This window comes from Bombina bombina, chromosome 2 (genome assembly GCF_027579735.1).
Source record: "Bombina bombina isolate aBomBom1 chromosome 2, aBomBom1.pri, whole genome shotgun sequence".
Taxonomy (NCBI): domain Eukaryota; kingdom Metazoa; phylum Chordata; class Amphibia; order Anura; family Bombinatoridae; genus Bombina; species Bombina bombina.
The window spans coordinates 928,091,086-928,163,174 of record NC_069500.1 but is presented as its reverse complement, the minus strand read 5'-3'; positions in this window follow the sequence as shown (position 1 = coordinate 928,163,174).

Genomic DNA, 72,089 nt, shown 5'->3' with positions numbered 1-72,089 from the left:
GGACTATTAGGAGTTAATAACTTTATAATAGTGTTTGCGATGTGGGAGGGCCTCGGTTTAGGGGTTAATAGGTAGTTTATGGGTGTTAGTGTACTTTGTAACACTTTAGTTATGAGTTATGTGTTTGAGTTTTGTTGTGTAAAACTAATAAATACTGGTCTCAGATTGCGAAACGGATCGTGTCGGTATAGGGTGTAACGCAAGCTTTTTAGCCTCACCGCAAATCTTGTAATGGCGTCGTTATGGAAATCCCATACAAAAATGTAATTTTTTTGAGTGCAGGACTGACGTTGCGTTAGAGGCTAAAAGGCTTTCGGTACAGCTATACCGACAAGACTCGTAATGGCTGTGTTGCTGTTTTAACGCTGAAATGGAAATTTTTTCAGAGTTAAAACACCAACGCAAAACTCATAACTTAGGTGTATATTAACAAAAGTGTGGTAACTGTGATTTAAAGCGATATGGTATAGAGAAAAGTGGGAAGGGCTCAAAGATGTTTATGAGTGTTCAGTGAGTGAGTTACAATCAGACCCAGAACTCTGTGGCCGGGGGTTTCCGGTGAGAAGGCGGAGCAACAAGACAGGTGCTCCGACTCGGCGTCTGAGCCGACAGCAGCCATCACAGCCTTCACTATTTGCCCGCTGTACCTGTTTGGGCTTGGGCTATAGCTTGACACGACACCGCAAGCTTAAGGGAAACCTCTATTGCTGAATTAGCAGCGGTAAATCCGCATTTATTTTTACACAAACTGTTGCCAGAATTATCGGAACTGCCAAGGAGTTAGCACTAACCTGCCTCTATCTTGCTTGCCGGAGTGAATCGCCGGTCTCGCGGCCCCTCTGTGGGGCTGGTGGAGGAGCGGAGCAGATGGCCTGAGGAGGTGGAGTAAGTTCTCGTGAGTGACAGGTGAATCGACCCTGTGAGCAACCAGCCTGGGAGGGACGGCCCTGGAGTCTTGTCCCACTATAGAGGAAGCTGTGCCGGGAGCAGAAGCGGGCTTGCTGCTGGAGGCGGGTGCGCCGCATTGGAATTTGCTGGGGACTTCGGAGTTTGCATCTCCTCTGGCCACCTGAGGAGAGATCGTGGTCATAGCCGGCCTCGCTTTTGCCAATAGCTACCGTGAGCGACAGGTGTATCGGCCCTGTCGGTAGTCAGCCCGGGAGGGACAGCCCTGGAGATTTGTCCCACGGTAGAGAAAATGGTCTCGGGGAGAGAGGCAGGCCTATCGCTGAAGGCCGGTTTGCCGCATTGGAATCTACAGAGGTACCTGGAGCTTACATCCCCTCTGACTACCCAAGGAGAGGCTGCTATAATAACCGGCCCTGCATCTGCCACTGGCCAGCCGTTAGTCCGGACTTGAGATAAGGCACCGGGGTGCTTCAATTCAGGTACTTTATGCTTTATCTGTACTGCTCCTCCGGGTAGGAGCTCCCCCGGTCAGAGGCCAATTTCTCTCAGGCTCAGCCTAGCTCCCTAGGTACCCTATAAATACCCCAGGATATAGTCTCCTTCATGGTTCTTGGTCCCGGAGATATAAAAAGCCTAGAGGTGGCCTTATTAAGTACTAACATTTCTCTTTCCAGAGATTACTTAATTTCCTCAGAAGTGAAGCTGTATGATACAAGGCCGTGAAGTCTACTGGGCCCTATGAACTTTTAAAGGACTCTGCCTGGGGCTTAGGCAGAGTGGGGACTGTCACCCTGAGTCTTATATCAATACAATACTTTATATCCTGTGTGTTATGCTGGAAGGTTTAATAGGGTAATGTTTTTCTACACAGGTGTTTATCTTGTCATACACATAAGAATATAAAGGGGTGTGCTTTTTTTTGTTTGTTTTTTTTTCTTATAAAAGTACAGGCATTTGTTTATAGGTTTTTCCTCAAGGCACGGTTTTTTTTATTTTTTTTTATTTTATAATAACACTGGCCATCGATATTAGGCTTCATTTTTGAAAGTCTATATAGCACAATTTTTCTAGGGGCTTTTTTTTTTTTTTTTTTTTTCCCACTATATAGATTATATCCACGCACTATTGTTCTCCCTCACAGAGGGGACCTATATTTTGTTTAATTGTGCACAGTATTTGTTTTTGTTATTTTCTTTCACTTGTCACTATTCATGGAAAAAATTATAACTCACAGTAACAATACTACACCTAAAATGCCTGTTAAATCTAGGGACAAGAAAAACTCTAAATGCGGTGACACAAGTGTAGATATATCCGCAGAAAGTGCACCTACAGTAATTGATACTCAGGTCTTGATTGCTCAACTCACAGCAATCTTCTCTCCCCAGTTTGAGGGTATTAAAAAAGAGCTGGGAGGTATTTCCTCAGAGTTAGCTACACTCTCAGTAGAAGTCAAAAAATTTTCGCAGAGAATTGGAGAAGCAGAAAATAGAATTTCTGCTACTGAAGACAGGCTAACAGCCCAAGGTGCTATTATCCAGGCCCAGGAAGTCAAACTCAATAGCATGCAGTCGCGCCTGGAGGATCTTGAGGATCGCTCCAGGTGCAACAACATCAGGGTTATAGGTCTCCCTGAATTGCCTGAATTTGAGGATCTTGTTAAATTCACTTCCTCCACTCTCCCCCTCGCCATTGGTTTTACACCCCAGTCTCTCCCTCTAGCAATAGAGAGAGCCCACAGAGTGGGTTCCAGAAGGGATTCAGCTAGTGGTCTGGGTAAACCCAGGATGTGTATTTTTAAGTTATTAAAATTTCAGGATAAGCTTGAGATCCTAAAGTTAGCAAAGAAAGCTGGTTCATTAGAATTTGGGAACAGCAAGATTTTGCTGTTCCAGGACTTCTTGGCGGAGACCTCCGCTCGTAGAAGACTTATGGCCCCGTACTGTTCTCAATTGATTTCTAAAGGTATTAAAGCCAGTTTATTTTATCCGGCCAAAATTATAGTGGAAAATAAGGGAGCCAAATTTACATTTAATGAAGTTGCTGAGGTTAAAGATTTTCTGAAAACTCTTGACTCCTAGATTTGGGCTTGTTATTAAGCTAGGTTTTGTTTCTAGGCCAGTTTAGGCTCATATATTCTCTCAGGAAAGTTTAGATTTTTCTGGTTTTTGGTTATTTCCTGATTTTTGTTTATTTTTAGTAAATTTCTTTTTTTTTTCCTCAATGTTGTTTGAGAGACATGTATATGCTAAATTTGTTCTACGAAAATCTCTGAAAATGAGTCAATATTTTGGGTTCTGTTTTTTTTTTTTTTTCTCTTCTTTCCCTTTCCTCCCTCCCGTGCCCCCCCTTTATTTGTTTTTCTTCTGTTTTTGTTGGGTGATATCGCCAGTTATATGTCTGCTATAGGGCTTGGTATGCGAGTTAGACTAAAGTATAGCGGTGGGCTGTAGAATTCTTTCATGGAATGTGGGGGGGATTTCCTCTCCCGCAAAGCGCAAATTGGTTATCAAAACACTGGCTGCAGAAAATCCAGATGTCGTTTGCTTACAAGAGACACATTTGGACGCAATAGAAGCTGTAAAGCTTAAAATGAAATGGGTTGGCGAGGTATTTGCCTCATCTTCTCCAGCTAAAAAACGTGGAGTTGCGGTTCTACTGCATAAAGATTTAGAATATCAAATCATTAAAGTGGAGTATGACTCTTTGGCCCGATATATGTTGTTACAGGTGTTGATAAACTCTGTCAAATACATACTTTGTAATATTTATGCCCCCAATACATTTTCAGCAAAATTTTGGGACCGGATTCAAAATATAATTTTCCCCTTTCAAAGGGAGAATTTAATTATTTGTGGGGATTTCAATGTTACCTTGTGTCCTGAATTGGACCGTTTTTCAAAAAAGAATTGTGCTAAATACAAGTATCAAGCTAAATACTTTAAAAAATTTTGTAGTAAGTTGTCATTGACAGATATCTGGCGTTTACAAAACCCGTTAGCTAGAGTATATACATGTGAATCTAAGTCGTGCAGGACCTTCTCGAGGATAGATTTTTTTTTAATTTCTGAAGCACTGACAATTTTCCAGTTTAAATCCGGAATTGGGGAATTCCAGATATCAGATCACGCTATAATCTCTCTATCTATTCTCGACTCGAAGGGGGTACGTTTACCAACACAGGTCTTTGGTTTCCCTCGCTTCTTATACACTAATCCGAGCTTCTTATCTTGGATTAAGACTATCTGGCAGGAGTATGTATCATTTAACGCGAATTATAGTTATAAATCGGAGGTTTATTGGGAGGCGGCTAAAGCTGTAATCCGAGGCAAAATTATAGCTTATATGAGCATGCGTTCAAAAAAAATTAAGGAACAGGGGAGTTCCCTTGTTACAAGAATTAGAGCAGCGTACAGCGATATTCAGTCGGATCCCTCTGTAAGGAACTGGGCAGTGTATCTTGAGGCCAGAAAGGAGAGAGAGATTTTTATAAAACAGAAATCTTTGGAGGAAGATGCTAGATTGAATCTTAAATATAGGAGTTTTTACGGGTGTTCGGCGAAGCATCTATCGCGCTTGGTTAAGAATAGAAAAAAGAGAAATTATATTGCAGTAATAAAAAAGGGCGAGGACAGGTTTTTTAACCCAGCAGAGATTGCTCAGGAATTTTATAAGTATTATCTAGAATTATATTTGGCCGTCACTTTTGACCGTGACAGCCTAGAGTCTTTCTGGTCTGCAATAAGTATTCCAAAGATACAAGCAGAAGAGTTGGCTATGCTGAATCAGCCGATTTCGCGTGAGGAGATTGGTATTGCTATTGATAATCTTAAGCTTAATAAAGCCGCTGGCCCTGATGGGCTTCCGGCCGAATTCTATAAATTATTAAAAGAAGAACTGCTATCACCATTAGAGGCCATATTCAACAATTATTATCTTTCAGACAATGGGATTTCTGATAATTTCGCGGCAGCTAACATTTCACTTATTGCGAAAAAAAATAAAAATCCAGAGGATATGGCCTCATATAGGCCAATATCTGTACTTAATACTGATTACAAGCTTCTTGCTAGTATTATAGCCTCCAGATTGAATCGTTGCCTGCAGGGTCTGATCCATCCGGATCAGACTGGCTTTATGACCTCTAGAAATTCGTCGCGGAATATACGTAAGGTTACTACGTTGTTAGATTTTATGTCGAATTTGCTACCAGAGTCTAGTAATGACGAAATTCGTGATTCAGCAGTCTTAACCCTTGACGCAGTCAAGGCTTTTGACTCTATTGTCTGGGAGCATTTATTCTGCTCACTGCAGAAATTCTGCTTTTCTGGTAACTTTAAGCTCTTCATTCATAAACTTTATTGCAAACCGATTTCCTATCTTTTGGTTAATGGGATACGTTCACAGGGGATTGTTTTACAGCGTGGCACCAGGCAGGGGTGTCCATTATCCCCCCTCTTGTTTAACTTGGCCTTAGAACCCTTAGCAGTTAGATTCCGTGAGGTTTTAATAGGTATTTCTCTGGGTCTCCACCGTTTAAAAACTCTCCTCTATGCGGATGATATGTTGATTTTTGTAGATAAGCCCTTGCAATCGATCCCAGTTATTCTCCAACTCCTAGCACAGTTTAGTTCCTTTTCCGGCTACCGGGTGAACTTGGAGAAGAGTGAACTCATGTACTTGGGTAATAACTCACTTTGCCCGGGAAAATTCCCTTTTAAAGTGGTTAACGCAATTAATTATCTCGGACTGGAGTTGCACAAAAATCCGAAATTATGGTATAGTGCGAATGTTGTCCCTTTGCTGAAAAAAATTAAAATAGATCTTCAATTATGGGCTTCATTTCCCTTATCAATTTCGGCAAAGGTAAATCTAATAAAAACTATTGTTTTTCCCCGTCTTCTGTATGTGCTTCAGAATCTGCCACTCTTCATCTCCAATGCAGATATGAGGAATTTATATAGTTGTTTTTCCAAATTTATATGGAAAGATAAGAGACCCAGGATAGCATTAGCTAAGCTTATGCAGAAATCAAACTGCGCCGGGTTCGCCTTGCCCGATGTAAGGCTTTATAACACGGCGGCGCTGGTGAAGTTCGCCTTGGATTGGGTAGCGGATATCGACAGGTTAGCAGTTAGTCAAGAGGAAGCCTTTTATACCCGCCCATTTGCGCTTAAAGCACTGTTACATTGTAATACAAAACAGTTGCCCTCTAACATTAGTAGAATGATATCTTTTAAAAATGTCGTAGTTGCGTGGCGGAAGTTTTGTATGTGTCTCGGAGTAGATCCCTCTGTCTCAGAATACCTTCCAATTCAGGGTAATCCGAACTTCATCCCGGGCTTATATCATAAGGTGTTTAAAGTATGGGGAAATAAAGGCTTGTTGTGGGTCAAGCAATTATTAGGGCCCGATAATCTGATTCAGTCCGCTGAGTCTTTGTTTCAAATTTATGATCTTCCAAGGTCCGATTTATTTGCCTACTTTCAGATTCGCCATTTTATGCGTGAACAAAGCTGGGAGAATAGTGTGCCACTAGAATGGTCCCTCATTAGAGCTGTAATTAAGAAATTTAATACGGGAAGCTCCTCTATCTCTTTAATGTATGATATGATGCTTTCTAAACAAAGTGATAAGTATCTGCAGAATATAAGTAATTGGTTGCTTCCGGTTATCACTGATGTTTCCGAGGAGAGGATCATTCAGAGTTGCAATAGGGCGTATAAATGTAGGGTCTCGATGTCCTGGAAGGAATCGCATACGAAGCTTTTGAATAATTTTTATTTGCATCCCCTGAAATTACAAAAATTTTCCCATATTGGAACAAATAACTGTCCCAGATGCTCAAATTCTAGGGCTGACTTATTTCATATGTTTTGGTCCTGTCCCAAAATTAATCAATTGTGGTGTAAATTGGGTCACTGGTTTAATACATTGTATGGGGTAAATTGTGTTCTCACACTTCAAGATGTGATTTTATTGATCACAGAAACACACAGAAACTTGGGGTCATTAACTCGTATTCTGAATACGATTATCTTAGCCGTGCGTCATCTTGTCTTATTAAATTGGAAATCGAGGAGAGCACCGAGCCTTGAGAGGTCTTTTAAAGAAATCCAAGGTCAAATTATATTTGAGTCATATCATCTACTGGAAGCATCTGAGAAGAGAACCAAGGAGTTCTTGCAGGGATGGTTACCAATTATCTTGTCTTATCCGCTTCGGATACAAAGGCAGATTCTTGCCCCGGTGCGATCATCGGTTTGCTTTGCTGAATTAGTGTTATTGGGGAAATTCCCGGCATCCTGGTTAGTTTCGGCGGCATAACTGGGTGTACATTTGTAGTCGTATTCTGGCTGAGGAGAGGGTGCAAGGTATTATCTTGTATGATGGGCACGCGGAGGGGGGCTGTGGGTTTTTTTTTTTTTTGTTATTGCAGATGTATTTTTTATCTTTAGGGAAGGCAAATAAGAAGGCAGGGGAAGGGTAAAGGAATAAGAGGGAGAAAAAAGTCAAAAAAGTTAAGCTGTTGATATTTATTGTAACGGTATATGTACTATTTGGTGATATAGAATGAACATGTTTTTTGATTTAAGATATACCAGAAAATGGCGCCTCTGCTATTGAATGTTTTGGTGCACTGCTTTTGTATTATTGTGTTTTCTTTGTTTTGTTTTGTTTTTTTTTGTTTGTTTTTTATCTGTACACTTCTGCTTTGTTTCTTTTTTGTATAATAAAATTGATAAATCAATAAAAAGAATTATTAAAAAAAAAAAAAAAAAAAAAAAAAAATAGATGTTTATGAGTGTGTATTTGTATATCTGTATGTATGTGTGCATGCATGTGTAGGTATATATGTATGCATATACATATATACATGCACACATACAACTCCAAACACATACATAAACAACTTTTAGCCTTTCCCAGTCCAACACCTTGCTAAATATCATATCCCTTTAAATCACGTTTTAAACATTTATTTAAAGGGAAAAAAAACACTTTATGTTTAATATGTATACATAGAAATAAGTGAAACACATAATTTTAATAGGTTTTACATGTATTTGTATATACCTTTATTGTAGCCCTAACACTTCTTCAGTCGCACTAACGTTTTTTGTGATGTTATTATGTGTTGCACTCAAACTCAACACTTAACTCACCACCTGTAATTTAAGCAATGTTTAACACGGCCACACTATCCATTTAAAGTATGTTAGCCCCTCCGGCATTCTCTGGTAATTCATTTTTTATCATGAAATTGTAACATCAGATTGTGCACTATTCTTATCGCAGGGTAGCGATATGAATAGAGCATCCTACAGTATCAATAGTTCTTCACTTGTTATCAGGGCCAAAATCTTTCATTTTGTATAATTACCTTTGCAGTGCTCATATGTTATATATTTTACGCTTTTGTTTGTTCCCTATCTGAGCGCTTCTTTCTATTTATGTATGCCAATTATAGCCTATGGGAGGTCTCCCTAAGGGTGAAAGTGGGAAACCAGACGTGGACCCTTTGCCCAATGTGCCTAGAGGAATATGGCTGCACCTCACTGATAAGGCCCACACTTGGCTGAAATGTACATATGGGGTCTGTCATGTCTCTTGTTCAGAGAATGATTGCCTGGTATTTCAGGGCTGGACTGTGCTGTTTAGTCAGGACCAGACTGATATACTACAGGAAAGTTATTTTCTATGAAAGCCACATGCTAGACAAAAAGAGGCTGCTCCTAGGGTGGTATCTTGCAATAGAATAAGCTATTACGCTATTGATCGTTCCCTGGTTGAGCGCTTCTTATTTTTTGTGTATGCATTATATATTTTACTTGAGTTTCCACTTTCCCAGAGATCATGCTGCACTGCGATTGGCTGATATGTGCAGGAGTTCCTTTAAACCTGCCCCTAATTGGCCAAACTAAAGGAAGTAAGATAAACATAACTCAAGAAACTTTTTAAGGGTATTTAAGTCACTGCATACTTTTCAAACAAAATGGTAGTTTTAAATGCTTTTAAAATATTTATGTTGCACTTATGTGACACTATTTGTCTGCAGGTCAAACTGATATGGGCTACAGATTCCAGTCAGTTTACTGTAAATTTAAAAAAAAAATGTTTTACTGCACTAACAGTAAAAATACTAGTCTGCCTAAATATTGAACACTTTGCAACCCTACTCATATAGGGCCAGATTATTTTTGCAGGATTAGACATGGTTTTTCACCCTGACCCTCGCAGGGGCTGCTCCCCATGAATTAGGTGGTAAGTAGTGCAGCGATGGGCAGCAGTTAGTAAATATACATGTATATGACTATACACACAAATTAACACAGAAATATATATGTATATAATTATATATATATATATATATATATATATATATATATATTTACATTGCCGTCTATGGGAAAGCACACTCCCACCACCTTTTGAAGTCCCAAAACCACTTTTAGAACATTAACCAGAGATCGGTAGCAATAACCAACCACTTGTAATGGCTGGTTAATTAACACACACCCGCAATAACCACCCACTTGTAATGGCTGGGTAATTATCGCGCTCTTGCAAACAGGCAAATTTGCCTTTTGCGGGAGCGCGATAATTTAGCTCTCCACTTGTAATCAAGCCCTATGTGTTTTTTGACATCCAGTGCACTTTAATTACAATTTACACTGTGTATATTTAATAATCTACATAATAATTTTACATTTTTGATAAAATACGATTTTTGGCGAATAATGTTGTTATGATTTTTTACTCATCTTAACAATCCAATAATTTCCTGTGTATTTATCTGTGAATGGTTCAACTATTCATTTTGTATGATTTTTCATTTGTGATTTTCATTTTGCACTTTTGCAATGTACACATTTCCTTCCCATACGAAAATGCAGTATACGTCCTTTTGCGAGAAACCCTGTTTCAAGGTAAAAAGTGGCTTTAGACAATTCCACCAGGTGAACATTGTTTAATAATCTTGCCAGGCCAAAGACCTTTAGATAATCGGACCTTTAATATGAACTGCATCCTATCTGCATTAAGAAATGGTATTAGTCTCAAATCCATATTTATAGTAACTAGATTTTTCATTGATTTCAAAGTATAGAAGCTTTTCATTGATTTAAAATGGAACCCTCATTTTCTTATTGCTTTCCAGCAACATTTGTTTACTACCTGGCTCCATATTAAGATATGATTCATATATGTTTCATTATTTAGTTATTTTTTCACATTCCAGTGAAGCAATGTAAGGATGGCAGAAATAACTATGTTAAAATAATTTTACAATGCATTCACGTGAAGTATAAAAGATTCATTATTGGTAAGAAAGTGCTGAGAAGATTTTGAAAACATAATATTTACATAAGGTGTTGACTGAAAATTTCCTGCTACATCTTGTATTGAAGTTACATTTGCTGGACTCAAAGCAAGCAGCTGACTCTTGCAAAACGAAAACATGAAATAAGATAAATCTTTATCAAAAGTGCAAAGGAAGTAAAATTGTTTTCCTTTAAAAGCAAACAGCAATACGACAGTGTTAGCAAATTAATCTTAAATTCCAGGTGTGTCTTGTTGCGCAACAATTTAAATCCTATTTCTTTACAAGTGCTAATTTTTATGGCACGTTCTGGCTGTGAAAGAATTCTTTCTTCCAGGTCTGGTTTCAAAAAACAGATATGTCCTTTATTTAAAATCTGTTTATTTACTGCCTTACTCACTTTGTACAGCGGTACCTCTCTATAAAATAGATATGTGTGTCAGTTGCAAGGAGTTAATTTTAAGAAGATTGTTCTTTTTAAATATATATATATATTATAATAATAATATTAATAATAATAAATATATATATATATATATATATATATATATATTAAAAAATTTAAATAGAAGCATGCCCAACTTTTAACATAAATTTACAGTTTATCACATTGCTTAAAGGGACATTATACACTCATTTATTCTTTGCATAAATGTTTTGTAGATGATCTATTTATATATCCCATAAAGTTGTTGTTTTTTTTTAAAAAAATGTATAGTTTTGCTTATTTTTAAATAACATTGCTCTGATTTTCAGACTCCTAACCAAGCCCCAAAGTTTTATGAGAATACCGTCAGCTAGCTCTGGTTTGTGTAAAGGGTATTTTCCTATGCAAAAGAAGGGGAGGGGGGAGGGTCTTATTTCCCACTTGCAGTGGGCTTTCCAGCTACCTTTTTCAACTGAGAGCTTCTAAGTAAGTTTTTAAACAGTTTTATACTGGATTTGTATATCAGTATCTGTGCATCTTATTCATTATAGTAGTGTCTATTACATGCAGTTATATGCAAATGAGTGTATACTGCCCCTTTAACCCCTTAACGACCGAGGACGTGCAGGGTACGTCCTCAAAAAAAAGGCAGTTAACGCCTGAGGACGTACCCTGCACGTCCTCGGTGTGGAAAGCAGCTGGAAGCGATCCTGCTCGCTTCTAGCTGCTTTCCGGTTATTGCAGTGATGCCTCGATATCGAGGCATCCTGCAATAACCATTTTTAGCCATCCGATGCAGAGAGAGCCACTCTGTGGCCCTCTCTGCACCGGACATTAACGGCAAGGTTCGTTGGTGGGTGGGAGCCGGTGTGGGAGGCGGGTGGCGGCCATCGATGGCCCTGGATGATGCTGAGGGGGGGCGGGATCGGGGGCAGGGATGCCCGGGGGCACGCACAGGCGCGCGCGCGTGCACGGGGCGGTGGGGGCGGGAGCGGGTGGGAACCGCTGCACTACAGAAAAAGTAGCAGTAAAATTGACAGAAAAGGGGAAAAAAGTTTGGAAAAAAAGATCAGGCAGGTGGTGGGGGTTGGTCTGTGGGGGAGGGGAAGCTACACTACAGAAAATAAAAATAAAAATAAAAAAATAAAAATTTTATTTTGCAAAATGGGTACTGGCAGACAGCTGCCAGTACCCAAGATGGCCCCCAATAAGGCAGATGGGGAGGATTAGAGAGCTGTTTTGGGGGGGATCAGGGAGGTTGGGGGCTAAGGGGGGATGCTACACCACAGCATATGTAAATATGCATAAAAAAATAAAAAAAACTTTTATTTTAGTACTGGCAGACTTTCTGCCAGTACTTAAGATGGCGGGGACAATTGTGGGGTGGGGGAGGGAAGGGAGCTGTTTGGGAGGGATCAGGGGGTCTGATGTGTCAGGTGGGAGGCTGATCTCTACACTAAAGCTAAAATTAACCCTGCAAGCTCCCTACAAACTACCTAATTAACCCCTTCACTGCTAGCCATAATACACGTGTGATGCGCAGCAGCATTTAGCGGCCTTCTAATTACCAGAAAGCAACGCCAAAGTCATATATGTCTGCTATTTCTGAACAAAGGGGATCCCAGAGAAGCATTTACAACCATTTGTGCCATAATTGCACAAGCTGTTTGTAAATCATTTCAGTGAGAAACCTAAAATTGTGAAAAATTCAACGTTTTTTTTTATATTTGATCGCATTTGGCGGTAAAATGGTGGCATGCAATATACCAAAATGGGCCTAGATCAATACTTTGGGTTGTCTGCTACACTACACTAAAGCTAAAATTAACCCTACAAGCTCCCTTCAAGCTCCCTAATTAACCCCTGCACTGCTGGGCATAATACACGTGTGGTGCGGAGCGGCATTTAGCAGCCTTCTAATTACCAAAAAGCAATGCCAAAGCCATATATGTCTGCTATTTCTGAACAAAGGGGATCCCAGAGAAAAAATTACAACCATTTATGCCATAATTCCACAAGCTGTTTGTAAATAATTTCAGTGAGAAACAGAAAGTTTGTGAAAAAGTGAACGATTTTTTGTATTTGATCGCATTTGGCGGTGAAATGGTGGCATGAAATATACCAAAATTGGCCTAGATCAATACTTTGGGATGTCTTCTAAAAAAAAATATATACATGTCAAGGGATATTCAGGGATTCCTGAAAGATATCAGTGTCCCAATGTAACTAGCGCTAATCTTGAATAAAATGGTTTGGAAATAGCAAAGTGCTACTTGTATTTATGGCCCTATAACTTGCAAAAAAAGGAAAGAACATGTAAACATTGGATATTTCTAAACTCAGGACAAAATTTAGAAACTATTTAGCATGGGTGTTTTATGGTGGTTGTAGATGTGTAACAGATTTTGGGGGTCAAAGTTAGAAAAAGTGTTTTTTTTTTTTCGTTTTTTTCTCATATTTTATAATTTTTTTTATAATAAATTATAAGATATGATGAAATAATGGTATCTTTGGAAATTCCATTTAATGGCGAGAAAAACGGTATATAATATGTGTGGGTACAGTAAATGAGCAAGAGGAAAATTACAGCTACACCGCAAAAATGTAAAAATAGCCTTGGTCCCAAACGGACAGAAAATGGAAAAGTGCTGTGGTCATTAAGGGGTTAAACAAGATTTGTAGCTAAATGTGATATATTAGTCATGAACTTTGGTTTACAGCATTCAAAGAAGAAATTCATTTTAAGAAGACTGTTTTTATAAAAAATATTTCTTTTTATTATTGTAAAAATAGAAGCATGTAAAACTTCAAAAAGAAATTGACAGTTTATCACATTTCTTAAACAAGATTTGTATATAAATGTGATATTAGATTAGTCATGAACTTTGGGTTTCCAGTATTCAGAGATGGGTAGATGGAGAGTTAAATAAAAAAAAAAGAGTGCTTGCTCACATGTGAGTCATATGCAGTATGTTGAAAGAGCATGGCAAACAGGAATAAACTCTGGAGTATTTTTGTTAAACTGAATTTCTGTTTTAAAGATCTTTTTTTTTTCTGTGTTTATGCAAATGCCCTTAGGTCACCCTAAGAGAAAAAGGGGTAACCAGACGTGGCCTCCTTGCATACATGCCTTAGAGGGATGCAACTGCACCTCACTGATGAGGCCCATAAAGGCCGAAACGTACGTCTGGGGTTTGTTTGCTTTCCCTTGTTCAAAGGAGATTTGCCTGGTATTTTGGCGCTAAACTGTCATTTGGCAGGGTCGGACTGATATGCTACAGGAGATTTTACCTTTGTGAAAGTCATAGTGTGCAGAAAGAGTTTGTACCCTGGGAGTAAGGAGGGACTAAGCAAGGAAGTATTTACAGCTTCACTTCTAAGCCTAGTTGAGTGCATCTCTCTGTTTTTTCAAAAATGAAATTGTCAAAATGAAATTGTTATGATTCAGATAGAGGGTGCAATTTTAAATTACCTTTTCATTTATTTCTATTATTAAATGAACTTTGTGATCTTGGTATAATTTGATGATGATAGGCTCAAAAACATCAAATCAATTAACTCCTGAGAGCTAGCTGCTGATTGGTGGCTGCACATAAAGTGTATGCATCCTTTCACTGGCTCATCTGATGTGTTCATCTAGTTCCCAGTAGTTATTTGCTGTTCCTGAGCCTACCTAGGTTTACTCTTCAACAAAGAAACCAAGAAAACAGAAGTAAATTGTATGTTGGGCTTCCTGTCCCTTTAAGCCAATCTTTGGAGTCTAAGATGCTAGATTAAAAGCAGCTACCTTTCTTGCATAATAAAAAAATATTAGTAATAAATGGTCCCCATGTTTACCCACATCAGAGTTTCCAAGGTAGCAGAAGATGCAGGTTTCCTTTTGACTTTGCTGACCCTTTAAAGTATTGTCATGTTATTACATCATTTAATTACAAACATGGAGTGTTTGAGTTGATTTTAAAGGGACAGTCTAGGCCAAAATAAACTTTCATGATTCAGATAGGGCATGTAATTTTAAACAATTTTCCAATTTACTTTTATCACCAATTTTGCTTTGTTCTCTTGGTATTCTTAGTTGAAAGCTTAACCTAGGAGGTTCATATGCTAATTTCTTAGACCTTGAAGCCCACCTCTTTCAGATTGCATTTTAACATTTTTTCACCACTAGAGGGTGTTAGTTCATGTATTTCATATAGATAACACTGTGCTCGTGCACGAGAAGTTATCTGGGAGCAGACACTGATTGGCTAGACTGCAAGTCTGTCAAAAGAACTGAAAAAAGGGGCAGTTTGCAGAGGCTTAGATACAAGATAATCACAGAGCTTAAAAGTATATTATTATAACTGTGTTGGTTATGCAAAACTGGAGAATGGGTAATATAGGGATTATCTATCTTTTAAAACAATAAAAATTCTGGTGTAGACTGTCCCTTTAGGAAGCATTCACTAGTACATCATCTGAAGAAGATGAAAAGTGCAAAGTGAAGAGGAATTTTTTTTTTTTTAAATCCAACTTTTTAAAGTAACAAACTAATACGTACATAAAAAACAATAACCATGTTCACGCACTATTACAACTTTTCATGTTTATATTAAGTACACATACAAGCAAAGTTTAAAATAAAAATCTATATGAACAGCCAAGTTCTGCTGCTTAAAGCAGACCAAGAGGTTCTGGCCAAAGAATAATTGTTTATACCAGCTATTTGATTTTCAACATAAGCAGGTTATGGCATTTGCTGTTTTGGCCTCTCTACAGAGTGTGTGACAAGCACAATTTCCACACAAAAGCAAGTGTTTAATATCATATATTATGTTCCATTTATGTCAAGAGGTTCTATTCTCATCGGTTATAAACGTTCTCTATCCTTAATAGATTGAACTTTATATAAGCTTTTTGCATTAAGCATTATGAACACACACTACTTGTATTTCAATTGATCAGAAAACACTTTCACTTAAATATTCACATGATTTTTTAATTCCTCTAATTCAAGAGCCTGTTCTCTTGAGAACCCATTTTCAGATACACATATGGTAAGTTTTATATTTTCAGCACTAATTTAACATTGTAATTTGTTAAAAAATAATCTATGAAACATTTTTTTAAACAGAACGCTTGTCTAATGATTATACTACATATATCTGGCAGTATCTGGGTAGGTACACATGTTAAATTGCATACACTTTTTGTCCTCTTGCAGTTTTCAGAGGATAGAGAACGTCATCAGTGGAATGTTGCAGTCCACCCTCTCTAAACGCTGCCATGTTTTTTGACTGCCCTCCACACATAGATTGCACCCATAAGGCACTTAGCCACTCCAAGAGGACATACACAGGAACCAAAGTAAGTTCACTCTCTCAATGTGCAAATTGTCTGCGACCTTTCCATGTACATAAAGAGTGCCAATGAATCGTTACAGATTAGAGAATGGAAAATATACTGATGAATGGTTGTTGGGTAAGTCAACTTATACATATGGACTCTCATTTCTCTTTCATCACAAATAATCACAGATCTTTGCAAGCTAACACCTGCTTAACAAACATCCTCTCACTACTTGCACACATGCCTTTAACTTTTTTGCTTCTTCGCAATCTCCTGCCACCTTCAGCGATCACCAGCCATCACCTACATTGTACATTGCATATATGTTGACCAATACCCTCCCATCAAAGCCTCAAAAACTAATGTTCACACATGGTATTCAACCAAGGATTTACCTTTGCATCCAACTTGATCTCTGGGCTCTGCCTCCTCCTTTCCATCAATTCACTCCAGTGCCCCCTCTCTGATATGAACTCACAAAACATGTCCCCTAGGTGATGCAGGATATAGGTGCAGGGCCTGGATGCACATGCACATCATCCACAATCCTAGTCCAGCAGACAGTGCTTACAAAAAAGCTTACTGTTGGCGCCAAACCGTAAATGTGGTACTATAATCACTGTGGTGGGGCCTTGCTCTACTCCGCCCAAAAAGTAAAGGAGATAATTGTGGCATGCTGATACTTTCACAATCTAGCAGAGCATGAAGACATTTTTTTGGAAGCACCACTGGAGAGGATTGTTAAGTAGGAGCCAGGACCTCTTCATGGATGTGAGCAGATTCCAGGGGGAAGCCAAGTTTGAGAAAACATCATATATGAGTACTTCTAAGGTACATATTAATACATTTGAGCATTTAAATTACCTGTATCCTTTATATGTATCATATTAAGTTCTATGATTAAGGCCAGCCAAGGCCGAAACATGTCAGACTGAGTCTACCCTTGTCTGTGCTTATTTGTTTTTAGTGCCTGATGTTGAAATTTTATGGAGAATAAAGAAACCGCTTTTTACCATATCCGGTATTCGTTTTTGGTTTGATTCATATTAATTATAGCTTCATGAGTCCAGTGCCTAACAACCCAAATTGTGTAAAAGGGATTGTAAGCATTTTGATATTTTATCTGAAAAATTTAACATATGCATAGGAAAGCAACTTTCAAATTTCATTATTATTTTATATGCCCCGCTTTTCAAAGATATTACATATGAATATTGTTCAATTTATTCCCATACTGACAATAACACAATAGAACACTACAGACTTCTGAAGCCAAAGCAACCTACATATCTTTGTGTAAGGTGGGGGAGGTATCTGGAACTCAGTATGCAGGAATAACAACTCAAAACAAGAAAAGTCTTTCTAAAGTAATTTTACTGAAGAAAATATAAGCAGAAACAGATAAAGCACAAGTTTCTTTACAAGCACAGAACTCAGCGAGAACTTTTGGAAAGGGATTTTATGAAATGTCCAGCAACAAAATAGCATATGCAAGTAAGTATAAGTCTCTCAACAAGCACAGAAATCAGCGAGTACTGTTGGTAAGGTATATTGAGAAATGTTCAGAAACAAGTAAGCATATGCAAGTAGGCACAATACTCTCAACAAACTCAGAACTTAGTATACATAAGTATCACAACAGAAGTCTTTGATTATAGCAAAAGTAGATACATCAGTATTATAAGCAGAGGTCTTTGGTCTCAACAGTAGTATAAACTTACATCAGTATTATAGGCAGAGGTCTTTGGTCTCAACAATAGTATATGCATACCCAAGTATTTCAGCAGAGGTCTTTGGTCTCAGCAGTAGTATAAACATACATCAGTATTACAGGCAGAGGTCTTTGATCTCAGCAGTAGTACAGGTGGCCCTAGGTTTACGCCGGTTCAATTTGCGTCATTTCAGAATAACAACCTTTTTTTTCAGACATGTGACTGCTATTGAAAAGCTTTGGAAAGCAAAGTGCACTAATTAAAATAGCCAGTAGGTGGAGCTGTCCGTTTGTTTTGCAGCAAAGTTATGCAATTTAACAGCCTGAAATTGATCTGTGTACACAGAGCAGACATTAGCTATCGAGCAACAAGTTTTAGCAGACACTTCCCTATTATCTTCCTGTCCAGCTGCTTGAGGTGCCTAACTGCTTAATCACTGCAGATTGAAATGCATAGAATAGGTGCAGACCCAATAGTATCTAAAATGCTAACAATGCAGAGAACTGATTGCAGAAAAATACAAGTAAGAAAACGTTTTTGTTTATTAAACTTAGTTTGATGATGATGCAGTCTGTTGTGTAATTATTTAAATAGGTGCTGTTAGCAAATGTTTGTGTTCATTAAACTTAGTTTGATGATGATACAATCTATATTATTAGGTTAATAATGCTGTTTAGCATTTAAAGTCTTAATTTTAAAGCTTTAATAATAATGTATTAGGTGTTACTTATGACAATTTTGAGAGGGGCCTGGAACCTAACCCCCTCACTTCCCATTGACTTACATTATAAACTGGATTTAAATTTACAACGGTTTCGATTTACAACCATTCCTCCTGGAACCTAACCCGGGCATAAACTGAGGGCTACCTGTATATGCATAGCCATGTATTTCAGCAGAGGTCTTTAGTCTCAGCAGAAGTAGAAGCATACGCCAGTATTACAGGTAGAGGTCTTTGGTCTCAGCAGTAGTATATGCATACCCAAGTATTTCAGCAGAGGTCTTTCGACTCAGCAGTAGTATATGCATACCAAAGTATTCCAGCAGAGGTCTTTAGTCTAAGCAGAAGCATACATCATTATTACAGGCAAAGGTCTTTGATCTCAACAGTGGAACAGTAACTGGGAAAGCACCTTCCAAGGCAATAACTCAGTGCAGAATGAAGCACTGAGTAGCCTTTTATAGGAACTCCCACACCTGTACCTTTCAGGTGGGAGTTCCTGTAATCAACTACTCTCCCTTTAATCCTGGGCACCACGTGCCTAGGGATTCGCAGCTGCTGCTGATAACAGACTGGTCTCGGCGTCTCTCCATGTGGGACGCTGAGACGGATCACTGCGGCCTGTCTTCACCACAATGGCGGCTAGAAACTGGTAAGTCAGGGATCCTGACACTGAGAAATTCAAAATAAAATATAGCTAGCGCTTCAAAAACAGGAGCAAGTTTATATGGAAGTACACACAAAATATAATAAAATTAATAATATGGTAATACACACAATATGATAAAATTGAAGATACGGATTAATCAGGATAGTAATAAAACAATAATAAAATATTGAGTTAAATATGCGCAACCAAATGAAAAAGTTCACATATTAGTTACGTCTCCATATTTCTTGAACAATTGCATGTGTAAAATACCTTATGGAAGGAAACAAAGATGAGGTTGAACAGTTTATGTTCCTATGTAGTTTTGCGTAAAAAGAGATGCCTGATAGGCTGATGTACTCACATGATTGACAATTTGAATGACTTGGCCGTTACAGTGTATCCAGGATAATCAGTGCACTGATATAGTGCCGATCTATGTTGCCATGGAAACTGTAATATATGGTATCAACTAGATAGCAAAGTATTGGTGAAAATATGATATTTTTCTTTTTTAAGACTATGGCCTCTAGTTATTAAGGTCTGTCGGACCTGATCCGACAGTGTGGATCAGGTCTGACAGACCTCGTTGAATACGGCGAGCAATACGCTCGCAGTATTCAGCATTGCACCAGCAGATCACAAGAGCTGCTGCTGCAACGGCGACCCTTGCAGACTCACGGCCAATAGGCCGCCAGCAGGGGGGTGTCAATCAACCTGATCGTACTCGATCGGGTTGATTTCCGGCGATGTCTGTCCGCCTGCTCAGAGCAGGGGGACAGGTTATGGAGCAGCGGTCTTTCTGACCGCTGCTTCGTAACTGCTGTTTCTGGCGAGTCTGAAGACTAGCCAGAAACAGGGGCCATCAAGCTCCGTTCAGAGCTTGATACATATGTCCCCTTGTCTGTATTGTATAGTGTCCAGGTTAACATAAACCTCTTGGCCTCTAGTTATCAAGCCGTCAACCGCAAATATGCTGGAATTCCACAGCGTATTTGTGGCAAGGCTGATTCGCCTTAGTTATCAAGCCCTACAGCCCGGCAAAAGTAGAATCTAGTGACGTAACCTACGATCCGCCGGGCTCAGTCCGACACAGATCGATGGCTACGTCACTACAGATGTTCTGAACGCAAGTTCGGCACAATCTGACTACTTTTGGTAGTTATCAAACTACTACCAGGTACGCTCACCACTATTCCGGGCCAGCGTACCAGGAATCAATGGGAGTCTGACAGCAGCGAGAGCTCATGTTCGCTGCTGCCCGATATCCCATTGATACCTATGGGAGATGTCTGCACCTAACACCCTAACATGTACCCCGAGTCTAAACACCCCTAATCTGGCCCCCCTACACTGCCGCCACTTACTTTATACTTATTAACCCCTAAACCGCCGCTCCCGGACCCTGCCGCAACTAAATAAACTTACTAACCCCTAAACCGCCGCTCCCGGACCCCGCTGCAACTATAATAAATTAATTAACTCCTAAATCGCCGCTGCCAGACCCCGCTGCCACCTACATTATACCTATTAACCCCTAATCTGCCACCCCCTATACTACCGCCACCTATATTAAATTTATTAACCCCTATCCTGACCCCCCTATACTGCCGCCACTATATTAATCTTATTAACCCCTAAATCTAAGTCTAACCCTAACACCCCCCTAACTTTAATATTATTTTAATAAATCTAAATAAAACTTACTATTATTAACTAAATTATTCCTATTTAAAAATAAATACTTACCTATAAAATAAACCCTAATATAGCTACAATATAACTAATAATCATATTGTAAATATTTTAGGATTTATTTTTATTTTACAGGCAACTTTGTATTTATTTTAACTAGGTAGAATAGTTATTAAATAGTTATTAACTATTTAATAGATACCTAGCTAAAATACTTACAAAATGACCTGTAAAATAAATCCTAACCTAAGTTACAATTAAACCTAACACTACAATAGCATTAAATTAATTAAATAAATTAACTACAATTACCTAACATTAAATACAATTAAATAAACTAAACTATAGTACAAAAAAAACACTAAATTACAGAAAATAAAAAAAATTACAATAAGTTTAAACTAATTACACCTAATCTAAGCCCCCTAATAAAATAATAAATCCCCCCAAAATAAAAAAAATCCCTACCCTATTCTAAATTACAAAGTAATCTGCTCTTTTACCAGCCCTTAAAAGGGCTTTTTGCGGGGCATTGCCCCAAAGTAATCAGCTCTTTTACCTGTAAAAAAAAATACAACCCCCCCCCAACATTAAAACCCACCACCCACATACCCCTACTCTAACCAAACCAACCCCCCCCCCCTTAAAAAAAAACTAGCACTAACCCCCTGAAGATCTCCCTACCTTGAGTCGTCTTCACTCAGCCGAGCCGAATTCTTCATCCAAGCGGGCCAAGAAGAGGTCCTCCATCCGGCAGAAGTCTTCATCTAAGCGGGTCAAGAAGAGGTCCTCCATCCGGTAGAAGTCTTCATCCAAGCGGTTTATTTAATTTAATTTAATTTTAGGTAATTGTAGTTAATTTATTTAATTAATTTAATGATAGTGTAGTGTTAGGTTTAATTGTAACTTAGGTTAGGATTTATTTTACAGGTAATTTTATAAGTATTTTAGCTAGGTAGCTATTAAATAGTTAATAACTATTTAATAGCTATTGTACCTAGTTAAAATAAATACAAAGTTGCCTGTAAAATAAAAATAAATCCTAAAATAGCTACAATATAATAATTAGTTATATTGTAGCTATCTTAGGGTTCATTTTACAGGTATTTATTTTTAAATAGGAATAATTTAGTTAATAATAGTAAGTATTATTTAAATTTATTAAAATAATATTAAAGTTAGGGGTGTGTTAGTGTTAGTGTTATACTTAGGTTTAGGGGTTAATAAGTTTAATATAGGTGGCGGCGGTATAGGGGGGCAGGATAGGGGTTAATAAGTTTAATATAGGTAGCAGCGGGGTCCAGGAGCGGCGGTTTAGGGGTTAAAGATTTAATTTAGTTGCGGCGGGGTCCGGGATCCGCAGGATAGGGGTTAATAACTTTAATATAGGTGGCGGTGGTATAGGGGGCGGCAGATTAGGGGTTAATAGGTATAATGTAGATGGCGGCGGGGTCCAGGAGCGGCAGTTTAGGGGTTAATACATTTATTATAGTTGCATTGGGGTCCATTTAGGGGGTAAAACAGTGTAGTTTAGTGTGGGTGCTTAGTGACAGGCTATCAAGAAAGCTGTGAAGAAGCCGATGAGCAGCGAGATCGATGACTGTCAGTTAACAACAGTCTGCTGCTCATCGTTCCGTACTTGGTGCGCGGCTTCTTGACAGCTTTTTTGATAACTTTGGCGAACGTATTCAGGTCCGCGGCAGCGATGGTAGGCGAGCGTATTGGGCCGGCGAATGCAGGTAAGTAGGCGGCTTCATAACTAGAGGCCCTTGTGTCCATCTGCTCCAGATCTGATAAACTTGTGGAAATTTTCAAACCTGTCTCCACCGTATCTGTAGACACTCCTAGGAGAATAACAGGCAGTAGGCAATCTTTGTATCTGAACTTGCTCTATTTCCAGAGCCATCAAGACAATTTTGCTGCAGAAATGAAGCTCCTTAATGTCAGTCAGTTGAATCTTGATAATGCCCTTATAAGGGTGAAACGCGTAGATTCAACTGACTGACATTGAGGAACTTCATTTCTGCAGCAAAATTGTACTGTGGAGACAGGTTTGAAAATTTTCACAAGTGCACTGATAAGCCTGGATACACTGTAACAACCAAGTCATTTACAAGTCAATCACATGAATACATCAGCCTATAAGGCATCGGAGAACTTCGATCACGTGACACTCTCTGTTTACACGGAACTACATAGGAACATAAACTGTTCAACCTCGTATTTGTTTCCTTCCATAAGGTATTTTACACTTGCAATTGTTCAAGAAATAGGGATCCGTCCCTAATATGTAGACTTTTTCTTTTGGTTGCACATATTTTATCTCAGTATTTTATTATTGTTTTATTACTATCCTAATTAAACCATATCTTCAATTTTATCATATTGTGTGTATTACCAAATTATTAATTTTATTATATTTTGTGTGTATTTCCATATAACCTTGCTCCTGTTTTTGGAGCGCTAGCTATATTTTCTTTTGAATTTCTCACATTTGTCTATATCTGCTTTAGAGGGGCAGATTTTTTAGCTTGGCACAAAGGTTATTCCACTTTTCAGCACTACTTATATTGTTTTTTCCAACCTACATATATTTCCCTATTTGTTTTTAAATGATAACAAGTGCAATACAGTCACATATTCATAATAACTATGAGGTCTTTGGGTATCGAGGTGAATTGTATCCAAAAAATCTGATTATTGGCTTCCACAAATAAGGTAAATGTTGATTGAATATGCTGTTGAAAAGAAATTGCACCAATGACAAAAATATCATTATGAATGAATGTTATGTTTTTACAGGTAAAAAATATAAAATATGCTAAAGGTTCAATCAAAATGTTATATCAGATGTTTTAAAAAAAACATAAAACTTTATTTCTATTGCTATTGTTTATTCTCTTTAAGACATAATTGTACTTACAATAATACATTCCTTTTTATAAAACATACAAACCTTTTAACAATTTGTCACATAGGGGCTGAATTTATCAAGCTCCGAATGGAGCTTGATGCCCCTGTTTCCGTGCGTACCTTCAGGCTCGCCAGAAACAGAAGTTATGAAGTAGCACTGCTCCATAACTTGTCCGCCTGCTCTGAGGCTGCGGACAGAAATCAGCCTGATCGAATACGATCGGGTTGATTGACACTCCCTGCTAGCGGCCGATTGGCCGCAAATCTGCAGGGGGCAGCATTGCACCAGCATTTATTGATGTGCAGTGGACATGATACGCTACATCGTATCATGTCCGCTCACACTATGATGAATCTACCCCATAATGTGAAATATAACGTCAAAAACAAGTGTGTTTTTAATGCACACACATATTTTTTAATGGTAAACATATCATAATGAACTTGAATTATAACTTCCCATACTAACTTTTTAATTCATACATATTTGTTTTGGAAAACATAATAATGAACATACCTTGTATGAAATTAAGAACTTGAATTATAACTTCACAAACAAACGTGTTTTTAATGCACGCACAAATATATTTTACTAATATATTTTAAATGGTATGTCAGTTTTATATAAATAAAAATAAAACCTCCATAAAGAAATGTGTGGTAAAACACAGCAGACATAAATCATTAGATATTCTTTAAACATTTCTTTGCCAACATAAACATATGTTATATGGCTATTATGTTGAGCTATTTTACATGGTGTCATTTGTTTGAACATGTAATATTGTCAATATTTTTCCATGTCAATGTGTTATACATTAAACATCAAACATCAAAATAAAAAAAAACAACAACGTCCTTAGTTATAAGTTACCAGAGATAGGTACCATGTGTGTGCGGGGTGCCAAGTGTAATATTTACAAAGTATCGAAAGAAAAAAAAGAATACACTATCTGGCACATACTTACAATAAATTGTTAGGGCCGATTAATTAAAATACAAGTTTTAAAAAAGTATCAGAATACTGATACATTAAAAAACAATTATAATAAAAAGCAATTAATGCTACAATGAGAACCCCAGGGGCCCAGGAACATTTTCAAACAAATACCAAAATCTAGCACCATGTATGATCACCAGATCGACAACAGCGGAGAAATTAGCATTTGACTGAAAGACCCATCGTGGCAAACTTAGCTAATAAAAAAGATCCCTCATCTAAATCCACTATGATTTTGTGAGCCCTACAAAAATGGGTAGTGATTGGGCTTAGCCTATTATTATTATTATTATTATCATTTATTTGTATAGCGCCATCAAATTCCGTAGCGCTGGGTACAATGATAGGGGTATACAATGACAAGGATTTGTGATAAAATACAAAACATAACAAAACTAAACAAATCTAGTACAGAAGGAAGAGGGCCCTACTCCGGAGAGCTCACAGTCTACAGGTTTAGGGTGCAGAGACATAAGGTTGGGGTAGCTTGTCATAGAGGATAGAGGAGAGATGGTAAAGCCTCTCTAAATAGGTGGGTTTTCAAGGAGCGTCTGAAGCCATACAAGGTTGGAGACAGTCTTATGGAGCGGTGTAGAGAGTTCCAGAGGACAGGAGCAGCACGTGCGAAGTCTTGGAGGCGGGATAGGTAATATTTCACGAAGAGAAAGGAAATATAGTTGGGAGTTAGACTGTTAAGTGCTTTGTAAGTTAGGGTTAATACTTTAAATTGTATTCTGGAGTGTATGGGGAGCCAGTGTATAGACTGCAGAGCGGAGCAGTTGATGTAGATCAGCTATTCTCTCACTAAGTGAACTGCCACAATTATTGTACAAAAAGTTCAGGGCGCAGTCTTACTCCAGAATCATACATATCATTCAAAAACAACACTACAATTAATTACAAAATTAGCCTTAAAGGGACATGAAACCCAATTTTTTCTTTTGTGATTTAGAAAGAGCATGTCATTTTAAACAACTTTCTAATTTACTTCTATTATCTAATTTGATTCATTCTCTTGATATCACTTGCTGAAAAGCATATCTAGATATGCTCCATAGCTGCTGATTGGTTGCTGCACATAGAGGCCTTGTGTGATTTGCTCACACATGTGCATTGCTATTTGTTCAACAAAGGATATCTAAAGAATTGAGCAAATTAGATAATAGAAGTAAATTGGAAAGTTGTTTAAAATTGCATGCCCTATCTGAATCATGAAAGTTTAATTTTGACTAGACTATCGCTTTAAGGTATCATGTATCCGACACACCTTCAGTAGGTTTGAAAGACCTACGATCCAAGTTTTTATTTAGACAACTGACCATAATAAATCCACTACTGGGTACATGGTTATATGAGGTGAATTGTTTTCTATGAAAGTGCCTCAGTGCTCATAACTGGGGCTTGTTTAGTTACAGATATTTTCTAGTAATATTAATATTGGTTCTGAATGTAAAGCACAAACACCTAAAACAGGGTTTATTCTCCAGCATGGCAGATTACGTGTTGAATTGAAAAAAAGAAAAATAGGTGCACACAGGATGAAAAAAAATCTCAAAGAACATAGATTTAATCATTCTCAATACCACCTTAATGACAGCAACAATCTGGGAAATGATCTATCAAGCTTTTTTAGATTTAGCCACAGTGCAGCATAAGAACAGGATAAGTCTAAATAAAGCTTGGTTGATTTACAGTGGTATTAAAAGCACAACATTGAGAAAATTATTTTTTGCCTCATGTGGAAAAAATATATTAAACACCTATAAAAATGTTATGATTATTTTTATAATTGTTGTTGCTTGTAATTGGCCAATAGATTCTGCAGCAATATGTAGTGTACAATAATAAAAACAAGACACATTTCAGACATTTAAAATGTAATTTATAAGGACCTTAAACAGAGTTTAAAATCTAACAAATTTGTCCAATAAAAATGGAGCTAACATATATTTTGATCATCTTTTACTTGTCTTGTTCTTTTTGTCAGTCTATTTTGCTGAGAACCATAACAAACCCCTACTTATGTAAACTATGAACAAGCACAAATGGATTATTTCTAAATGTATTCTGTGTTTTGCATTCTAGACCTATAATTAAAATAAATGGCAGAGAGATTAAATTACCTTCTACCTTCCCCACATGGCATTATATGATTATTTCTGGTTTAAATAAATATGTGTTAAAACATCTATAATATAACTGCGTTTGTAATGTCCGTCGCCGCCGGCAGTTGCGCACGCATCCTCAATGGCAGCCAAAATAATTCACCTGGATGCCCTGCCATTTTCGTAACCCACCGGGATGCAGCGAAGGCAAACTGAGCATTAAAAAAAACAAAAAAAACACAGCTCGCACAAAGTATAACAAAAAAAAACCTAACCTCCCACACAAAGTATTAACACCTAAACCGCAAACCCACACATCGCAAAATAATAAAGTAATTAACCCCTAATCCGCAAATAACCTAACATTAACCCATAAACCGCAAAACCCCCACATCGCAATAAACCTTATTACCCTATTAACCCTTTAAACCGCCAAAACCCACAACGCAAATAACTAATTCAATTATGCCCCTAACCTAACACCCCCTAAATTAAACCCAATTACCTAAATTAAAAATACAAAATTACAATTAAAATAAAAAAACCTAACATTACTTTAAAAATAAAAAATAAAAAGTTTAAATTAAACTAAAATTACAAAAATAACTAAGTCTAACATTACAGAAAATAATAAACAAATTATGAAAAATATAAAAATTAAACCTAATCCCTATGAAAATAAAAAAGCCCCCCAAAATAAAAACACCCCCTAATCTAATGCTAAACTACCAATAGCCCTTTAATGGGCTTTTTGCAGGGCATTGCCCTAAGTTAAACAGCTCTTTTACAGTTACAAAAAATTCCAAGTCCCCCCTAACAGTAAAACCCACCACCCACCAAACCCCCCAAAATAAATAAACCTTACACTAAAAAACCTAAACTACCCATTGCCCTGAAAAGGATATTTGTATGGGCATTGCCCTGAAAAGGGCATTTGTATGGGCATTGCCCTTAAAAGGTCATTTAGCTCTTTTGCTGCCCTTAAACGGACATTTAGCTCTTTTAAGAATTGCCCATCCCTAACCTAAATAAAACAAACCCCCCCAAAAATGTTAAAAAAAACCTTCTAGGGGGGATTTAGAATTTTTTGTATCTGCAAAAGAGCTGTTTAATTTAGGGCAATGCCCTACAAAAAGCCATTTTAAGGGCTATTGTTAGTTTAGCATTTGATGAGGGGGTGTTTTTATTTTGGGGGGCTTTTTTTATTTTCATAGGGATTAGGTTGAATTTTTTTTTTTGGGGATAATGTGTTTATTTTTTTTCTGTAGTTCTATTTTTTATTTTTTGTATTTACAACACATAGACTATCCTCTGGGCAGGCTTACCAACTAGTATTAATATAAAACAATGATTCCTTGCTTGCATTCTAGATTATCACGGGCGCGATCCGATATCGATCGCAGTTTGCGGCGCAAGCGAGGGAACCGGCGTCGCCCGCAGTTTCAGCTCGCAACTCGAGCCATCCCATATAGGTCGCCGTCAGAGCTAACGTGCCGTAAGTCTCACAAACCAGCGATGTCCAGAAATCTGCGTAAGTACAAATTTCTGGCGTCGCCAGTGACTTGCGGCACGTTAGAAACTGCCGGCGCCTATAAAACCTGACTAAAGTTTAAAACACCCGCACTGTCTAACACGCCTCCCTAACATAGCCCGCACTGTCTAACACGCCTCCCTAACATAGCCCGCACTGTCTAACCCTCTATCCGCTATCCCCCCTCACTAGCCTAACAATAAAAAAGCTATTAACCCCTAAACCGCCGCTCCTTTACCCCGCCGCAACCTAATAAAGTTATTAACCCCTAAACCGCCGCTCCCGTACCCCGCCGCCAGCTATATTATATCTATAACCCCCTAAAGTGAGGCCCCTAACACCGCCGCCATCTATATTAAAATTATTAACCCCTAATGTAAGCCCCTTACACCGCCGCCATCTCTATTAAAATGATTAACCCCTAATTTAATCTACCTACCCCGCCGCCAGCTATATTATCTATATTAACCCTAAGTATATTATAGTTAATATAGGTATTACATTATATATATTAACTATATTAACCCTAATTATATTAGGGTTAATATAGTTAATATAGTTACTATAGTATTTATATTAACTATATTAACTCTATCTAACCCTAACACCCCTAACTAAATTTATATTAAATTAATCTAATTCATTTATAAACTAAAATATTCCTATTTAAATCTAAATACTTACCTATAAAATAAACCCTAAGATAGCTACAATATAATTAATAATTACATTGTAGCTATGTTAGGGTTAATATTTATTTTACAGGTAAATTGTTAATTATTTTAACTAGGTATAATAGATATTAAATAGTTATTAACTATTTAATATCTACCTAGTTAAAATAATTACCCAATTACCTGTAAAATAAATCCTAACCTAAGTTACAAATACACCTACACTATCAATAAATTTAATAAACTACAAACATCTATCTAAAAATACAATTAAATTAACTAAACTAAATTACAAAAAAAAACAAACACTAAATTACAAAAAATAAAAAAAAGATTACAAGATATTTAAGCTAATTACACCTATTCTAAGCCCCCTAATAAAATAATAAACCCCCAAAATAAAAAAAATTCCCTGCCCTATTCTAAATTCAACAAATTTCAAAGCTCTTTACCTTACCAGCCCTTAAAAGGGCCTTTTGTGGGGCATGCCCCAAAGAATTCAGCTCTTTTGCATACAACAAATACAATACCCCCCCCCCATTACAACCCACCACCCACATACCCCTATTCTAAACCCACCCAAACCCCCCTTAAAAAAGCCTAACACTACCCCCCTGAAGATCTCCCTACCTTGTCTTCACCACACCGGGCCGAACTCCTGATCCGGGCGATGTCTTCCTCCAAGCGGCAAAGAAGAATTCTTCCTCCGGCGATGTCATCCTCCAAGCGGCAAAGAAGAATTCTTCCTCCGGCGACGTCTTCCTCCAAGCGGCAGCAAAGTCTTCATTCTTCCGGCGGCATCTTCAATCTTCTTTCTTCGCTCCGCCGCCGCGGAGCATCCATCCCGGCCGACTGCTGAACTTGGAATGAGGTACCTTTAAATGATATCATCCAAGATGGCGTCCGCCGAATTCCGATTGGCTGATAGGATTCTATCAGCCAATCGGAATTAAGTTAAAAAAATCTGATTGGCTGATTGAATCAGCCAATCAGATTCAAGTTCAATCCGATTGGCTGATCCAATCAGCCAATCAGATTGAGCTCGCATTCTATTGGCTGATCGGAACAGCCAATAGAATGCGAGCTTAATCTGATTGGCTGATTGGATCAGCCAATCGGATTGAACTTGAATCTGATTGGCTGATTCAATCAGCCAATCAGATTTTTTTAACTTAATTCCGATTGGCTGATAGAATCCTATCAGCCAATCGGAATTCGGCGGACGCCATCTTGGATGACGTCATTTAAAGGTACCTCATTCCAAGTTCAGCAGTCGGCCGGGATGGATGCTCCGCGGCGGCGGAGCGAAGAAAGAAGATTGAAGATGCCGCCGGAAGAATGAAGACTTTGCTGCCGCTTGGAGGAAGACGTCGCCGGAGGAAGAATTCTTCTTTGCCGCTTGGAGGATGACATCGCCGGAGGAAGAATTCTTCTTTGCCGCTTGGAGGAAGACATCGCCCGGATCGGATCAGGAGTTCGGCCCGGTGTGGTGAAGACAAGGTAGGGAGATCTTCAGGGGGGTAGTGTTAGGCTTTTTTAAGGGGGGTTTGGGTGGGTTTAGAATAGGGGTATGTGGGTGGTGGGTTGTAATGGGGGGGGGGGTATTGTATTTGTTGTATGCAAAAGAGCTGAATTCTTTGGGGCATGCCCCACAAAAGGCCCTTTTAAGGGCTGGTAAGGTAAAGAGCTTTGAAATTTGTTGAATTTAGAATAGGGCAGGGAATTTTTTTTATTTTGGGGGTTTATTATTTTATTAGGGGGCTTAGAATAGGTGTAATTAGCTTAAATATCTTGTAATCTTTTTTTTATTTTTTGTAATTTAGTGTTTGTTTTTTTTTGTAATTTAGTTTAGTTAATTTAATTGTATTTTTAGATAGATGTTTGTAGTTTATTAAATTTATTGATAGTGTAGGTGTATTTGTAACTTAGGTTAGGATTTATTTTACAGGTAATTGGGTAATTATTTTAACTAGGTAGATATTAAATAGTTAATAACTATTTAATATCTATTATACCTAGTTAAAATAATTAACAATTTACCTGTAAAATAAATATTAACCCTAACATAGCTACAATGTAATTATTAATTATATTGTAGCTATCTTAGGGTTTATTTTATAGGTAAGTATTTAGATTTAAATAGGAATATTTTAGTTTATAAATGAATTAGATTAATTTAATATAAATTTAGTTAGGGGTGTTAGGGTTAGATAGAGTTAATATAGTTAATATAAATACTATAGTAACTATATTAACTATATTAACCCTAATATAATTAGGGTTAATATCGTTAATATATATAATGTAATAACTATATTAACTATAATATACTTAGGGTTAATATAGATAACATAGCTGGCGGCGGGGTAGGTAGATTAAATTAGGGGTTAATAATTTTTATATAGGTGGCGGCGGTGTAAGGGGTCAGATTAGGGGATAGATAAGGTAGATGACAGCGGTGTAAGGGGTTCTAATTAGGGGATAGATAAGGTAGATGGCGGCGGTTTTAGGGGCTCACAGTAGGGGGTTAGTTTATGTAGATGGCGGCGGGGTCCGGGAGCGGCGGTTTAGGGGGTAATAACTTTATTAGGGATTTCGGGGGGGGGGGGTGGATCGCGGTTGACAGGGAGATAGACATTGCGCATGCGTTAGGTGTTAGGTTTATTTTAGAAGATCGCGGTTGACAGGGAGATAGACATTGCGCATGCGTTAGGTGTTAGGTTTATTTTAGCAGCCAGTTTAGGGAGTTACGGGGCTCCAATAGTCAGCGTAAGGCTTCTTACGGCTGCTTTTTGTGGCGAGGTGAAAATGGAGTAAGTTTTCTCCATTTTCGCCACGTAAGTCCTTACGCTGCATATTGGATACCAAACTGCGCTGGTTTGGTATACCTGCCTATGGCCCAAAAAACTACGGGCGACGGCAGAAATATATGCGCGTAACTTCTAGGTTACGCCGTATATAGGATACCAAATCAGCGTAAATATTGGCGTCGCCGGCTTTTGCGGGCGACGCTTTATATCGGATCGACCCCCACAATTCTTATTTTTGCTTTTGCATAATCTGTTTATTCATAATTAGATGTGTTGCAAAGGGAAACATAAGAAACAGATTTAAATACAAGTACAATTATATCTTGTAAAGTTACTTTATTAACTGTGAGGATTGGAGGAAATAGTCGCCTAGATTACGAGTTTTGCGTTAGAGCAGTTTATGCTCACCACTCACTTACAGACAGCGCTGGTATTACGTTTTTTTTTTTTTACAAACCCGGCGCTAACCGCAAAAAAGTGAGCGAAGAGCAAAATTGTGCTCCACATCTCACCTCAATACCAGCGCTGCTTGCGTTAGCGGTTAGCTGGCTGAACATGCTCATGCGTGATTTCCCCATAGGAATCAATGGGGGAGAGCCAGCTGAAAAAAAACCTAACACCTGCAAAAAAAAGCAGCGTAAAGCTCCTAACGCAGCCCCATTAATTCCTATGGAGAAATAAAAGTTATGTCTACACCTAACACCCTAACATGAACCCCGAGTCTAAACACCCCTAATCTTACACTTATTAACCCCTAATCTGCCGCCCCCAACATTGCCGACACCTACATTATATTAGTAACCACTAATCTGCCGCTCCGGACACCGCCACCATCTATATTATACTTATGAACCCCTAATCTGCTGCCCCCAACATCGCTGACACCTACATTATATTTATTAACCCCTAATCTGCCACCCCCAATGTCGCCGCAACCTAACTACATTTATTAACCCCTAATCTGCCACCCACAACGTTGCCACCACTATAATAAAGTTATTAACCCCTAAACCTAAGTCTAACCCTAACCCTAACCCCCCCTAACTTAAATATAATCTAAATAAATCTAAATAAAATTACTACAATTAACTAAATAATTCCTATTTAAAACTAAATACTATAAAATAAACCCTAAGCTAGCTACAATATAACTAATAATTACATTATAGCTAGCTTAGGGTTTATTTTTATTTTACAGGCAACTTTGTATTTATTTTAACTAGGTACAATAGTTATTAAATAGTTATTAACTATTTAATAACTACCTAGTTAAAATAAAGACAAATTTACCTGTAAAATAATACCTAACCTAAGTAACAATTACACCTAACACTACACTACAATTAAATTAATTACCTAAATTAAATACAATTAATTACAATTAAATAAAATTATCTAAAGTACAATTAAAACAAACACTAAATTACAGAAAATAATCCAATCCTCCTAACAAAATAAAAAAAGCCCCCCCCCCCAAAATAAAAAAGCCCTACCCTACACTAAATTACAAATAGCCCTTTAAAGGGCCTTTTGCGGGGCATTCTATCAGCCAATCGGAATTAAGGTAGAAAAAATCCTATTGGCTGATGCAATCAGCCAATAGGATTGAACTGGCATTCTATTGGCTAATTGGAACAGCCAATAGAATGCCAGCTCAATCCTATTGGCTGATTGGGGGTGGGTTTTAGAGTAGTGTTGGTTGTGTGAGTGGTGGGTTTTAATGTTGGGGGAAATGTAATTTTTTTTCAGGTAAAAGAGCTGATTACTTTGGGGCAATTCCCTGCAAAAGGCCCTTTTAAGGGCTATTTGTAATTTAGTGTAGGGTAGGGATTTTTTTTATTTTGGGGGGCTTTTTTATTTTGTTAGGGGGATAAGATTAGGTGTAATTAGTTTAAAACTCTTGTAATTTCTTTATTATTTTCTGTAATTTAGTGGGGGGTTTTTTTTGTACTTTAGATAAGTTTATTTAATTGTAATTAATTGTATTTATTTTAGGTAATTAATTTAATTATAGTGTAGTGTTAGGTGTACTTGTAACTTAGGTTTTATTTATTATTTTACAGGTAAATTTGTCTTTATTTTAACTAGATAGTTATTAAATAGTTAATAACTATTTAATAATGATTGCACCTAGTTAAAATAAATACAAAGTTGCCTGTAAAATAAAAAATAAACCCTAAGATAGATACAATATAACTATTAGTTATATTGTAGCTAGCTTAGGGTTTATTTTATAGGTAAGTATTTAGTTTTAAATAGGAATAATTTAGTTAATTGTAGTAATTTTATTTAGATTTATTTAAATCATATTTAAATTAGGGGGTGTTAGGGTAAGACTTTGGTTTAGGGGTTAATAACTTTATTATAGTGGCGGCGACATTGGGGGCGACAGATTAGGGGTTAATAAATGTAGGTAGGTGGTGGCAATGTTAGGGCCGGCAGATTAGGGGTTAATAATATTTCAATAGTGCGGGAGTGCAGCGGTTTAGGGGTTAATATATTTATTATAGTGGCGGCGATGTTGGGTTTTCAAGGAGCGTCTGAAGCTATACAAGTTGGAGACAGTCTTATGGAGCGGTGTAGAGAGTTCCAGAGGACACGAGTAGCACGTGCAAAGTCTTGGAGGCGGGAGTGGGACATAGAGATAACAGGAGTAGAGAGACGTAGGTCAGAGGTTGATCAAAGAGGACGGGATAGGGAATATTTCACGAAGAGAAAGTAAATATAGTTGGGAGTTAGACTGTTGAGTGCTTTGTAAGTTAGGGTTAATACTTTAAATTGTATTCTGGAGTGTATGGGGAGCCCGTATATAGACTGGCAGAGCGGAGCAGTTGATGCGTTAGTCCCTGCTCTCATGCGATTGGTTGCTTGAAAACAGGCATCGACATTGCACAAGAAATTGCTTGTGCAATGGTACATCCGGACAGCACTGTACAAAGGCAGGCGGACAGGCTGCTCAGTCAGAAACCTTGTCTGTCTGCCCCTTTATAGTTGGGGCCCTTTCTATTCACCAAAGATGATATTTTTGGTTTCATGTTGTATTCCATTCCAGTGCAAAAGGTTTAATTAGATAAGCAGCTCAAATAATGTAGATGATAAATGCTGAACTTTTAAATGTACTTCAATTTTCTAATTTGCTGCTTTCTCTTGGTATCCTTTGCGGAGACGAATATTTACGTAGGCTTAGGAGTAGAGAGCTTGCTGTTGATTGGTGGCTTCTCATATTTGCCTGTTGCTATTGGCTATTGGCTAGTTCCCAGTAGTAGTGTATTGCTGCTCATTCAATAAAAGTTGTTAAAACTTTTGGGTTTTCTTGTCCCTTTAACATTTATTAAAAAAAACTATGAAGATTGGAATAGTTTCAAATTAAAAAAAAGCAAAAAAAGAATGTAAACCAATTGTCAAAGACACCCTAGGACTTAAATGATCATAGTATTGTATTATAGACTAGACACTATCGGCTAGATTACGAGTTGTGTGTTAAGGTAAAAAAGCAGCGTTAAGAGGTCGCTGTTTTTTTACGCCCCCTGGTATTACGAGTCTTGAAGGTTTAGGGTCACCGCACACTTCTTTGGCCTTACCGCAAAACGACTTACGTAAACTTCGTAAAGTCTTTTTTCTATGGGACTTCCATAGCGCCGGTATTACGAGTCTGTCCTGGGAGGCCAAAAAGTGAGCGGTACACCCTACCCCGTCAAGAGTCCTAACGCATTTAAAAGTCAGTAGTTAAGAGTGTTATGGTACAACGCCGTAACATAAAACCCATAACTAAAGTGCTAAAAAGTACACTAACACCCATAATCTACCTATTAACCCCTAAACCGAGGCTCTCCCCCATCGCAAACACTATAATAAAATTTTTAACCCCTAATCTGCCGCTCCGGACAACGCCGCCACCTACATTATATTTATGAACCCCTAATCTGCTACCCCCAACATCGCCAACACCTACATTATATTTATTAACCCCTGATATGCCGCCCCCAATGTCGCCACAACCTACCTACACTTATTAACCCCTAATCTGCCGTCCCCAACGTCGCCGCCACTATAATAAACATATTAACCCCTAAACCGCCACACTCCCGCCTCGCAAACATTAGTTAAATATTATTAACCCATAATCTGCCGTCCCTAACATCGCCGCCACCTACCTACATTTATTAACCCCTAATATGCCGCCCCCAACGTCGCCGGCACTATACTAAATGTATTAACCCCTAAAGCTAAGTCTAACCCTAACACCCCCTAATTGAAATATAATTAATATTATCTAAATAAAACTTCTATAATTAACTACATTATTCCTATTTAAAACTAAATACTTACCTATAAAATAAACCCTAAGCTAGCTACAATATAACTAATAGTTACATTGTAGCTAGCTTAGGGTTTATTTTTATTTTACAGGCAAGTTTGTATTTATTTTAACTAGGTACAATAGTTATTAAATAGTTATTAACTATTTAATAACTACCTAGCTAAAATAAATACAAAAGTACCTGTAAAATAAAACCTAACCTAAGTTACAATAACACCTAACACTACACTATAATTAAATAAATTAAATACAATTACCTAAATTAAATTATATTAGCTAAAGTACAAAAAACAAACACTAAATTACAGAAAATAATAAACAAATTACATATATTTAAACTAATTAAACGTAATCTAATAGCCCTATCAAAAAAAAAGAGCCCCCCCCAAAATAAAAAAAAACCCTAGCCTAAACTAAACTACCAATAGCCCTTAAAAGGGCCTTTTGCGGGGCATTGCCCCAAAGTAATTAGCTCTTTTACCTGTAAAAAAAAAATACAAACAACCCCCCCAACAGTAAAACCCACCACCCACACAAACAACCCCCCAAATAAAATACTATCTAAAAAAAACCTAAGCTCCCCATTGCCCTGAAAAGGGCATTTGGATGGGCATTGCCCTAAAAAGTGCAGTTAGCTCTCTTGTAGGCCCAAACCCTAACCTAAGAATAAAACCCTCCCAATACACCCTTAAAAAAACCTAACACTAACCCCCTGAAGATCGACTTACAGTTCTGAAGACCGGACATCCATCCTCAAGGAAGCGGCAGAAGTCTTCATCCAACCAGGCCGAAGTCCTCAACGAAGCCGGGAGAAGTCTTCATCCAAGCCGGGCAAAGTGGTCCTCCAGACGGGCAGAAGTCTTCATCCAGACAGCATCTTCTATCTTCATCCATCCGATGCAGAGCGGGTTCATCTTTAAGACATCCGACGCGGAGCATCCTCTTCATTCGGAGTCTTCTTACTAAATTAAGGTACCTTTAAGTGACGTCATCCAAGATGGCGTCCCTTAGATTCCGATTGGCTGATAGAATCAGCCAATCGGAATTAAGGTATCCTGATTAGAACAGCCAATAGAATGCAAGCTCAATCCTATTGGCTGATTGGATCAGCCAATAGGATTGAAGTTTAATTTAGGGGGTTAATAAGTGTAGGTAGTTGGGCCGACATTAAGGGCGGCAGATTAGGGGTTAATAAATATAATGTAGGTGGCGGCGATGTTAGGGGCAGCAGATTAGGGTTCATAAGTATAATGTAGGAGGCGGCGGTGTACGGAGCGGCAGATTAGGGGTTAATAAATATAATGCAGGTGTCGGTGATGTCGGGGCAAAAGATTAGGGGTTAATAAGTGTAAGATTAGGGGTGTTTAGACTCGGGGTTCATGTTAGGGTGTTAGGTGTAGACATAAAATGTGTTTCCCCATAGGAATCAATAGGGCTGCGTTACTGAGTTTTACGCTGTTAGACTTTTTCTCAGCCGGCTCTACCCATTGATTCCTATGGGGAAATCGCGCACGAGCACGTACGACCAGCTCACCGCTTACTAAAGCAGCGCTGGTATTGAAGTGTGGTAATGAGCAAAATTTTGCTCAACGCTTACTTCTTGCCTTTTAACGACGGGTTTGCAAAAATCCGTAATACCAGCACTGTAGGTAAGTGAGCTGTGAGGGAAAACTGCTCGTTAGCACCACATAGCCTCTAACGCAAAACTCGTAATCTAGCCGTATTTTTGTAAACTTCATGTTTAGTATACAGTTAATTTTTTAGTTAGCTCTTTTTTTTATAAGTTTAACTGAGAAATATCCACAATAACAAACAAAAGAAGACTGCAATTAAGTATTAACGTGATATAAAATAAAACAACAAAGGGGTTTAAGTTTAAGAAACATGAACTTACAAAAATTAATCCAGGAGGAACAAATTTCCTGGTGCATGGGTATATTATTATTATTATTATTATTATTATTATTATTATTAATGTATTGCTCAAAGCCATTATAAGACAATAGTTAGCAGCAATTAAACTATGAATCATCAATATGTCAAATTTTTTGGGATCAATTAAGATGGTAAGATGTTATAATGTCTGTTAAGCAGTGTACATTATAAAAGGATTTGCAAGGTGTATACTGAAAAAAACTATAAGTAAAGTAAACTAAAAAGACTATCGCCTAGATTACGAGTCTTGCGTTAGCCTTAAAAAGCAGCGTTGTATATTAGGTATATTAGGTGGGGCAGTCAAGAAGTGCTTGGAAATATTTATGTTGTTACTCATGTAGTGATACAAATTAATGTTAATTAAAAATTAAATTACTTATATAAGCAATTGTGCCACTGTATGATAGTATAGTCTTGCAGCTTTATAGAAGACAATTATAAAAAAAAAGTCCCACTATTCAAGAACAGATACACCTAAGTGAAAAAGCAACCAATGGTAAGGGCACTAGTAAGAAAATGGAGGACTTGTCTTTGCCCAAGATGATTGCAGGCAGTAGGACACCTATAGGGGTCAATTTATTAATGTGCAAGCGGACATGATATGATGTAGCGTATCATGTCCGCTGCACATCGATAAATGCTGGCCGCATACGCTGTCGGCATTTATCATTGCACCAGCAGTTCTTGTGAACTGATAGTGCAATGCCGCCCCCTGCAGATTCGCGGCCAATTGGCCCGCTAGCAGGGGGTATCAATCAACCCAATCGAATTCGATCGGGTTGATTTCTGTCCGCCGCCTCAGATCAGGCGGACAGGTTATGGAGCAGCGGTCACCGGAAACACGGGGCATCAAGCTCCATGCAGATAATTAAATCCCAATCATTTTTTTAGTTGTTTTGTTAATGGAACTAAGCAGCACATTGTCTTGAGCAGGTCCTTTTTCCTTTTTGCTGTTTACTGTAAAATATATATTTTTTCCTTGAATAATTTCAATTTACCTTTAAAAGTGTTTCTCTTTCTCAAGGCAAAACTTGACCCATCCAGAGCCAATGGCCTCTAATTAAGAAAGTCTGGCGGACCTGATCCGACAGTGCGGATCAGGTCCGCCAGACCTCGCTGAATACGGAGAGCAATACGCTCTCCGTATTCAGCATTGCACCAGCAGCTCACCCTGCAGAATTGCAGCCTGGTGTCAATCAACCCGATTGTACTCGATTGGGTTGAATTGCGGCGATGTATGTCCGCCTACTCGGAGCAGGCGGACAGGTTACGGAGCAGCGGCTTCATAACTGCTCTTTCAGGCGAGCCTGCAGGCTTGCCAGAAACATGGGGCCTCAAGCTCTATCCGGAGCTTGATAGATAGGCCCCAATGCCTTGTTATAAAAGTCCCCTTTCATTTGGTGACAGATATTTGGCTTAAAGGGACATTAAACATTCCCTTAACATCTCCCACACTCCTTAGATAGGCCAAAAAGTGAAATCTGTAACCTAGGTTTTTAAACTGTAGCAAATTGCTTAAACCAGCTATTTAATTTTCAGCATTTGCAGGGTGTAGAATTTGCTTTTTGACTACCTAAAGAGCATGGGACAAGCACATTTTTTCACAAAAGCAAGTGGTGTTAAATGTCCTTTTAACTTAAAAGTTGTTCATATAAATCATTTTAAAACCAATTTTGTCTAAAACATAACATTAAAAATGTTAAAAAAATCAATCTGTACGGAGTCCTTTGTCTCTACCTTCAGCTCGCCAGTCACACCTATAAAGGAAAACCCTGACCTAGGTATAGAATTTGGGTCACATATCCCTGGCAGATCCTATCCTCTTGCAGACTCCTCAATATTTAATATACTCCAACAAGATAAAATAAAAACCCAAGAGGAGTTAGCTGAGTGGGACCAAAATATTTTCTCGTCATGGTTCAGAATGGCGCAAATTACACACTACTTCAATTCCCATAAAGAGAAATCTTCCTTAACCAGGCATAAAACAATCTTTGAGGTCTTATGTACAATGTCTCGGGCCCCATCCCACTTAATATCGCAATGTTACAAACTCTTATTGACAAAGGTAAAACCCACTCTTCCGACATATGCCCTTTCTGGGAGGAGACTCTGAGAGAGATGGGTAAGATTCTCAAGATTATAATCCCCCCCCCCCCTCCAAGCCAAATTATCTTATTTATCATGAGCTACCCAAAGTCATCGGGGAGGGCAGGTACCTGCTCTTTCTGTTAATGTTGAATGGAGCAAAGGGAATAATACCATTACACTGGAAAAAGCAGCACATCCCAAACTTGCAGGAATGGAGAGACGAGGTAGGAGAATTGCTGAGACTCGAGAGATATCACTATCTCAAATTGGCAAATTAGGTACACATTAAATGATGCTATTGACTTGGGAGGGACAGGACTGTGATACTCTTTCAGAGCTATGCTCTTTTCCGGTTCATGCACTCGCTCCCTCTCCCGAACCCTCCCCCTTTTCCCGCATCCCCCACTTTAATTAAAATGTTTTATTTATTTCCCTCTTAGCCCTTTCCTCCTCCTCTCTTCTCTTTCTTTCACCCCTAAGGGTGACCACATCAGGTAACCAATTACTCTCAGCTGTATGTAGTAAGTAAGCTGAAGATCTTCTTTGTGTTCTCGAGATAAATACCCGATGTACTCTTTCAAGGTCTCATACTAAAAATTGAGCTGTTCTATTACAACCCATGCGAAACACTAAAATGTGGATACAAGCTCAAAGTTAATGGACTTGATTCGGCAACTCACTCTTGGATGACAACTGGACTTAAAATACTATATATTCTAGGCTTACATTGTATAAAGCGTGTCATAAGGAATCATTTACATGTAAAAGTATATGATGATATTTATGCTGACGTCATTCTGCTGTATGTGTAATGCTATAACTCTTTTCATTAATAAAGCTTGTTTCAATAAATAAAAAAAATGTTTAAAAAATCACTAATAGACAAACTCAATATTTTTTGAGAGTGACTGAAATTTAGCAACATTCTATTTATATAAATATTATACATTCTAAAAATATTTTGCTTTCCATTTACAGTTTGGATCTACGGTAGTATAAAATAAAAAACTAATGAATAAAATGGTGCAATAAAGCTATATTTGCAGATCCCACATTAAATTATGCTAACAACAATTGGGCGCAATGGATAAGGGGTTTATTAGGGCTCTTTGCGTGTGTCGGAGGTAGCGCGCATATTACAAGCTGAAAGTAAGCACGTTTGAATCAGCATCAGAATAGTGTGACGTCAGAGCTCTGGTAAAAGTGAATGTCAACTTTCATGATAAAGTTAAAGTTAAAAAAACTATTAAAAACAGGGGCACTTTCATTCATGAAAGTTTACATTCCACCGGATTTTACAAATACTTACCTTCATCTCCTGAAATGCCAGATCGCCGATCCCCCCGCTTGTTTCTGCCTGCTGAACTTACACAGCAATGATGAAACCGGCTTCCTCCAATCACAAGATGAATGCTCCTGGGGGGGGAAGCTGTGATTGGAGATAATCGGTTTCGTCATTGCTGACGAAGTACAGAGGACCTGCAGGCATGGGATCGGCGATCCGGAGTTTCAGGAGAAGAAGGTAAGTATTTGTAAAATCTGGTGCAATGTAAACTTTCATGAATGAAAGTGCCCCTGTTTTTAATAGTTTTTTTTTTTTTTTTTAAACGGGCACTTTATCATGAAAGTTGACATTCACTTTTACTGTTACACTCGAATAAAAAGTTGCAGAAAACACAGTCAGCTAGATTTCAAGTTTTGCATTATGAGTGAAAGAGCATCGTTATGCTTCATAACGCTGCTTTTTTCCTAACGCCGCTATCACAAGTCTTGTCAGAATAGGTGTACCGCACACCTTTTTTGCCATCACGCAACGTCAGTACCGCACTTTTAAAAAAGTCATTTTTCAATGGGATTCCCATTGCGCTGGTATTACGAGTTTGCCTGGGAGGCCAAAAAGTGAGCGGTACACCCTATACTGACAAGATCCGTACCACCATCTAAACATACCTGGAGTGTCATAGCAAGCGGCGGATCAGGCAAAAAGGTAAAACATTGGAGTAAGAAATTGTAGGCACTGCTCAGTTAGCAAAAATAAAAGTATAAACTTTATTGGTTCCAAAATAAAAAAATAATAAAGGGTTCCCAGACAGAGGACAACACAAAAGAATTGTCTTACGCATTTCACGCCCCCTAGTGGCTCTTAATCATAGACTGTAGGTGCAAGAGAGGAGCTGCCAATTTATGCAAGAAGCAACAATTGATTAACCCCTAGCAGACCACAAAAATGTTAAAAACATACTCAATACAGAGTAAAAAAAAAAAAAGCAACATTGCTTAAACAATATAATAACAGTGATGTGGTAAAGAGCAAAAAGAGTGTACAAAAATATGCAAACAAGTTAAATTATCTTCAATTGGTATACATAATAAATTTATATTTTTATATTTTAGTGGTCACAGGATACTGATCTATTTGTCATAGGTCCAAGTGCTGAAGAGAAAAGACTGATACACTAATGAAAAAAATAGTATTTTTATGTGGGTAACAATATAGGCATTAGTCATCAATAAAATAACTGATGTCAAATTCTATATTCATGCCTAAAGGTGTTTTAGTTTGATGTTTTAAATCCAAAACAATTCTCTTTTGTCAAGGATTTTATGTTTGTTGCCCCCTCTAATGGGTACACGTGCTAGATCTATTACTTGGATAGATATATCTGCTTTGTTTGTAAAATGAATACCATTGAAATGGCTAGCAACTGCAGATTCCTTAACATACCCCTAGATTTAGAGTTCTGCGTTAGCCATCAAAACCAGCGTCAGGGGCTCTTAACGCTGGTTTTGGGCTACCGCTGGTATTTAGAGTCAGTCAGAAAAGGGTCTAACGCTCACTTTGCAGCCACGACTTTTCCATACCGCAGATCCCCCTACGCCATTTGCGTATCCTATCTTTTCAATGGTATCTTTCTAACACTGGTATTTAGAGTCTTGGCTGAAGTGAGCGTTAGAAATCTAACGACAAAACTCCAGCCGCAGAGAAAAGCCAGGAGTTAAGAGCTTTCTGGGCTAACGCCGGTTCATAAAGCTCTTAACTACTGTGCTCTAAAGTACACTAACACCCATAAACTACCTATATACCCCTAAACCGCACACTGCCGCAACCTACATTATCCCTATGTACCCCTAATCTGCTGCCCCTAACACCGCCGACCCCTATATTATATTTATTAACCCCTAATCTGCCGCCCCCAACGTCGCCGCCACCTACCTACAATTATTAACCCCTAATCTGCCGAACGGACCTCACCGCTACTATAATAAAGTTACAATCAGATTGAGCTCGCATTCTATTGGCTGATCGGAACAGCCAATATAATGCGAGCTCAATCTGATTGGCTGATTGGATCAGCCAATCGGATTGAACTTGAATCTGATTGGCTGATTCCATCAGCCAATCAGAATTTTCCTACCTTAATTCTGATTGGCTGATAGAATCCTATCAGCCAATCGGAATTCGAGGGACGCCATCTTGGATGACGTCCCTTAAAGGAACCGTCATTCGTCGGGAAGTCGTCGGCCAGGATGTATGTTCCGCGTCGGCGGGATGAAGATGGATCCGGAAGAAAGAAGATTGAAGATGCCGCTTGATAGAAGACTTCAGCTGGATGATGGACCTCTTCAGCCCCCACTTGGATCAAGACTTAAGCCGGATGATGGACCTCTTCAGCCCCCGCTTGGATCAAGACTTCAGCCGGATGATGGACCTCTTCAGCCCCCGCTTGGGCTTGGATGAAGACTTCGGACCCTCTTCTGGATGGATCGGTAATACCCGGCGTGGTGAAGACAAGGTAGGGAGATCTTCAGGGGCTTAGTGTTAGGATTATTTAAGGGGGGTTTGGGTTAGATTAGGGGTATGTGGGTGGTGGGTTGTAATGTTGGGGGGTATTGTATGTTTTTTTTACAGGTAAAAGAGCAGAATTCTTTGGGGCATGCCCCGCAAAAGGCCCTTTCAAGGGCTGGTAAGGTAAAAGAGCTTTTCAATTTTTATTTTAGAATAGGGTAGGGCATTTTGTTATTTTGGGGGGCTTTGTTATTTTATTAGGGGGCTTAGAGTAGGTGTAATTAGCTTAAAATTGTTGTATTATTTTTATAATGTTTGTAAATTATTTTTTTATTTTTTGTAACTTAGTTCTTTTTTTATTTTTTGTACTTTAGTTAGTTTATTTAATTGTATTTATTTGTAGGTATTTGTATGTAATTAATTTATTGATAGTGTAGTGTTAGGTTTAATTGTAACTTAGGTTAGGATTTATTTTACAGGTAATTTTACAGGTAATTTTGTAATTATTTTAACTAGGTAGCTATTAAATAGTTATTAACTATTTAATAGCTATTGTACCTGGTTAAAATAAATACAAAGTTGCCTGTAAAATAAATATTAATCCTAAAATAGCTACAATATAACTATTATTTATTTTGTAGCTATATTAGGGTTTATTTTACAGGTAAGTATTTAGCTTTAAATAGGAATAATTTATTTAATAAGAAATAATTTATTTTGTTAGATAAAAATTATATTTAACTTAGGGGGGTGTTAGGGTTAGGGTTAGACTTAGCTTTAGGGGTTAATACATTTATTATAGTAGCGGTGAGGTCCGGTCGGCAGATTAGGGGTTAATACTTGAAGTTAGGTGTCGGTGATGTTAGGGAGGGCAGATTAGGGGTTAATACTATTTATTATAGGGTTTTTGAGGCGGGAATGAGGCGGATTAGGGGTTAATAACTTTATTATAGTAGCGGTGAGGTCCGGTCGGCAGATTAGGGGTTAATAATTGTAGGTAGGTGGCGGCGGCGTTTGGGGCGGCAGATTAGGGGTTAATAAATATAATATAGGGGTCGGCGGTGTTAGGGGCAGCAGATATGGGGTACATAGGGATAACGTAGGTTGAGGCGGTGTACGGAGCGGCAGATTAGGGGTTAATAATAATATGCAGGGGTCAGCGAAAGCGGGGGCGGCAGATTAGGGGTTAATAAGTGTAAGGTTAGGGGTGTTTAGACTCGGGGTACATGTTAGGATGTTAGGTGCAGACTTAGGAAGTGTTTCCCCATAGGAAACAATGGGGCTGCGTTAGGAGCTGAACGCTGCTTTTTTGCAGGTGTTAGGTTTTTTTTCAGCTCAAACGGCCCCATTGTTTCCTATGGAGGAATCGTGCACAAGCACGTTTTTGAAGCTGGCCGCGTCCGTAAGCAACGCTGGTATTTAGAGTTGCAGTGGCGGTAAGTTATGCTCTACGCTCCCTTTTTGGAGCCTAACGCAGCCCTTCTGTGAACTTTAAATACCAGCGGTATTTAAAAGGTGCGGGGGGAAAAAAGCATGCGTAGCTAACGCACCCCTTTGACCGCAGAACTATAAATCTAGGCGATAGTTTTTTAACATTATGTAGGTTGCAGTGGTGTCAGGGGTGGCAGGATTAGAGGTGTTTAGACGTGTTTTTTATGTTAGGGTGTTAGATTTAAACATAACTTTTTCTTTCCCCATTTCAGGTGTTAGGCTTTTTTTTGCTGGTTTTCCCCATTGATGTCTATGGGGAAATCGTGCATGAGCACGTTAAAGCAGCGCTTGTATTTGGGTGAGGTATGGAGCTCAATGCCACCATATCGCCCGCGCAAGCCGGGTTTTTTAAAACCTGTAATAGCAGCGCTATAGGGAGGTGAAATACCGCTGCTTTTGTGGCAGTCGTTAATTTCCATATAGCGCTCAAAACTCGGAATCTAGCTGAGTAAAAATTACAATTCAAAGTACAGTTACACTCATAATAACACTATCTAATAAAATGGTTTAAAAACATTGCAATAAAAGGTTATAAGAGCTCAAAGATATCATATGAGGTCTCAGGTGTGAGAAAAAAAAAGCTGCAAAGGGCTTTAACATAGAGATACATACATACACATGTCTAAAGATATATATATTTATATGTGTGTACATATGTATCTATGTATTTATATGTGTGTATATGTATTTACAGAAATATATACACATATAAACACATAAATGCATATGCATACATATATATATATATATATATATATATATATATATATATATATATATATATATATAAGTGCATTGGAGCCTTTTGCAGTCAAGTAGCTGAAAACATGAAAAATCATAGTTATGCAATATTCAATTAGAATAGTGTTTAACTGTTAATAATAGAAGTGTTTAACTGTTCTGTAAATATTTCACATTCCAATGTCCTTTACATAAGGGAATATGTTCTAAGTATTCATAAATATATATATATATATATATATATATATATATATATATATATATACATGGGAAAAAGGGTGAGACAGCGTTAAGAAAAGGGTCAGAACACTTCAGTATAAATGAATTAAATCAATATAAATATGAAAACAGATTGTTCATTAGACAACTAGGTTAATCAGTCTCTCTTAGTGCTAGAAAAGCACTCAATATAAATAGCAATTGAAAAAGATGATGATGTCATGTAGAGATAGCCGGTAGGTATAGCACTTACTAGAAAATACCTCAATCATATGAGGTAAGTTGCTGCATCTATCAGTGGGAAGCCTCCGGTAGTAGCTTGTGTCCGATTCAGAGATGAAGATATGGATATGTTGATCCTTCTCCCCTTGAAGTATGGTGTGTGGGCCTGGAGAGGTTATCGCAATGGAATTCCTCCGTGGGTCAGCAGTTATGCATGATAGAAAACACGAAGGGGGTACATAGCGTAATACAGTTTTATTAAATTAAAAGTAAATAAAACACACCAAGTGGCCACTTACATTCAGAATCCTCAAACATATGAGGTATGGGTAAAACACATAAAATAAAGTATGTACACAGAGGAGTCCCCTAGGTACTTCACGGTAATCAGGAAACCAAACAGGAATGAGAGAAGTCCCAAAAGGGTAATATCCAAAAAAATCTTCAGGCAGTACAAGTGTTAATAATACTATAAAAGTGTAAATATAAATACAAATACAAAATCCCAAAGGAATAATCCCTAACGTGTTTCAAAGGCTTGGTGTCCTTCTTCAGAGGGTTCGGTATAATAAAATACAAACATCCATGGGATTTTTTAAGCTGGGCAGCGGCAGGCCCCTATAAACGCCCCCTCCATGCTAATTGGTTGAGGCTTAGTCACATGGTATAATGTTCTACTAGAAAATGGCATGATGGAATCTACACTATGGTAAGTAGGAAGGCCCAAACGGTTTTTATAGCAACCTGAGGAAACATAGGCGGTGTGTGTATGGTACTAGTGTGTGACGTGTGATTATGGAGCTCAATGTGCGATCTGCTCCCTAAGGAAAGTCGAAAGGCCCAAACGGTTGCCATAGCAACCGAAGTAAGCATAGACAGTGGAGCTCAATGTATGTTCTGCCCAAAATGTTTGCCATAGCAACCAAAGTAAACATAGACAGTGTGTGTATAGTTTTAGTGGCACTCAGGGTATAATCTACTTATTGGCACACTTCTAATGCGATACACGGTCACCGTAGCAACCCAAGAAAACATCTGGGAGCTTATAAATAGTTTTACTCCTGATATTTTGCTTGTAATTCATAAGTTCCTGTATTACATTTCATACATGTTCCATTAGAACAGAGAGTAGGTCCATAGACAAGATGAAATGAAAAATAGAGAATAAGAGGGCATGTATTAATTAATAAATCATAAAAGTTGCCTCCCAAAAGTTGGTTTTGTCTAGAGCTAATGTTATCTATGTCATTGAGTGTAAATGTGGGGATCAATACGTGGGGGAATCAGAAAGACCCCTACGTGACAGGATAAGAGAACATATCCTGTCAATTGAGAACCACAATAAAGAACGAAACAAAGACCTTCCAGTTACTAAACATTTTTCCACATGGAACAATGCAAATTTAAAACATTTTAAATTTATGGGAATAGTTAAAATCTAAAACCATTGGAGGGGAGGTGACCTCCATAATGAAATCTTAAAGAGGGAAGGAAAATGGATATTCCAATTAGGTTCCCTGACCCCTCGAGGCCTAAATTTAGAATGAGATTTAAATTGTCATCTAAAATAATAAAAATGAACTATACCTATAACATTTTAAACTGTTTTATTAAATTAATTAAAGGGACACTGAACCCAAAAAATGTATTTCATGATTCAGATAGAGCATGCAATTTTAAGCAACTTTCTAATTTACTCCTATTATCAAATTTTCTTCAATCTCTTGGTGTGTTTATTTGAAAAGCAAGAATGTAAGTGTAGATGTCGGCCCATTTTTGGTGAACAAACTGGGTTGTCCTTGCTGATTGGACAGCACCAATCAACAAGTGCTGTCCATGGTACCGAACCAAACATTTGCTGGCTCCTTAGCTTAGATGCCTTCTTTTTCAAATAAAGATAGCAAGAGAACGAAGAAAAATTGATAATAGAAGTAAATTAGAAAGTTGCTTAAAATTGCATGCTCTATCTGAATCATGAAAGAAATAATTTGGGTTCAGTATCCCTTTAAGGTCTGGTCTAAAATAACGCATCCAAAAAAACGAATTTAAATCCATAGTAGAGACTACAAATTAGGGTCTATATAATTAATTTGATTGCCCTTCATTTCATCTTCTTAAACTAATAACTTATACATTTCATATTATAATGCAAAAACCTGTCATATTTTAGCTGTTACTTTTTTATTGCATCTTGATAATAATCATTTTAGAGTAGTTCCTACTAAAAAGAAGTTCCATCATATTTTACTTACTTTCTCTATTTTTAAACTTAGAATTCCCCTATATATATTTCTCACCATACCTCCAATATTTAAAACTGTTCTATTAATCAAAGTCTGTTCTAGAATAATGAATCTAAATAACGAATTTAAATCCAAAACTATATTTGAGACTTTAACTTAGGGTTTATATGATCAATTCGATTGCTCTTTATTTCATTTCATATGAAATTTCATATTATATTGTATAATTTGTCATATTTTAGCTGTTAGCTTCTTATTACATTTGACAACAACCACTTCAGAGTAGTTCCTAACTAACAAAAAGTTGCGCAATATATTATTTGAAGTCTTTATTGTTGTGAATAGAAAATCTTTTGAGGTTTAAGACAAGTGGACTCAGATACTGATAAGATGTTTTTTTATGGTTTGAGCACTATATAAATCCAAATGTGATATTCCTTTAAGACGAGCACATAAATAAGCAGTCCATGAACAGTATCAGTATTGAGCTTGAGAAAGGCTCTACACAGCAGAAACGCGTTGCTCTTTATTGTGATCCTTTTGGACTTCCGTAGTCCTGTGATTCTGAAGTTGTGGGAGTTCATAGAACTCGATCAAACTCATTGCAGTCCTTCCACAAGAGTCTAGGAGACGTCTAAGAGAAACAAACAACAACGGGAGAAAAAAACTTCTGGAGAACAACTAATAACAGCAACTGGTGTAAGTATAAGTATACACCTTGCCATTGTAATTATATTTCTGCTTAAAAGGATTTCCTTGTCCTTTCTTTTCGCCCATATTCTGCAGCTTTGCAACCCTGCAGCTCTTTCAACTTATGCCATCAATATGTTTGCTGTATAAGCCAAGCCTTGACAACCACTAACCAAGACATCACTTTGTTTAAATAACACGTCTTTGCTTAAACAAGAGACAATTTTGATTACAGAAAAGACTTTTAATTTACCAACCAACGCTTGCAGCATTGAGCTAAAATCTGCTTGCCAAAACCTATTTTTATGTCAAGTATTTTTTATGTCCATTATTTTAAACTGTATGAATTTCTAGATTGTATATGAATTGTTAGATTGGTATCCCTGTTTTGGTGAACATTTTTTATTTGTATTTTTATATCTGATGCGATGTTCTCTAATATTAGTTGATTTTATATATTAAATGTATGCATATACTGTATATATAACCTATTTGGTTCTTTATAATAGCCTGTTTGCTACACACATTTAGCTGTATTTTTGACAGCACACTAGCACAGCTGTACCTAATTACTTGTCTGCAGTTTTACTGCAGACATTGTAATTTATCCTCCACTTTACTTTGTCTAGAGCTAATCACTTTAGAGGGTCTCACAGATAATTGGATACAGGATATACAGACCCTGTGATTAGAGATAGAAATAATTTATGTGTGTATGAAGGTTAGAACACATATGACTATTAAAAGTAACAGACATTTAGATAGTATATGTTAAATATTATGGCCACTTAATTATTCAAGAAATGCAGCCAGGTCAATGTCCTTGTTGAGACCTTTTGGAGTCATAATGTTCAATTGGTGAATCCAAAAGGTCTCGCATTTCCTTAGGTGTAATTCCTTATTAACCCCCTCAGGGGCCTTTTTAATATGTTCCAGGATAGTTCCCTTTAGGCATTTTGGGTCCCTGTTGTTTTTTTCCTTTTCTTTATTCTTTAGTTTGCTAGGGGCTATGATAGATCTTAAGTTTTTGTTTTTTTCTGTATATTATCTGTGGTCCTTTTTCACCTGTGTCCTTAAGTAGGGGATCTTTAGATAATATGTGCCAATGCTTTCTTAGAATTTTTTCTATCTCTTTTGCCCCTATGTTAAAGGTAGGTATAAACGATATTCCCCCTTTTCTATTATTTTTCCGATGTTTGTTCTCCTTATTTCCTACTTTCAAAAGGATATCTCTATCCATCTTTTTTACTTTGTTATATGCTTTTGTCAGTGTCTTCATTATATCCCTTAGTTAATAGTTTACTTTTTAGCAAGGCTGCTTCTTTCTCAAAATCACTATTTTTTTTAACAATTTCTTTTGAGTCTTTGGAATTGCCCAAAGGGAATGTTATTAATCCAGTTAGGATGGTGTCCACTTTTAGCGTTGAGGTATCCATTACTGTCAGTGGGTTTTTTATACAGCCGTGTTAAAATTTTCTCATCTTCTGTAAATAATATTAAATCAAGGAATTCTATTTTGCTATTGCTGGATTTGTTTGTGAAGCTTAGATTGAATTCATTTTTATTAATATAAATTAGAAAGTTATGTAATTCGGTATTATCTCCTCCCCATATGACTATAATGTTATCTATAAATCTGGACCACATTATTATGTTTGTTTGATGGGGATTATTGTTCCAGATACAGGACTTCTCCCAGAGTCCCATATACAGATTGGCATAACTGGGGGGAAATTTGGTCCCCATCGCAGTTCTGCCAATCTGTAAATGGAGCTCATCATTAAATCTGAAGTAGTTTTTCTCCAGAACAAACTTGATTTATTCAGAAATTAAACTTTTTTTGGTGTCTGGGAGGTTTGTTGATTTGAGCCAATATTTGATTACTTCTTGACCCATTTGGTGTGGTATGTTGGTGTATAGTGCGCTCACATCTAAAGTGAGCCACCTATAATTTTCTTTCCATTCTATTACTGATAATTTTTCTATGATGTGAGGGGTGTCTCTAATGTAGGCTCTCAGGGTTGGTACTATGGGTTAAAGAAATGAGTCTACGTATTTAGACAGTTTGATGGTTAAAGATCCAATCCCTTAAATAATGGGCCTACCCGGTGGATTGGTTTGATCCTTATAGATCTTGGGAAGGTGATTGAACGTTGCTATCTTTGGGGTATCTTGGTCCAGGAATTTGAATTCCTGATCATTTAGAACTCCTTCATATTTAGCTGTGTCTAGAAGGCTTTTGTAAGCCTTTAGAAAAATAGGGGTAGGGTCCTCTTGGATTTTTCTATACATTTTCTCATCCAATAGTAGTCTTTCAGCTTCATTTATATAAGAGCTTCTATCCTGGATTACAATAATCAAAATCATGTTTTCCTTTCTAGTTAAATTATTATTTTTTATTTTATAGTTTCGACAAAGGGTATTTAGATCTTCCTGAACTAGTTGGGAGAATACTGGAATGCAATTTCCCTTGGATTGGGTGGGAAAAAAATGTAGATGATGGTTTAAATTTAGTGTGGGATTTGAAGTTAATTCTACTTGTATATTCTTGTTCCTGAGTTATTATTTCTGTATCGTTTCTAAAATCATCCCCTTCTAGTAATAGTTGTTCCAGATTTATTAATGCATCCAAATCGTGGTCATCTAGATCGTCAGGTTTGGTGTTACCCAAGTTTTTTATACAGTCTTTTTTGCCCTTTTTTAAAGTGTCTGGACAGAGTTAGTTTTCTTACAAATTTGTGAGTGTCTACAAACAGTTCAAATGAACTTGGACCTTTCTTAGGGGCAAAATATAATCCTTTCATAAGGATCTCTTCCTCTATGGCTGTAAGTATTTTAGCAGATAAATTGAAGATTTTGACAGTTTCTCCCTTATTTAGGTTTTCTACATTTTTGTTGACTTTATTCCTTTTAGTTTTTTTAGTTGGACCACTCTTCCTGCCCTGCATCCCCTTCTTCTTTTCCCCTTTCTCTTTTTTGTGGGTGTGATTTTTGTCATCAATTCAGGGTTTGTGGGGGTTCCTAATATGCTTGTGGGTCTCTCTGTAGGTGTGTAGTGTAATTCTGTCTCGCCTGGTAATGTTGATGGTTTGTGTTTTGATGTGTTGGTTTTTGGGTGGAATTGGTTGTTTTGATTGTTGAAATGGTGTGGTCTTGGAGATGTTTGGTTGCGGTGGCCATTACTCTTGAATGCTCTATTTCTATTATTGTAATTTAAATAATTTCTCTGTGGTTTATACATAGGTTTCTTATTTTGAGATTCATACAATGTTACTCTGTTATGTTTCCTATGTGTAGATTGTATATTATCAGAGAATTCATTAAAGTATTGGTTAGTGGAATAATTAGACGAATATATTTGTTCAAAGAGGTCATCTTTGAGGTTTTCTGTTAAAGGATTATTAGTCTCATTGATTCTTTCCTCTTCTTCTGTTACTAGGCCTAGTTGTTGCGATATTCTTTAATTCTCTACTTTATTGAATTTTACGAGTTGGTAGCCCCTCAAGAATTTTTCTTTCTTTTTATTTTCGACCTGACTCTCAAATCTTTTGATTTTATTCATATTTTCTAGATCTAATTCTTTATAATACACGTCTTCTTTGAAGGCGTTGAGCTTCTCTCTTATATCAGTGATCTGTTCAGTGAAACTATTAACCTTTTTAGTTCTATATTTAATTAAAATGTTAATAAGTGTGATTGAACAGTCTTCCAAAGCGACTTCCCTTTCAGAGAGTAGCTCAATCTCTGTTTCTTCAAAAATAGGAGTTTTTTCTAGTTTTAGACCCTGTGGAATGATACGATACTTAGTGTATCTTTCTAAACTGTTACTGTCGTTCCAATTTAGAAACTGTTTTTTGCTTAGCTTCTCTAGTTTCTCAAACAACTTATTTGGGGTAGTTATATTCAGATTTGTTTCTAGGGTCATGTCTTCTATTTTCACGGATAGATTTCTTTGTTTGGATATGGGGTTAAAATAGGCTCCTAGTCTTGTATGTTATTCATTGTTTAGAGTGGGTACTATTTTCATATAAAAATATATAGAATAATAGAAGTGAGTGAATATAGCTGCAAATGTGCCTCCCAGGAACACACAGTTTCCTGGGACAAAATAGACAAAAGAATAGAATGCCAAACTATCCCACAGAGGAAGAAGGCAAGCTGGACAAAATATTGCCTGTAAAGCACACTTTGTAAACCACTGGCGAGTCAAGACCTTAAAATGCTGCTGTAATCTCAGTAAAAGATAGCCCAAAACAACGAGACCCCACTAGGATGTAAGCGGAGGAGAAACACCAGGTATGAGAAAAGGAGGATGAGACAGCGCTAAGAAAAGAGTCAGAACACTTTAGTATAAAGAAATGAATTCAATATAAAAATGAAAAACAGATTGTTCATTTGACAACTAGGTTAATTAGTCTCTCTTAGTGCTAGAAAAGCACTCAATATAAAGAGCAATCGAAAAAGATGATGATGTCATGTAGAGATATCCGGTAGGTATAGCACTTACTAGAAAATACCTCAATCATATGAGGTAAGTTGCTGCATCTATCAGTGGGAAGCCTCCGGTAGTAGCTCGTGTCCGATTCAGAGATGAAGATATGGATATGTTGATCCTTCTCCCCTTTTGGGACTTCTTTCATTCCTGTTTGGTATCCTGATTACCGTGAAGTACCCAGAGGACTCCTCTGTGTACATACTTTCTTTTATGTGTTTTACCCATACCTCATATGTTTGAGGCTTCTAAATGTAAGTGGCCACTTGGCGTGTTTTATTGACTGCTAACCCACGGAGGAATTCCATTGCGATAACCTCTGCAGGCCCACACACCATACTTCAAGGGGAGAAGGATCAACATATCCATATCTTCTTTATAACAAAATTGTTACTAACGTTATGAATCTGAGATTTATTAAATCACTCCTTTAGTGTCTTGTCAGAGTAAGTGTATAGTACTATGTATCTATTATAGATCACTTAAAGGAGCAGTGCTTAAGCATAAATAACTAATTTAAACTTAAATAGACATAATTCACTGATGTGTGAATATGACTCCTAGCTGTGGCCTAGATTTGGAGTTTGGCGGTAGATGGGCTGTTAACGCTACGCAGGCTTTTTTCTGGCCGCACCATAAAATTAACTCTGGTATCGAGAGTCCAAAAAAATGCTGCGTTAGGCTCCAAAAAAGGAGCGTAGAGCATTTTTACCGCAAATGCAACTCTCGATACCAGAGTTGCTTACGGACGCGGCCAGCCTCAAAAACGTGCTCGTGCACGATTCCCCCATAGGAAACAATGGGGCTGTTTGAGCTGAAAAAAAACCTAACACCTGCAAAAAAGCAGCGTTCAGCTCCTAACGCAGCACCATTGTTTCCTATGGGGAAACACTTCCTACGTCTGCACCTAACACTCTAACATGTACCCCGAGTCTAAACACCCCTACCCTTACACTTATTAACCCCTAATCTTCCGCCCCCGCTATCGCTGATCCCTGCATATTATTATTAACCCCTAATCTGCCGCTCCGTACACCGCCGCAACCTACGTTATCCCTATGTACCCCTAATCTGCTGCCCCTAACACCGCCGACCCCTATATTATATTTATTAACCCCTAACCTGCCCCCCACAATGTCGCCGCCAGCTACTTACAATAATTAACCCCTAATCTGCTGACCGCAAAGCGCCGCCACCTACGTTATCCTTATGTACCCCTAATCTGCTGCCCCTAACACCGCCGACCCCTATATTATATTTATTAACCCCTAATCTGCCCCCCTCAACGTCGCCGACACCTGCCTACACTTATTAACCCCTAATCTGCCGAGCGGACCTGAGCGCTACTATAATAAAGTTATTAACCCCTAATCCGCCTCACTAACCCTATCATAAATAGTATTAACCCCTAATCTGCCCTCCCTAACATCGCCGACACCTAACTTCAATTATTAACCCCTAATCTGACGACCGAATCTCGCCGCTATTCTAATAAATGTATTAACCCCTAAAGCTAAGTCTAACCCTAATACTAACACCCCCCTAAGTTAAATATAATTTTAATCTAACGAAATTAATTAACTCTTATTAAATAAATTATTCATATTTAAAGCTAAATACTTACCTGTAAAATAAACCCTAATATAGCTACAATATAAATTATAATTACATTGTAGCTATTTTAGGATTAATATTTATTTTACAGGCAACTTTGTAATTATTTTAACCAGGTACAATAGCTATTAAATAGTTAAGAACTATTTAATAGTTACCTAGTTAAAATAATAACAAAATTACCTGTAAAATAAGTCCTAACCTAAGTTATAATTAAACCTAACACTACCCTATCAATAAATTAATTAAATAAAATACCTACAATTACCTACAATAAAACCTAACACTACACTATCAATAAATACATTAAATACAATTTCTACAAATAACTACAATTACATAAACTAACTAAAGTACAAAAAATAAAAAAGAACTAAGTTACAAAAAATAAAAAAATATTTACAAACATAAGAAAAATATTACAACAATTTTAAACTAATTACACCTACTCTAGGCCCCCTAATAAAATAACAAAGCCCCCCAAAATAAAAAATTCCCTACCCTATTCTAAATTAATAAATTTAAAAGCTCTTTTACATTACCAGCCCTGAACAGGGCCCTTTGCGGGGCATGCCCCAAGAAAATCAGCTCTTTTGCCTGTAAAAAAAAACATACAATACCCCCCCCAACATTACAACCCACCACCCACATACCCCTAATCTAACCCAAACCCCCCTTAAATAAACCTAACACTAAGCCCCTGAAGATCTTCCTACCTTGTCTTCACCTCAACAGGTATCACCGATCCGTCCTGGCATCCGGTGCTGAAGAGGTCCAGAAGAGGCTCCAAAGTCTTCCTCCTATCCAGCAAGAAGAGGACATCCGGACCGGCAAACATCTTCATCCAAGCGGCATCTTCGATCTTCTTCCATCCGGTGCGGAGCGGGTCCATGTTGAAGCATCCGACGCGGATCCATCCTCTTCTTCCGGCATCTCCCGACGAATGAAGGTTCCTTTAAGGGACGTCATCCAAGATGGCGTCCCTCGAATTCCGATTGGCTGATAGGATTCTATCAGCCAATCGGAATTAAGGTAGGAATATTCTGATTGGCTGATGGAATCAGCCAATCAGAATCAAGTTCAATCCGATTGGCTGATCCAATCAGCCAATCAGATTGAGCTCGCATTCTATTGGCTGTTCTTTTCTATTCTATTGGCTGTTCTTTTAAATTTATTAATTTAGAATAGGGTAGGGAATTTTTTATTTTGGGGGGCTTTGTTATTTTATTAGGGGGCTTAGAGTAGGTGTAATTAGTTTAAAATTGTTGTAATATTTTTCTTATGTTTGTAAATATTTTTTTATTTTTTGTAACTTAGTTCTTTTTTATTTTTTGTACTTTAGTTAGTTTATGTAATTGTAGTTATTTGTAGAAATTGTATTTAATTTATTTATTGATAGTGTAGTGTTAGGTTTTATTGTAGGTAATTGTAGGTAGTTTATTTAATTAATTTATTGATAGGGTAGTGTTAGGTTTAATTATAACTTAGGTTAGGACTTATTTTACAGGTAATTTTGTTATTATTTTAACTAGGTAACTATTAAATAGTTCTTAACTATTTAATAGCTATTGTACCTGGTTAAAATAATTACAAAGTTGCCTGTAAAATAAATATTAATCCTAAAATAGCTACAATGTAATTATAATTTATATTGTAGCTATATTAGGATTTATTTTACAGGTAAGTATTTAGCTTTAAATAGGAATAATTTATTTAATAAGAGTTAATTAATTTCGTTAGATTTAAATTATATTTAACTTAGGGGGGTGTTAGTGTTAGGGTTAGACTTAGCTTTAGGGGTTAATACATTTATTAGAATAGCGGCGAGATTCGGTCCTCAGATTAGGGGTTAATAATTGAAGTTAGGTGTCGGCGATGTTAGGGAGGGCAGATTAGGGGTTAATACTATTTATGATAGGGTTAGTGAGGCGGATTAGGGGTTAATAACTTTATTATAGTAGCGCTCAGGTCCGCTCGGCAGATTAGGGGTTAATAAGTGTAGGCAGGTGTCGGCGACGTTGAGGGGGGCAGATTAGGGGTTAATAAATATAATATAGGGGTCGGCGGTGTTAGGGGCAGCAGATTAGGGGTACATAAGGATAACGTAGGTGGCGGCGCTTTGCGGTCGGCAGATTAGGGGTTAATTATTGTAAGTAGCTGGCGGCGACGTTGTGGGGGGCAGGTTAGGGGTTAATAAATATAATACAGGGGTCGGCGGGGTTATGGGCAGCAGATTAGGGGTACATAAGTATAACGTAGGTGGCGGTCGGCAGATTAGGGGTTAAAAAAATTTAATCGAGTTGCGGCGATGTGGGGGGACCTCAGTTTAGGGGTACATAGGTAGTTTATGGGTGTTAGTGTACTTTAGGGTACAGTAGTTAAGAGCTTTATGAACCGGCGTTAGCCCATAAAGCTCTTAACTCCTGCTTTTTTCCTGCGGCTGGAGTTTTGTCGTTAGAGCTCTAACGCTCACTTCAGAAACGACTCTAAATACCAGCGTTAGAAAGATCCCATTGAAAAGATAGGATACGCAAATGGCGTAGGGGGATCTGCGGTATGGAAAAGTCGCGGCTGAAAAGTGAGCGTTAAACCCTTACCTACACGACTCCAAATACTGGCGGTAGCCTAAAACCAGCGTTAGGAGCCTCTAACGCTGGTTTTCACGGCTAACGCCAAACTCTAAATCTAGGCCTATGCTTCTTTGCACTAGTTACTATTAATATAAATCCAGATATTGTATGAAGAAACAAAGTTTTTTAAAAATTAACTTTTATTAGTTATTTTAATAAGACAGCAAATATTGTGTGGTGTTCTGCTGCCCACATTAAGTTAAAAACACTTCTCCTATGTAGTGGTATATATACATATGGTAAACGTATCATAAAGAATTCAATACTTGTATAATTAAGTATATATTAGTATACAATGGGTTGCACTAATTGTACTATCCTTTTTGCCTTATATTTGGATTAGATAAACAACGCTACTAAGATGTTATATCTGCTGAATATAAAGAGGTAATACCTCTTTAAGAAGATTGCTTATAGCATGTATTGAGTTACATTTATATGAAACTGACTTGCAGTTTTACTCTTTCATATTTAATAAAGCAGTATATTTACTATGCTTTGAGTTGCTTAAGTTAATTAACTAGTATTCAGAAAATAAACTTGGAATTTAGCTTTAAATATGAGTTGTTATACAAAGTAAATCTCGGTAAAGATATTGTCGCAAAGCAAATTGCAACATTGAGATTCTATAGTCGAGTCTAGTTTTGTTTAACCACATTAAACCGCTCTTTGGTGATGAAATACTCAAATAATATTGTCGATCAAATCCAACAAAGATATAGCATGTAATCACATCTAATAGTTTTTAGATCAACATTGCCAACACGTTATTAAATTGAGTTATTTTTGCCTGCCTCATACAAAACATAGAGTAAAGTTGTTTAATATACTCGTGGCTGGATTGGTAAAGGGCAGAGAGCTCCAGTCGACTCAGACGCCAGCAAGGTGGAGGTGGAGTACTGGTTTGGGCTGGTATCATCAAAGATGAGCTTGTGGGGCCTTTTCGGGTTGAGGATGGAGTCAAGCTCAACTCCCAGTCCTACTGCCAGTTTCTGGAAGACACCTTCTTCAAGCAGTGGTACAGGAAGAAGTCTGCATCCTTCAAGAAAAACATGATTTTCATGCAGGACAATGCTCCATCACACGCGTCCAAGTACTCCACAGTGTGGCTGGCAAGAAAGGGTATAAAAGAAGAAAATCTAATGACATGGCCTCCTTGTTCACCTGATCTGAACCCCATTGAGAACCTGTGGTCCATCATCAAATGTGAGATTTACAAGGAGGGAAAACAGTACACCTCTCTGAACAGTGTCTGGGAGGCTGTGGTTGCTGCTGCACGCAATGTTGATGGTGAACAGATCAAAACACTGACAGAATCCATGGATGGCAGGCTTTTGAGTGTCCTTGCAAAGAAAGGTGGCTATATTGGTCACTGATTTGTTTTTGTTTTGTTTTTGAATGTCAGAAATGTATATTTGTGAATGTTGAGATGTTATATTGGTTTCACTGGTAAAAATAAATAATTGAAATGGGTATATATTTGTTTTTTGTTAAGTTGCCTAATAATTATGCACAGTAATAGTCACCTGCACACACAGATATCCCCCTAAAATAGCTAAAACTAAAAACAAACTAAAAACTACTTCCAAAAATATTCAGCTTTGATATTAATGAGTTTTTTCGGTTCATTGAGAATTGGTTGTTGTTCAATAATAAAATTAATCCTCAAAAATACAACTTGCCTAATAATTCTGCACTCCCTGTACCTACATGAAGTATGTTACTTGTATAACTTTCAAACTGAGATTAGTCTATCAACATAGTATATATTTCAGTGATTCAACAGAGTTATAGCTTAGAATCTGAGTAAAGCTATTTTTTTAAAAAGCATACTTATTTGCAACAAAATTATAGCTTGCTTATACTGCAACAAAGTTTGTAGCTTAGAAAAAACTGTTCTTAAGTCCATGCTTATTTACAATTAAGATTTTTATCAAGTAAAAATAAGATTTTTACTTTTTACATTAAATTATATTATTGTTAATGCCACAGCAGAGAGCACATTAAAACAACAAGACCCCTGACGTGGCGTTTCTCTAACGCTTCCTCAGAGGGGGAACGCCAAAGAGCGGTTTAATGTGGTAAAACAAAACTAGAGTCGACTATAGAATCTCAACGTTGCAATTTGCTTTGCGACAATATCTTTACCGAGATTTACTTTGTATAACAACTCATATTTAAAGCTAAGTTCCAAGTTTATTTTCTGAATACTAGTTAATTAACTTAAGCAACTCAAAGCATAATAAATACACTGCTTTATTAAATATCAAAGAGTAAAACTTCAAGTCAATTTCATAGAAATTTAACTCAATACTTGCTATAAGCAATCTTCTTAAAGAGGTATTACCTCTTTATTTTCATCAGATATAACATCTTAGTAGCGCTGTTTATCTAAGCCAAATATAAGGCAAAAAGGCTAGTACAATTAGTGCAACCCATTGTATACTAATATATACTTAATTATACAAGTATTGAATTCTTTATGATACGTTTACCATATGTATATATACCACTACATAGGAGAAGTGTTTTTAACTTAATGTGGGCAGCAGAACACCACTCAATATTTGCTGTCTTATTAATATAACTAATAAAAGTTAATTTTTAAAAAAACGTTGTTTCTTCATACCATATCAGGATTTATATGAATAGTAACTAGTGCAAAGAAGCATAGCTAGGAGACGGAGTCATATTCACACATCAGTGAATTATGTCTAAGTTTATATCCATATCTTCATCTCTGAATCGGACACGAGCTACTACCGGAGGCTTCCCACTGATAGATGCAGCAACTTACCTCATATGATTGAGGTATTTTCTAGTAAGTGCTATACCTACCGGCTATCTCTACATGACATCATCATCTTTTTCGATTGCTCTTTATATTGAGTGCTTTTCTAGCACTAAGAGAGACTAATTAACCTAGTTGTCTAATGAACAATCTGTTTTTCATATTTATATTGATTGCATTAATTTATACTGAAGTGTTCTGACCCTTTTCTTAGTGCTGTCTCACCCTCCTTTTCTCATACCTAGTGTTTCACCTCCTCTTGCCTCCTAGTGGGGTCTCGTTGTTTTGGGGTAACTTTTACTGAGATTACAGCAGCATTTTAAGGTCTTGACTCTTCTTCAGTGGTTTGCGAAGTGAGCTTTACAGCGCAATATTTTGTGCAGCTTGCCTTCTTCCCCTGTGGGATAGTTTGGCATTCTATTCTGCAGGGGGCGGCGTTGCACCAGCAGCTCTTGTGAGCTGCTGGTGCGATGCTGAATGCGGAGAGCGTATTGCTCTCCGCATTCAGCGAGGTCTTGCGGACCTGATCCACACTGTCGGATCAGGTCCGCAAGACCTTTGTTAAATAGGGGCCATAGACTGTAATCCAGAGCTAACCAAGTACTGCAAGGATGATTTGCAAGGTATGTAATATGTTACTAGGAAAAGAAAATCTAAGACCTACCCCCCGAAAGGGTCACAACCAAGTATAGGCAGCTCCAATTTGTTTCATCAAGTAAAGTATATGATGCGAAATAAATGTATCAGAATTTAAGTGCAAAAAATAAATGGAGCCGTTAGAACACTGCAGACAATTACAGAATTGTGTTAATACTAAGCGCACACCTTTAGACACTAAGGGGCCGATTTATCAAGCTCTGTATGGAGCTTGATGCCCCTGTTTCCGCGTCAGCCTTCAGGCTCGCAAAAACAGATGTTAGACCGCTGCTCCATAACTTGTCTGCCTGCTCTGAGGCCACGGACAGAAATCAACCCAATCTAATACGATTGGGCTGATTGACACCCTCTGCTAGCGGCCTATTGCCCGCGAATCTGCAGGGGGCGGCATTGCACCAGCAGTTCACAAGAACTGCTGGTGCAATGATAAATGCAGACAGCGTATGCTGTCGGCATTCATCGATGTGCAGCGGACATGATACGCTACATCGTATCATGTCCGCTCGCACTATGATAAATCTACCCCTAAAAGTGAAAATATAATTCTGTCCAAAAAATAATGTGGCATGTTATTTTATGTCTGCCAAACTTACTGAATTTATTGGGTAATGTACCAATACTGAGTAATGCACATAATGCACACAAGAGATCATCACACCCTAAAGTGCAAGTGTGTGGAAACAACTGTGGCAATTAAAGTGGCAATGCCGGCTTAGTGAGAAATTTCTAACCAAAGCTACGATTGAAAAATAATAGGTAAACCCTTTACGTTCTGGGAGGAACTGTGTGCAATCCTCTCTAGTCAACAGACCTGAGCTAGCACATGCCTTGAGCCAGTATCTGTTCCTCTCAGTCCATTAGCAGTGAGGAGCGGTAACATGTTATAAAAGCCGGCCTGGTGAGATGTATTAAAGTGGCGTCTAAAAGTGGCAATGGAAAGCATAAAAACCCCCAAAATAATAAAATATATATTGTCCAGCCCCAAGTGTACACTGCAGTAGAGTTACTAGATGCACATCACTGAAATCTTGCTGTACAGTTACAGTAAAAAAAATCTACACCAAAGGTACACTGCTGTAATGTAATGGGACTTAGAGCTTTAAACTGCCATCACTGTGAGTTGCTGTAAATGGCTATGTAATACACTGACCTGTGTACCTACTGATAGCTTGTAGTTATGTGGGAGAAACAGGTACTTACCTACTGAATGCCCACTCCACTAATCTTACCCAGACATGATCCTGAAAATGCAGTAGAGAGCCCATCCAGTACTATAACTAATAGTAGAGGATATAGTAAGGGAGCATATCTTCATGGCCAAGAAGGAGGAGACTAAAGGAACTATCTTAGCAATAACTGTGGCAGGCTTGTGACCACAACTCCATAAAGAAGATTTACATTGCACAGCCAGTACTCTCCTATCTCCCTCTCTTCCAGGAACTATCCATTGAAGGAAAATCTGGGATTATTATCCCTGTAAATCTTCAATAAATCCTGAGCACCTCTATCCTTGCCTTCTCCTTGACAAATAACTACTGGGAGGAAAGGGGAAGTAGGGGGATACTTAAAGCTCTGATGTGGGGTGACTTTGCCTCCTCCTGGTGGCCAGGAAATTAATTCCCACAAGTAAGGAATCCTGGACTTTTACCAACTTAAAGGGACAGTCAAGTAAAAAAAAATCTTTCATGATTAAAATAGGGCATGCCATTTTAAACATCTTTCCAATTTACTTTTATCACCAATTTTGCTTTGTTCTCTTGGTATTCTTAGTTGAAAGCTAAACCTAGGAGGTACATATGCTAATTTCTTAGACTTTGAAGGCCTCCTCTAATAAAAATGCATTTTGTCAGTTTTTCACCACTAGAGGGCGTTAGTTCATGTGTTTCATATAGATAACGTTGAGCTCAAGCATGTGAATTTACCGAGGAGTGAGCACTGATTGGCTAAAATTCAAGTTTGTCAAAAGAACTGAAATAAGTACCACAATATTACCCAACAGTATCAAAGGAAAATTACAGAGTCAAATTTAAATATTAGTTTTAACATGAGATTTAGACCTGCTGCTACCCAAAGGAGCTTCATATAAAGAATACAGGAGAAAATATAAAAATAGCTTTGAAAGATACACAGGAAATAACCCAGGAATAAAGTTTGTTCTAGATATTTTTAAAATGTGACATAATGTTACCTTAACAATCAAAACATCTGTCCTTCTATTCTTTTTTCCGCCTATATTTTGCATAAACCAAGAACAGATATAAACGCTTATCCGCCATTCTTTATTATTTACAGAAGATGCAACATGGTTGTGTCTGTTTGGTGGAAGTTATGCTACTGCACAACACACCACATGGTGCAGAGATGAATATAAAGGACATTTTTTACATTTGAGTGAACAATCTTGCAATAGAGATAAATCATCCAGTTTAATAACACTTGCCTCCTAAAAACAATCAATTTTCAGAAGTAGAAAAGCTGTAGCTCCATACTGCAGTCTCAAAGGGGTTGATCATTATTTGTAAAATGCTGCCATGGCTGTAAAGTCCATGGGGCATATTTATCAAGCTCGGGTTGATTGACACCCCCTGCTAGCGGCTGATTGGCCGCAAATCTGCAGGGGGCGGCATTGCACCAACAGTTCACAAGAACTACTGGTGCAATGATAAATGTTGACAGCGTATGCTGTCGGCATTTATCAATATGCAGCGGACATGATACGCTACTTTGTATCATGTCCGCTCGCACATTGATAAATATACTCCCATAAGTGGAACTGAGACTGACTAAGAGTACCTTCATATACCACAGAGCATGTCCCAATGGCAGAAAATACTTGGTATGGAGAAGTCTTGAGATACTTGTTAAAGGGACAGTATACACTAGAATTTTTATTGTTTTAAAGATAGTTAATCCCTTTATTACCCATTCCCCAGTTTTGCATAACCAACAGAGTTATATTAATATACTTTTTACCTCTGTGATTACCTTGTATCTAAGCATCTTCTGACAGCCCCTGATCGCATTACTATTTATTTATTATCTATTTACTTGCATTTAGTACTGTGTTGAGCTAAACCTTAAAGGACCAGTCAACACAGTAGATTTGCATAATCAACAAATGCAAGATAACAAGACAATGCAATAACACTTAGTCTGAACTTCAAATGAGTAGAAGATTTTTTTTCTGACAATTTTAAAAGTTATGTATTTTTCCACTCCCCCTGTACCATGTGACAGCCATCAGCCAATCACAAATGCATACACGTACCATGTGACAGCCATCAGCCATTCACAAATGCATACACACTTATTCTTGCACATGCTCAGTAAGAGCTGGTGACTCAAAAAGTTTAAATATAAAAAGACTGTGCACATTTTGTTAATAGAAGTAAATTGGAAAGTTGTTTAAAATGGTATGCTCTATCTGAATAATAAAAGTTTAATTTTGATTGAGTGTCCCTTTAAATAACTCCTCACACGTGAATACATTGTTATCTATATGGCCCTCATGAACTAGCAGCCTCATGTTTTGAAAAGCAAATACAAAATCATGTGATTAAGAGGCTGTCTATAGAGCCAATGAAACAGGCAGAAATTTAGAGGTTTAAATGTTATAAAGTATATTAATCTAACAATGTTGGTTGTGGAAAGCTGGTGGAATGGGTAGTAAAGGCGTTATCTATCTTTTTTAAGCAATAACAATGTTAGTGTAAACTGTCTCTTTAATACTATGTAGAATGTACCAAGTAGGTGAATCCAAGAGAGTCATACTATGAGGCAAAGTAGGTAAGACCAAGGTCATAATCTGAATTCAGTTCAAAACAGCTAGAGCAGAAGGGAAAGACAGAAGCAATATAAGTTCAAGTAAAGGCTCAAATACCAGCATATCAGTGCAGATCACAGGGCATAGACAGTTCAGACAGGCAGACCAGTACACCAGCAGAATTAACAGACAATAACAGGTGAGGTAAACAAGAAAGGTTCAGCAACAGTAAACAAGCATGCAAGCAGAATCTGCAGCCAATGACAGGTAAGGAAAAAAGGCAAGGTCCAGAAACACTAGATACATGAATCCACAAGTGAAACATTATCCATGTCATACAATGATGTATAATACAAATCCACACCTGAACCGCTGCTTCTTAACTTCCGTCTCAGGCGAAAACAGCCCACTTATGAAGAAAATATATGGCATGATCATTGTCGAAATGTATCCATGAAAAAGCATCTGATTTTCCATTAGAACAGAACTAACATAATTCAAAATTAAGCATGATAAACTGTTGATAAAATATAATTAATCATAGGTAGCTACTGTTTATGTTTATAAAACAATATTCAAAAATTAAACCAGGCCAAGTGTTAGTAACACTTAATTAAGGGCAATACTCAGTCCAGTAAAATGTTCTTTTCTAAAGTAGTGGATCACTTAACACCCCGCTCTCTAGACCAATATTAATGTCTATCACAAAGTGTTTACATAGAACCATACATTTTGATGACAGACAAGATCCAGAAGACCTTTCAAGTTTGACATATTTCCTTCCCATATGTTCACATCTTTCCTAGAAGCTGTATGAAAAATTTGGAATGAGTGAAACAATTACCATATGTATTAACTAAATGCAAGTTTGAGGAATGGCGCTGCTAAAAAAAGCACCCACCCTGCTTATATGCCATCCAGATATGGAATTCCTCTACCTTTCACACTGAACACATGCTGTGTGTAAAGGTGATGCCCACTAACGCCGTATTACTAATGCTTGATAACCTTAAGCACATAAGCCATACAGTATCAGTCTCCCACTTTGGGTAGTCAAACAAAATATTAGTGCTATCGAGGGCTAACATGTCTCAAGTTAAATCATATAGCACTCGTATTCTTACGCTCATATTACAAGTTCAAATTGAAAAGTGATTTCTCAAGTAAAAGACTCAGGAGCTCTTATATCAGGGGGTCAGATATTGCTGTAACTTTAACTCCCTTTCCTCATGTAATTATATTGGGTGTGCTATAAAAGCTTTTTTTGGCTTTCACTTGCGTACCAAGCCAACTGCACTAAAGCCAAAGGTGTGTTAAGAAAAATATGTATCACTAACACAGCTAAAGTATCGTTTTGTTAATTTATTTCAATAATTCATGGTTACATGAAATAGTCACATAAAATATTTGTGCACAAATCCCTCACAGAGGGCAAGATTACAAGTCGCACTGCATAATCAGTGGGGAAAACGCAGCGCACATTATGACTTTTTCGTATTTGGGGTTGCACAGCTATTACAAGTTGAGAAATAACTTATTTTGTGCGCGTGTTAAGTCGCGTAATGCAAACTGTAAAATCACGTGTGTGTCATGTATTCCCCATAGAAGTCAATGGAGAAGACAAATAAAAAGAAAAAAACACAAACCCTAATATGTTGTAATATGAAGCCTATTCTCCTCGAAAAGTGTACATGAAAATGCAAATATTTCATATTGCGAAAATGTTTTGGAAACGGAATATTTTCTATTTAATTCTAAATAAATATTTCTCTATATATGTGATGATTTTTGGACAGCTATATCTATTTATAGCGAGATATGTATATGAATATATTTATGTCTAGATATCTTGAGATCTATATGCGAATATCTTTTTGAAAATCCATCTGAAATATTGTTTAATTACGTATGTCAATGTAAAATCCCTGCGACAGCTTTTTTTTTTTTTTAACACCCGAGATCTTGTATCTTTGATCGTCAATAACTTTTGTGGTCAATATTTTTTTAAAATATTTTTTATTAGGCAGTGTTAATAACTGTAACTGTACTTTTTGTACTATTTCAGCACTTACCTACTTATACACAAAAACGAAGTCTCTAAAACTAATAAAATTATATTTTATATTGCGATTCTGACATCACTGATGCCAAACCCCCTATTATGGACCATTCAATACCCAAACGAATCTCAAATCACTGTCATGAACCAAGCCTCCAGACTAAAAAGAAAAAGAAAAGGTCTGGGAGGCATTCTGCTAGGAATTGCTGTGTGGGGATTTGAACCTGTGGCTCTGTGCTTACCAACCCGTTTGTTTGCATGTTGAGCCACAGCCAGTTCTAGCAATAGCATGGAACGTAAAAGATCTGATAAATAACTATTTGCCTTACTTGTAATTACACCTATGCAACACACAGGTGTTCTCAAATCTGGAATTACTCAGAACCAATCCTGTGCAAAACCTCCCTATTTAAGGATGGCTGTTAGACTGCATGTTGTCTTCACATTGGATCTGTCTTGTCACAAGTCAGAACCTGTTTCCTGTACTTCTGTACTTATTTGGTGAAAGACTCTACCTTTGCACCTGTTTACAAGGTATTACAAGGAGAAAGACTTTACCTTTAAACCTGTTACCTGTTTACAAGTTTGTTTCCTGCCTTTTGCAATTCCTGCACTTCAGTTATTACCAGGAGAAAGACTTTACCTTTAAACCTGTTACCTGTTTACAAGTTTGTTCCCTGCCTTGTACAAATCCTGAACTTTAGTTATTACCAGCAGGAAGACTTTACCTTTAAACCTGATACCTGTTTACAAGTTGTTTCCTGCCTTGTGCAAATCCTGCATTTCAGTTATTCCTAGGAGAAAGACTTTCCTTTTTGAATCTGCATCCCTGCTTACTTTGTTTGTTTATTTCCACTCCTGCCATATGTGGACTTAACATACCTGAGTAGCACATTTAAATATACCCTGCAAGTATTTGCTTAATCAAAGTATTTTGTTATTTTAATAAATCTGATATATTTTCAATCTATATGGCTTCTACTAATCTTCCTTTAAAGCAACTGTTCCAGACAATGAGGCTTTAAAGCAACTGTTCCAGACAATGAGGCTGAGACAGAACATGACAGAATGTGAAGACCACAAAAGAGAGCCATCTGGGATTATTGCTGTATTGGATTCAGTGTTAAAGTTTATTAAGGACATACTGATTAACTTCATGGAGCTGGTGGAAATGTTATCTCTCCCAACTGAAAACTTATCTAAAGTTACCTCCCGATCAGGAAAAGGTTGTAAAGCACCCTTAACAGAAGAGGAAAAGACTCAGCGAAGACAACTTAACCTCTGTTTCTATTGTGGGGGAATTGTGGGGGAACTGGGCATCGCATCAAAGGGTGTCCAGTAAGGCCCCCTAGAGGATCAAGTTGAGATACAGCCAAGTCTAAAATGGACTCTGATGCTAAGGGAACAAATTATACTTCCACTAGCAAACTGAAAGATACCCCTGGAGAGGACCCAGCTACAGAGAATACATCTATTCTACAAGCAACCATTTCTAGCATACTTCAAGAAATGGTACCTGATTTGAAACAGATGGTCGTTGGCAGTACAACTTCAACTACATCAACTACCCATGCCACTGCCTCTGTTTCTGCATCTACCACATTGGGGAACTCTGCAAAAATACCTCCTGGAAATCCTGCACATTACCTTGTCTCTGCCCTGGCTGGAGATCCATCTAAAAAAGTCACTCATCAGACATAAAAGTGACAAACCTTCCAGCTGACAATTCCAAAGATCCACACCTCCTTGCACCCCCTTCACCCAGCTACTAATTGACTGAGAAAGAATTGGATGATATGGTTGATTTGGAAATATATGACACAGATAATTAATTCCTTGACTCTGAAGGAGAGGTCATATCCTACCCGGAGGTACTCTACCCATCAACCAGTCCATTGCAAGCTGTTGGGCATAATCAGGAACCTCCAAATCAAACCAATCTTTGTATTTCAACTCTTGTTATGCCTACAGTGGAATCTTCTATGGGTCCCCAATCTCAGGCAACTGCTCCAAGGGATGAATCAACTTCATCTGAATGCATTAGGGCTTCAAATGGAACACTGGTTTGAAAAAGTGATCTTCAGATGTTTGAACAGGCTTTGAGCGCCCGGAGTGCGCTCTTTGGAGGGGGCATCTGTCATGTTATTACCAGGAGAAAGACTTTACCTTTAAACCTGTTTACAAGTTTGTTCCCTGCCTTGTACAAATCCTGCACTTCAGCTATTACCAGGAGAAAGACTTTACCTTTAAACCTGTTACCTGTTTACAAGTTTGTTTCCTGACTTGTGCAATTCCTGCACTTCAGCTATTACCAGGAGAAAGACTTTACCTTTAAACCTGTTACCTGTTTACAAGTTTGTTCCCTGCCTTGTGCAAATCCTGCACTTCAGTTATTACCAGCAGGAAGACTTTACCTTTAAACCTGTTACCTGTTTACAAGTTTGTTTCCTGCCTTTTGCAATTCCTGCACTTCAGTTATTACCAGGAGAAAGACTTTACCTTTAAACCTGATACCTGTTTACAAGTTGTTTCCTGCCTTGTGCAAATCCTGCATTTCAGTTATTACCAGGAGAAAGACTTTCCTTTTTGAATCTGCATCTCTGCTTACTTTGTTTGTTTATTTCCACTCCTGCCGTATGTGGACTTAACATACCTGAGTAGCACATTTAAATATACCCTGCAAGTATTTGCTTAATCAAAGTATTTTGTTATTTTAATAAATCTGATATATTTTCAATCTATATGGCTTCTACTAATCTTCCTTTAAAGCAACTGTTCCAGACAATGAGGCTCTCACAAGATATCCTGAGACAGAACATGACAATCACAATATATTTTCACACATATCATTATAAGCCCATTTCATCACTGTGCGCATGCGCAAGGCGTCACGATAACTTGTGCATGCGCAGAATGTACCTTTGAGACCGCACTTGCTGTATAGATGGAGAGTGACGTATCCGATGACGATTTAATAAGATTGCGCATGCGCATTACGGACAAATACCGACATTTTGATAACTCAGGTTATCGTAGCTGATTTGTGGATGCTAAAGAAACTGCGAGCAGTGGGTTTGGAAAACAATAACATTTTACAGAAACATATCTCGATAACGGTAAGAATATGACACAGTAAGCGCTTTACATATATAATTCTTACATATGAATATAGCAATTGAAGAAGAGTTTTTTTTTCTGCCTTTAGTGTCCCTTAAATGTAGTAAGTCCATAGATAAGTTGAAAAATGTCCAAAGTCCTACGGTCAAAGTAAAAAGGCAAAATCCCTCTTATTTCATGTGCTAAGATTCATTCTGGTATATTAAGCACTGTCTCCAGGTCATAATGAGACTAATGAAAGCTCACCACTATATCCCTTTAATTATGTATTCCAATTTATACTTTGTCTAGATATTTTTAAGAGTTTACTTGGCAATTGAAATTAATGCTCACTTAGGGTCCCGATAATAGTTAATATAAGATTGACATCCCGACTGGCTCCGCCCTCCATCCCCCCCCTATTATATTTTGAGCGGCTCTTGCCCGCTGCAGCCCCCCCCCTTTTAAACTACAAAGCTAATTCCCCCCCCTGGCCCTAATTGTATCTGAGTGGACACTCTAATTTGCCTGCTATATGGCCCAGGGGGGACTATTTTTGTTTTATTGTTATTACCTTTATTATAAAACTGAAGTCTTACTGTAAATGGCCCAAATTTTATAACATTATGTGTGCTGTATGGATACATTATACCCTTACTGTAGGGTTTTGTTTGTAACACTTATCTAACAATATTGTATTTGCACTTTTCTGTAAAGGTTTTGGGGCATAACCTTTGGTTGTATCTGTTTATGACTTCAATAAAAAAATATATTTAAAAAAAAAAAAATCCAAACGCAAAATTAGGAAGTAAATCCAATATATTTCACTTATACTGGTATTGATAGAAGCTCAATATCTACTATTTTAAGGGATGAGGCATTACTAAGGCACCAATTGCCCATGCAGTATTGCCACTTCTAGTTCCGGTTAACGTGTGAGGTAATTTCAAGTGTGTCACTTCTGGTTCCGGATATCATGTATTTCTGGTATGGTGGTAGCATGCTGAGGCCTATGGGAATTGTAGTCCTAGACTCGCACCTAATAGTTTTAATATATTGGCTTGTCTCTCCTAAGTGAAGCCAACTATTTACAAAAGAAACCTATTTAGCGTCCGCTAGGAGAAACATCTTTTCAAAGTTCCATTCTCTTCAGTTTTAAGCCACAATATTTAAAACTTTTCAAATTAACATTGTGAACATCCATAAAATTACAGTATATGGGGTGATTATTTCCTCCCATTTTGAGCTAGATTACAAGTGGAGTGCTAAATGATTGTGGGCAAATTAACCAGCAAATAAGTAACCAAATTAACCAGCCATTACAAGTGGCTGGTTATTGCTACTGCGAGCAATTAGCAATCCGAAAATTAACCAAAAATGCCCTAACTGCCCTCAAAATAAAGGGCAATATAGCTTTTAATTAAAAAAAAAGTAGCATTTTAAAAAAAATT